General features: G+C 41.3%; 1 protein-coding gene across 1 annotated transcript; it reads left to right on the forward strand.

Annotated features, from left to right (window-relative positions):
- Window positions 1-638: 638 nt before the first annotated feature.
- FAM83B (family with sequence similarity 83 member B) lies at window positions 639-45,843 on the forward strand. Its single transcript, XM_080997975.1, has 5 exons — window positions 639-792; window positions 11,843-12,346; window positions 36,917-37,081; window positions 40,998-41,122; window positions 43,088-45,843. The coding sequence occupies exons 2-5, from the start codon at window positions 11,903-11,905 to the stop codon at window positions 45,513-45,515; spliced, it is 3,162 nt and encodes a 1,053-aa protein (XP_080854101.1). The 5' UTR covers window positions 639-792; window positions 11,843-11,902; the 3' UTR covers window positions 45,516-45,843.
- Window positions 45,844-58,741: the final 12,898 nt, after the last annotated feature.

Here is a 58,741-nt window from a genome sequence, read left to right on the forward strand (position 1 = left end):
TCCGGAAATATGGCAACCCTGGCAGAAGGCACGTATTGTGGTGCCTTAAAAAAATGAGATGAATGCCTGGATGGAAGCCAATTCTTGTGAGAGCTGGCTTCTCTGTGGGAGGGGGCCGCCGCCTGAGGCAGCTGCTGGGTGACCTTGGGCCAGTCACACTTCTCTGAAGTTTCTCAGCCCCACTCACCTCACAGAGTGTTTGTTGTGGGGGAGGACGGGAAAGGAGAATGTTAGCCGCTTTGAGACTCCTGAAGGGGAGTGAAAGGCGGGATATCAAATCCAAACTCTTCTTCTTCTTCTTCTCATTGGGCCTTACAGACGGGACGGCCCTGGTGAGACCCTAAGAAGTCTCCCACTTCCTCTGAGGCCACCTTCTTGCCCTCGGCGCCCTTCCAACACCCGCCCCTTTGAAGCCGCAGCAGCTGCTGAGCTGACAATGGAAAGGAGGCATGTACTTTGCTCGGGAAAGGGCTGGGTCTTTTGGGTTCAACCAAGCTCTTGCTCCACTTCTGCTGCTGCTGCTTTTCTTTTCTTTCCTTTTTGGCGGCCGCCGCCAGGGCTGGGTTTGCGCTTCTCGAGCATGTTGGAACTGGTTTCCACGCCCATCCCTGCCCACAACGCTCCTGAGAGCGAGCGCGAGGAGGACGGGAAATACCTGCGAGGAGGAGAGCCGTGTTGCAACTTGAAGTTCGCCACTTTTCCCCCGGTGCGCGCAGTTGCCTCCGCGCCAATTCCCATGCTAGGCGAAGCTTCCGAGGGGACGGACGGCCAAGCGCGCGGGGACGCAGCAGAGTAAGTGGTCCCGAGTTTCTTTTCCAGCCTTCCCCTCCGCCCTCTCAGTTTGGGCGAGTTTCTCTTGAAGGTGCACGGCAGGCAACGGAGGGAGTTTCCAATTTGCCAAGACACCAGCCTAGTCGTCCCCCCCCCCCTTTTTTCCCGTTCTCTTTTTGAACAGAAGCCGATGCGCGCCTGGTCATCTCGCATTCCTCTCCACTGACTTTCTGTCGATAGGGGGGAGAGGTCTGGCTCCGGTTTCTAGTGCTTTTTTGTTTACCCAAGTGTGTAGACATTCTCATGGCTCCTAGTTTAAAATGGATGTGGTTCCTCTTCCGACGTGAGGAGAAAATAAAACCGAGGACTCCAAGGAGGCTTTTCTCACTCCAGCCCATAACGGACGCGGCACAAGCCCTGGAGTTAATGGTCTTGTAAAAGGGAAGGACATTGCTTTGTAAGGAAAGGACACCCGGTTGTATATCTTAGAGGCACTTGGCAGGACAGGAAAATAAGAGAGCTATCCAACAAAGTTTTGACTAGGGCTGTGTTCTTCAACCTTAAGTTCTCAGGTGTTGGTGTACTACAACTCCCATCATCCCTGACCATTGGCTAAATTGTCTGGGGAAGATTGGAGTTATAGTCCAAGATCATCTGGGCACCCATGGTTGGAGAGACCAAGGAGTAAGGATAAGGTGAAGAGCTACCACATGATGGGAAGGGCAGAGTTGGTGTGATTTGGTTGTCTCCCTTCTCACCAGATAAAAATCGTTCCTGTTTCAAGTGCCACAGTAATATTTGATGTGTTTCATGTGGAAGAGAACAGGGTTAAGAATTCCAGGCTATTTTCACCTGTGAGGCTAACATTTGTCTTTTTTTGTTTTTTGTTTAACTGATCTGGAAGGCAAATGCAAAACCTACATGGTTAATGGTGTACATTCAGGTTGTAAGGCTACTTGGGAGTAAGTCATTCAAACATGGTGGGCTTGCTTTCAGCATCTGAGTCTAGCTTTCAAGCAGTACTAGTAGAAAGACTGGACTGGTGGAAAGCAACCCTCGCCTGTACATCAGAAATGAGAGCCCAGTGGATGAGGCCAATGGCCCACCTAGTCCAGCATCCTGTTCTCACAATGGCCAAACAGATGTCTTTGGAAAGCAGGCAGGCCCAACCCGAGTGCAATAACACTGCCCACCTGCGATTCTTAGGAACTGGTATTACAGTGCATTTGTTTTGCTCTTAAAATCAGATTCATCCACCAGCCGCACGACAGGAGCAGAAGCAGAATTAGTCACAGAGTTCAACCTCTGTTAAATCAATAGTCTCACGAAGGCACTTTTATTGAGGTTTAGATAATTAAAAACCACACAATTAATCAACCCAAAAAATCTTTACTTGGTTGCTAGCATGCTAACAGCCATCTAATTTTGCAGCACATCATTTGTTCATCTATAACCAGGCTTTGGCAGATTAACATTGCATGACCTCTTAAATGTGTTGGGCTATTTTTTGGGGGGGGTGTTATTGCTTTGTTTTTGTTTTATTATGGATTTTGTGTTCTTGTTTTGTATTTTTATTTTGTGAACCACCCTGGATCTTCAGATGATGGACGGTATACAGATGAAAGAAATAATAATAATAATTTGTTTTCATATTGCGTGATAGTGGATAAATTAACTTCAATAGTAAAACCCTTAAGGTCAAATGGGTAGAGCAATAGAATGCTTAGAATGGGGGGGGGGCTGGTGTCCTTAAAGTTTTTAGAAAAATAGCAGTAATGTAAAACGAAGGCTGGCTGATGAGAGGCATACTGTTCATTCAAACTTGCAGTCCACTTATTTTTTCTCAAGGTGCCTTATGTTTTGCATACCTCATTTTAAGCCATTTCTCAAGGCGACTGTACATCTTACTTGGGCATTTATGTACATGCATACTTTTAAATCACATGTCCCAAATGTCATGGATGCTTGGAGGACACAGTCATCTGGAAGCTAAACAAGAACTGTGTTATTTTTCTCAAACACAAAAAACAACACAGCCACAGGAAACACCCAACTCTACCTCCATCCTGTTTCTTTTCCACCCGACTCTACCCCAGTACAATTAAGTCTAGTGCCTCCTAGAGAACAGAGGCAATATGACACTGTTATGGTTATACAAAAGGGCCTGATTTATTTAAATTTTAAAAAATTGTTTGGAGGACATCAGTATGTACCCAAAATACCCTCTTTTGGGTGTTACATTATACCACACTGAACAAGACACAAAAACTAGGGGAGTGTTGGGTGCTGTGCTTTTTTTGCTCCTGGGTTCTTTTAATATTTCCCATATACAATATTTGCTTGCACTTTTAACCTGTAGCTAATCGAGCCCATAACAATGAATTTCTATTATTCATATCAAAGAACTATATGTATTAATGAGATGAAATCCCTGATTCAAAAGGTAAGTTAATATGGCCTCAGTGGGGGGGGGAAATGTTTAAGACAGTGATCTTAGTGTGATCTCCATTAAATTCAAATGCCTTGAGCAACTTCTCCATGAGCAGTTTGATTCAAGCATACATTCCCATTAGACACCTAAGCTTCAAATAAAACAACGTTGCGTATTAAATTTCAGTTCTTTCTTTGAATTTGTTCCCATCTGCTATAAGTGGTCTTTGCAGCTTGATCACCAGCAGTAGCCTGTTCTGCATGCTTACTTGGAAGTGGGTCATACTGATTTCAGTAGGCCCCACTTCCTACTGGAGCCTTACAGCATGTTCTTGTGCATGTTTATAAAGAAGTCCCTCTGTATCCACTGTGTTTATTCCCAAGCAAGTCTCCTTAGAATTGAAGCCATAATATTTTAAGCTTTTAACGTCTATGGATACCTGTCCCTAACAAAATCTGATTACATTTGTTCTCCCTTTTTGTATAAATGGTAGATAATGTATTAATATACATGTTTAAATATAGGGCAGTAGGTCTTTTGCATCAGAGTTTTTGATACTTTCCTTGCTTTAAACCAGTGGTTTTCAACACTGTGCCGTGGCACCCTGGGGCGCCTTGAATGATGGTCAGGGGTCCCGCGGGCAACACAGGCCTGTGTCCTTCCCTCTTTCCTTCCCTCCCTCCTCTGATGCCCTCTCACAACTCTGTCTGCCAAAGGCTTGCATGACTGTGTGTTGCAGCAGCCCTGGTTCCAAGCTCCCCAGGCGAATGGTGCCTCTGGGGCTGGTCAGGGGGTGCTGGTTGCCAGAAGCTGAGGCATCCTCAGAATAAGCAAGGAAGCAAGCAGGCGAGGGAGCCCAGCCAGCCCTTGCTGTTGGGAATCGACACACAAGTCCCAGGCCCTTGTGGGGCAGTGTGAGATGGCACCTCTCTTTGGGGTGAAAGGGGGGCAACTGAGAGACCAGGGGCAGCAGCAGCAGCTGCCCAGAGGACTCCCAAGGAGAGGGGAGAGAGGAGGAGGCTGAGGAAACACTCCACAAGGGAGGGTGTCTGAAAAAGTGTGAGAGGCTGGCAGCTTTGCATGCAAGGGGTGACATAACTGGGCTCCTGAGCCCCACAAGGGGGGCACAGAAAGAATGTACTTGGTCAAGGGAGCCGTGGACTCAAAAAGTTAAACCTCTGCTTTAAACAGATATTACTAATCTGTTTGTTTTGTTTTAGAGATATTTTTTAATGACCTATATTATAAAGAACTGTTTCTCTTTTTTCAATAACAAATTATGAAGAAAGACAGTAGGGATGAAATAACACTTAATAGTTGTGGTACATTAGTATTGGTGTTATATAGTAATTAACTCAACAGTGCCATAGGTGTGGGTAGGTCTTAGTAGACATTTATTTGTTGTGTTATTAATGGCATTCTTGTGCAACAGTGTCTGGAACAGTTATTGTTTCTTAATGAAGCATTGTTTTAGCAAGACTCATAATGTCCTAATTGGGTGGGGTATTATGTTTCAGAAGGGGATTTGAGAACGTGCTAATCTGCGTGGATCACTTCCAACTGCTGCTTTTCTTGTTTGGTCTTTCGTGAAGAATAGGAGGGGATTTTCCGAGGTGTGGGTTTTGGAACAAAACAGGTGTGCTGTAAATCAGTTTTAACAGGGATGCATACATTTGTTTTCTGATCAAAACAATGGTGTTCGTCTCTGACCCTGTGAAAAAGTCCAAGTTTATTTACTATGACCATTGATCCAGCTATAAAAGTACTTATTGGTTCCGTTCAGCTTCTTCCAGGGATCAGCTACAATGCCAAAAGTTAAAAGACACTGCAATTTAACATTTTGATTTTCTATAGAGGATTTGTGTGTGCGTGTGTATGGGTTTAATTATTATTATTCCCGTAAAGCAGATGGGATACTAGCCTGAGACCTAGTAACTTGCCTAAGGCCACTGATGAGCTGTTGCTTCCAGCTGTTCCACACACCTCCCAGAACCCAAAGAGGTGGCAAATGTTTTTATTGAACTGTTTTATAATGCAGCTGTGCTCTGTAGTTTCCATTTCATTCATTATTGACACTTCTGGAGCCTGTACTGATGAGTGCCTTAGAAATGACTGGTAGATTGGGTCTAAGCATAACTTGATTTTGTTGGATTTTTGTTGTACTGTATACTGTTTTGGGCAGTAGAATCTTCAGCTAATTTAGTTAATGATCCATAAATAACCAACACCAATCTATGAGGAAACTGTTGGATTTAATTTAGTGATTTTAATAACTGTCATGTAATTAATTTTTCTTCACATCCCAGTTTTTAACCACATGCAGTATAATGTGGGTAACACATCTGCCTACCAGATAATGTGTGTGAGATTGCTGCCTTAAACGTATACAAACGCGATTCATTTACATCTATATTAATGGTTCCAGTTACAGATGGGTAGCCGTGTTGGTCTGCCATAGTCAAAATAAAAAAATTCCTTCCTGTAGCACCTTAACTTAGTTGGTCTTTAAGGTGCTACAGGAAGGAATTTTTTTATTTTATCTATATTAATATCTGCTTGCTTTTTGTATTCTGTGCACATTGCTTATTATGGGGTGTGAGGCACAAAATACAGCCATCGGTTTGCACAGATCTGTTCATAAGCTAAAACATTTGTGTATTCAATTGCTAATAGATAAGCTGATGTTTTTGAGGATCTGTTTGATGTCAGTAATGGTCTCTATAGAGTCTATACCAAACCAAAGTGAGGTGAAATTTAAGTTTGCTAGAACTGTATTCTGTGTAAGAAACATTTACTTCTCACACTTATAGCACAACTTTCCCCCAATAAGATAAGAGTGGCATTTCCCCCTGTGAAGTAGGATAGTCTTGAATGTGTGTAACTGGCCAAGGATTACTTTAGCAAGCTTCATGGCTGAGCAGAGATTTAAATTAGTTCCACCCAGTGCACATCTGTCTAGGCCCTATGTTACACTCTCTCTAACCACTGAAAAACCACACTGGTATTAAATCTGAATTTTCAGCCTGGGTAAAGTAATAATTCTATTTTCCTACACTTTCTCACTAGGTTCTGTCTAGGGCTGGGCAATATATCATCCAAAACTGGTTTGAAGTCCATATGGTGTTACTGGTTTTGGAGTTTTGGACCTGGCAATACATCGCGAATAATGATGTGTATTTCAGCTGGGCGATATTATCGTCCAAATCTGGTTTCAAGCCCATATCATGATAATTGGTTTCATGATGTTTGTTTGTTTGTGTGTGTGTGTGTGTTATGTAAAAATCACAATGTGAGAAAAAACGTGAAGCCAATCAATGCCTCTACATAGCTCCATCTGTATTTCAGACATTGTGATATATATCGCAATGTTTAGCTGGTGATATATCGTGATGTTGAAAACCAGAATATCGCCCAGTCCTAGTTCTATCATAAAGACTACTAGTAGCTCTTCTCTCCTACAAATGCACACTCTTAAGGACAGTGGTGGGGTACCTGTGGCCTGCCAAATGTTGCCAAGCTCGCTTCCCATCATCCTTGACCCACTGGCCATGTTGGCTGAGGCTGATGAGATTTGGAGCCCAGCAGCACCTGGGGGGCACAGATTATTACTCATGGTTGTAGATGGATCTGTACTAAACTGAGCTGAGTGTTCTTATAGTTGATTGCGCCATTGACCAAGAACATAAGAAGAGCCTACTAGATCAGGCCAGTGGTTCATCCAATCTAGCATCCTGTTCTCGCATTGGCCAAACAAATGCCTATGAGAGGCCAGCTGGGAAGACCTGAGTCCACCAGCACTATTCCCACTTGTGATTCCCAGATTATTAATAGATAAACATGTTGGTAGGTGGGAGCAGGATTGGGGAAAAGGTAAATTCCAACTAATCTACAAGTGTCCTCACGGAATCTGTGAAGAACTGGAATAATGACCAAAAGAAACTCTCAGTTTGATGTTTTGTATTTTGTTTTTGAAAAAGGACTGTCTCACTGTGGTTAGAGATTTTGTGGCTGGTGAACAAATTGAAAGTTAATCCAGAGAAAACTGATGATGTGATACTACAGTGCCTGCCATGTTAGGCTGTGTTTATTTAAGATATCTTTGTACTGTCTTTCAAAGCCAAAGGTACTCTCAGGGTAATTTAAATAATAAAAAGTTAAAACATAAAGCAATTAACCATGCCACATAACGCCGTAGTGAAAGCACCAGTTTTATTCAGTTAGAAGCAACTTGGAACAGCCAGGTAAACAAGGTCCATTTCCCATCATCCCTGACCACTGGTCCTGTTAGCTAGGGATGATGGGAGTTGTAGTCCCAAAAACATCTGAAGGGCCAAGTTTGGGGGTGCCTGATTTAATATATCAACAGTGAAATTAAGTACCCAATACCAAACACATTTTAAGATGACATTAGTGTAAAATATGTGCTGACACTGGCTTTGAGGAAGAAATATCTTCATTTGCTTTTGGGTTTTATTGCTAGAAGAGACTTTAGAAGAGTTTCATGTTAAGTAGAAAATATTTCCCAGCTTTGTAAAAAAACAAAACAAAAACGAGACGGAAGAGAGAGAAAATCATTAAACTCCATCAAATTTGGCTTGGGGAGAAGAGAGATGGCTCTTCTTGTGTGGCCTTTACAGAAACCAGCACTTCTGTAATTGAAAGTGCTGAAGTCTTGGCTTGTTGCTAGTCTCTCCAGTTAATTGGGATGCAGATCTTAAATCTACAGCTAAAGCTTTTCCCTGGGTGAGTTATCTTCATAAACTGCCATTCTGAACCTAGCCCACCCAAGATGTCAAACAATATAAAGGCTAAAAGCAAATAATAATAATAATAATAAATTTCAAAAGCTGAATGAACAAACAGTTGATTAAAATAAAACTCAACCTGTATAATTATAGTAATAAGTAAAAAAAAAAAAAAGCAATTGTCATATACAATACAATGTGCTCAGATCATTCTAACCAGTCAATGCATATTAATAAAAAATACCTTTACCCCATGTCTACTACAAGAGGGTCTTTAGTATTTAAGCACTCAGCTTGCCATGCATGTAACAATTTGGTTTCTTCAACCTGCAGAACTTGCACTTCTGCAAGTACCCCACATAAGGTCTATTTCTGAGGAATCTATTGCTATGTTCTGGAACTCCCTACCAATTTAAATCAGCCAGAAATCCTGGCTATATTGTTTTAGGTGCCTGTTGAACACTCTTTTTTATTTATTTTTGTTCTGCCAAGTCTACCCAGACACATATATTATTGGATATTTGCTTTTTATTGGTTTGTGGAATTTCTTTACAGTTTTATTTGTGCCCTTCTTGGAGTGACCCTTTGATCAAGTGGTACAGAGATTCTCTATATGAGTAGGGTTTGGCTAGGCTTTGACTGCAGGCTGCATGTATCTCAGAAGGGAGGAAAGTGATGGTCGTTAAGAAGATGCTTTCAGGGCAAGAGGGTTCATAAGAGAATGAATCATAAGGGAATTCTGCTGGGGCCTTTCAATATGGGAATACGGAGATTATAGATTGAGTTATATATATGCAAAACAGTTCCTAGTATTTGAATCAGTCAAAGCTTGCTCTTGGGTCCCATGGGTGCTTCATGGGGAAAATGTTCTAAGCCAGTGGTTGCTGCAGTGACTATTGGACTTGAGCTGTCCTTCTTGGCTACTTGTATGTTGGTAGAAGGAAGTGCTATCTTGAGAGTGTCCTGCATGTACAGTGGTACCTCGGGTTACAGACGCTTCAGGTTACAGACTCCGCTAACCCAGAAATAGTACCTCAGGTTAAGAACTTTGCTTCAGGATGAGAACAGAAATTGAGCGGCGGCGGCAGCGGGAGACCCCATTAGCTAAAGTGGTACCTCAGGTTAAGAACAGTTTCAGATTAAGAATGGATCTCCAGAACAAATTAAGTACTTAACCCGAGGTACCACTGTATCTTGGTATTCCACTGAAAGATGGCAGCTCTGTTAAATTACCAAAGCTAATTGGTCCTCCACAAGCACTGGATCTCATTCTCAATGGGTGCACAAGACTAGCCAATCAGATAATTCCCAATGGCCAAGGGATGCATTTACTAATGTGCCAGATCATTAGCAGAAGGATTTAAAAGCTCAGCCAAACGGACCTCACAGGATTGTTGTGAGGATAAAATGGGGAGAGGCTGAACCAGGTACACTACCTTGAGCTCCTTTGAGGAAAGGTATATACAAGATTTATACAGGAAATAAATCAAAAGAGACCAGCATGATCAGCGATTTGTGTATGTTTAGTAACAAATGTAGCACAGTGTTATTTTCTATGCATTTCTCTTTCTCAGCAATTAATTTATCAAGTGTATTGTCATCATAAGGGGTGGATGTGGGTGTGGCTATGTGTGGAGTGATAGAGAAAGTTGTAGCCAACAAGGTTGTCCTGTTGGCACTTGTTCAACAGAACTTCCTCTCCCTGCTTCAAAGGCAAATCACACGAATGTAGACTATTTCTTAAACTCTATAAAAGATTAGCAACAAATGTAGGTTTTACATTGAACCCTAATTGGTATCTCTTCCTGTGGCAATACTGAGCAGCTTTTGCTTATAATGCAAGACTTAATGAACAAGTTTTGATATCGCTACAGATATATGTTGCTGCTTTCGAGAGCAATCAGGGTGGATACCTGTAACCACTTTGCTGATTCAGTGTCTGATACAAGGTGTGGGAGAAAAGCAGTTCTTAAGCGTTTCTCTGCTAATTAGTCATGGACGAGATGTAGGGTTGTTGTGGAGGCAAGCAGAAAATGGATTAGATCAGCATGGGAAAAGAAAGAGGAATGTAGTAAACTCAAGGGCACGTTCTAGGGAGCAGTGGATGAGTTGTATCTCCTTTCTATAAACTGTGTGCAGGAGGCATGAGAGGTGGAAAGTGTTTGAAAAGGAGAAGGCAAGGATGGGTTTTTACAATGCTATTCTGTGCAAATTTATGTAGAAGTTCTGTTGAGTTCAGTGTGAAAAAATCACAGAGAAGTATACATTCAGGTGCTCTTAAATCCAGCCCATAAGGCAAGATGAGTCAGTCACCTCAAGCTGCAGATGTGGTGACTGAGGAGTATATCACTTGTAGCTCTCTGGTCTTCTTTTATTGGTGGTGTCAAACGGCAAAATGTCCTGGCTGGCCCTGTCTATATCTAATGTTTAGGGACCAGCAATAACCCTGAGGGACTTCACAGGGAATATCATGGATTAATGACAAGCACCTTCCTGTCTTAATTTTCTGGAATCTCTGCACCAAATGTTTCTTAACATACCTGTGAAGTCTCATGACACTGCCATGCACATTTCAACCACATTAAATGCCACAACTGGGTCAAAAGGTACAGTTATACTTCCTTATCAGTCTCTAGGCTAAGATTGACAGCCGCCGCCATCTCAGACCACACCACTCCCCAAACCAGGCTGGCAGAGGTCTGGAAAGTTTGATGAGACCTGGGTGTGTCAGTAGCTGGAAGGCAATTGCTCATGCTGCAGACTCGCAGGTGGCAATATAGTTCTCCTTGTTCCCAGCCATCCTACCCATTCGCTTGTAATAAAGTATCTCTGTCTCCATTAACCATTTCTAAAACGCCTTGTCTATTTTGTGTCCTGCCTCATCAGACGGGCATCAAGTGCCACTGCAGTTCTAGACATTAACTGGATGCCATCTACCATTACTTGCAGCCATTGCTAACTGTTTGAATGCCTTCAAGCTAGTCTTCTAAGAAGCAGGTGCTTAGGGTGATGGGAGATGAGGCTGGACAGGACAGTAATGGAACCAACTTAGATCTGTGAAGTGGCCTTGATGAACATTACAATCAAATGATGATAAACTCGTAATAAGACAACAATGATGGTTGCAATGTGCATGTGTTAAAAGCGCCATCAGTGAGAGACTAAAATGGTCAGTCTGTCCATGATATGCTCTCAGTCACTGTGCAAAGAAGAAAATGTTTAAAATGACGTTTGTAAAAAAACCCACACCAGAAGCATTTTTGTTAGGGATTGTAGGACAAGACCTGCCAAGGAAAACAAAGAACTTATTTATGTATGCTCCAACAGCAGCAAGAGTCTTAATAGCACAAGGATGGAAGAATGAGGAAACACCGACAAAAGAACAGTGGCAAGAGAATTTGATGAACTATGCAGAACTGGTTAAATTGACATATAAACAGTGAGACAAGGACAACTGTGACTTTAAGGAAGATTGGGAACTTTTCATAAATTATTTAAAAAGACAAAATGAATTGGACTCCTTGGCAGGTTTTGAATAAACATACACAAATTTATTGGTTGATAACATGGTAGATAAATAATGTAAGGATCTGTGTAATTTTATAACAGCAGATAATAATATGTGCTGAAAAATCAGAGAGAGGAGCTGAGGGAAGTCTCAGGGGGAGGGTTTGATGGGCGGGGAAGGGGGAAAATAATGAATATGATATGTTTTGATATTTTGGTATGTTGAAATTGCTAATAAAAACATTTAAAAAGAAAAAGAAATGTGATGATAAAACAAGGGAGGTCTTTTCTCTCGCTTGGCTTCATATTATATCTGCACAGTGCTTAAAATAATGTAAATATTGTTGCACACACTATTGACTGTTGTTTGTTTCTGTTTTGTTCTCAGATACATCCCATAGTGCATGAATGGGCATTTAAGAAGCCTTGCTCCTAAATTACTGTGAAAATGGAAACCTCATCTCTGCTGTCATCCTTACATGATGATTGTAGATCAGACAACTACCTTGAACCGCACTACAAGGAATGTTACAGGCTTGCCATTGATGTGTTAATTGAAAGTGGTTCAGAGGCTTACCAAGAATTTCTTTCCAAGGAGAGATGTGCAGAGTTTCTAGCAGATGATGAAATCAATTATATACTGAACACAGTTCAGAAAATCCCTCAAAACACAGTTTGTGCTACTGACAATGCTGCTGATGATACCTCTTCCTCAGGAACTTATTGGCCGATGGAATCAGATGTGGAAGCTCCTAATCTTGATTTGGGTTGGCCTTATGTAATGCCTGGAATTAATGGTGGTACAAATATTGAGTTGCTCTTCCACCCCCCTCGAATACAACCTTTTACAATAAAGGAAACTATTAGGAAGATGGTAAAAGAAGCAAGAAAGGTAAACTTTTATAGTTTCTTTTTTAAGCATCTAATTTATAATAGATAAGTGACATTTTTATTTCATTATTCATATCAATGTGAAACTGAAGTTCATAACAATGCAAAGGGACACATTTATCTGCCAGATTACTTAAAGTGCTTCCACTCAGATTTTGAACTTCTGTGAAAGAATCATAAGAATGTAGCCATCATGGCCACATGGTCATTGAGACTCTTTTTTTTTTTAATAGTTGAAACTCATTTTTATTGTTATTGTACTGGACCTCCTGTACATTGCTTTGAGATGACAATGATTAAGCAGCATACGAATAGTTGAAATCAATAAAATAAATTAGGAATGTAGTAGTAAATATATAGCAAACCAAGAAACAGAGAAGCAAGCAGAAAAATAAACTCTAGGGCAAGACATCACCAACTCTGGTGTTAAAACTTTCAAAACGATTTCCTTTTTGAAAAAGCAGCTTCTGATATAGATTGGGGTGTGTGTGATATAAATGTTTAAGCCCACAAGTTTCCCCCTCCATAGGTAAGCTGTGACTAACTGCAGCTCAATGTGGTTGCAGACTATCTAGATAACATAGCAGAGGAATGGTTAGACTGTCCCATGTACTGTGCCCCCAGTCTAACATGAGGGGCCCATGGGTGCCTTTAGAAAGAGAAAAATAGTTGCGGAGCTCCAGAAATGGATCTCCAGTATAGCTTGGCATTTGGCCCCAGTTTCTTTATTTTCTCAAACTATTAAACATATTTTTAATGCTGGTGGATTTCAGTGAAGGAAGTTTACCACTTCTGTAGCAAAATCAATGGGATTTAATTGTGATTTCCTTTGGATGGGTTGCAGAAGTTTGGAACATGAGAACCACCAGTTGTACGAAGCAGGAAAGCAATACGGCTCATGCATATTTGTAATCTACATTTTTGTTCCTTGATTGTGGTATGTTTAAATTCAGTGTGAACTAATTTTGGAAGAGACGAATGTTTGTGTATTTAGACCAGCCTCCCCTCTGCAGTAGTATTAGTAGCAGATAACCTTGCAGGCAACACAGATGCATTGGCAATGGCTGTCCAGCTTTGGCTTTGCAACATAAACTTGAAATAGCAGAATATAACTAGCTAAAAATGTAATACCTCTCTCTAAGGTATTACTAACTCACTCGCACTCATTTATAGCTCCTTCCCACCATAAGCACCCAAAGTATTGACAGATGTGTGCAAAATTTATGTGTGTTCCCCTCCCCACTGTATGTCATCTTTTTGCATTTTTGTTGCTACCTCCCTTTTTCCTCCTGGCGATTTAAAATTTAAGGGCATATTCATTCCTTCTGTGCTGCTTTGTGCCTATTTAGCATTCCTGTGCCTTCTAGGGAACTTTTATTTGTTTCGGGAGAGGTGAAGAAGTGATTTTCTGCTTGTGCCAGATACCTTGGGATGCAAACCATGGGTTAGATCAGTGGTTCCCAAACATTTTCAGGCCACAACCACCTTCGTTCCATATACTCATGCCTGGTGCCCCATCTTCTATTCTGTAAAAAGCATTATTAAGAATAGCAGGTTTCCCAACCCACTAAGGTAACACAAATAGCCATTTTTAAAACAGCAATTAATTGCCACATTTATTCAAAATCTAGTTGAAACCATTTAGCTTAATAAATTCAACAACATTGATTCACTTGATCCAGTGATACCAGCTTTTCAAAGTTTGATAGCCATTGACACCCCATTACTCCCCTCCTGCCCCCTTCTCTCTTAGTGGAATGCCAAGTAACCCCAGTGCCTCTGAGAAGGTACTACCACCCACTGTGGGAACCACTGGGCTAGATCTTTCCTGTGAAATAAATGGCACTCACAACATTTTTGAACTCAGATGGAACTCGGGATTGAGTCATTGTTTTATTAAGCCACTTCTGTAGGATTTAAGAGGACAATTTATTTAATGACCTCATTACTAGCTGACAAGTGACTACAGATGAGACAGCACAAAGGTTGTTTGGCTACTACAGTATACCTCAGTCACTACAACACAAAGTGAAAAACATTGTCTTTAAGACCATTGTCAATGTTGTGTGGATGGATTGACCAACTGAGTTAATCGCTCAGACTTGAAAGTGGAGAAAGAGGCTTATTTGAGTCTTGTATTATAGAACTTTCCTATGAAATTATCAGTTGCTCTGATTTACAGTTTCTTTTGGGTTCTGTTTCAGTGCAGGTTATAAACTGTGTAAAGAAAACTTCCCTTTGAAGAACTTCAAATGAGTGAATGGTTATAGGCGAACTAAAACAGTGAAGTCTGTTTTTTGTAACCCAGCTCAGAAGAGCACATGTGTCACCTTAAATGAGAACTGGAATAAGATCAGCCCCCTCTAATGACTATTCTACATTCTACATTCTAGCTTTATTGAATAATTTAAGAAACTGTAACTTGGGCTGAATTAGATACATGTAGGATTACATTTATGCAACTATGTGTTTTGTAAATAGCTACTGCAGGGAAGGCTGAGTTGCCTCAAGATAATGGAGAGGGAATTTTAACTCTTACCCTGCCAGGGTTTCAAGTAAAATTGCCCCTCAGAAGCTGCTATTGGCATTTCATTTAAAATTTAGAAAGCTTTTTGTAAAAGCAATAATAAACATCAGCTTGAGTACAATCACACAATTATCCTCTTTCCCAGTACCACTTGTTCATGATGTAGAGCTTCACTTACCCCTTCCTCCCTGACAGGGAGAGGGGAACCATTTTGGGGGTTACCTTAGGTGCCAAAATGTCTTGGGCCGACCCTGCTTTATTGACGCTGTTAGAGATTCTACATGGCCCCAAGATCTATACCTTAAGATGTCCATCAATACAGTTGTTGTTTAGTCGTTTAGTTGTGTCCGACTCTTCGTGACCCCATGGACCAGAGCACGCCAGGCACTCCTGTCTTCCACTGCCTCCCGCAGTTTCGTCAGACTCATGTTTGTAGCTTCGAGAACACTGTCCAACCATCTCGTCCTCTGTTGTCCCCTTCTCCTTGTGCCCTCCATCTTTCCCAACATCAGGGTCTTTTCCAGGGAGTCTTCCCTTCTCATGAGGTGGCCAAAGTATTGGAGTCTCAGCTTCAGGGTCTATCCTTCCAGTGAGCACTCAGGGCTGATTTCCTTAAGAATGGATAGATTTGATCTTCTTGCAGTCCATGGGACTCTCAAGAGTCTCCTCCAGCACCATAATTCAAAAGCATCAATTCTTCGGTGATCAGCCTTCGATGATCAATACAGTACTGACCTTTAAAAATGCCTTGAACTTACACTTGTTACAGTTGGCTTTTACGTGAGGTAATTTCTAGGTCACAGCTGTTTTGGAATATAGGCTTTAATCTGCTGGTTTTAAGTTTGTTTGTTTTTTCATATGAGGTTATTTTATGCTGGCCTATCATGTTCTGGTAATCCATCCTTGCTGCTCATTGACCTATAGACTGCCCTAGAAATCTTTTAAGTACTGGTTTTTTTAAAAAAAAAAATCTTTGAAATGCAGATAGCAGTTTCTTGACCCATTCTATAAACATAGGCTTTGTGCCAGCACAGAGGCATGTTTGGAACTTTCTGAAGCTAAAGCCGTTGAATTTTGTGTAAAGAACTCATTTCCTTAAGGGGAATTTGTGTCTTCACCCACATACCTAAAGGAGCAGGGCAAGCACCATCCTGCTCTGTTTTCTTTCAGCTGACACAGCAGCAGCAGCATGCAGGCCTGCTCTTAGGAGGCTTTTAATTCTTCTCTCTTCAGCAACCTAAAGGCTTATTTTAAGACCCTTTCTCCCCTCTTCATTTATTCTATTCCCCCATTGTGTATCATTGCATTTTCTTTTCCCAGTTTTCCTCCAAGTCTCATTCCTATTGTGTATATGCATATAGCATTTTTGATTTAAAAAACCCTAAGGTATTCAAGAAAAGGTTGAACCCCTCCATGTCCTTTGATGAAGCTATGAGAGACTTCAGTTTAAATTGGTTACTTTTCTCCATATAAAGGTTGACCAAAAGAGATGGCATCTATCAAGAGAAAAAAAAGGGGGGATTAATATACAGCAGTCTCCTCAGGGTACTTTGTATAAAAAAGCAAGTTTATAATTTTAGACTTCCTAACTTGAAACAAATCGCATACTTTTGTTCTTTCATGTTTGGAAAAGGACACACAATAACAAATAATAAGTTGAAAAACTGACCTTGAAGCAATATAACAAATAAATTGAAAACCAATGAGCACAGTTATACCAGAGACCACTCTGAAAAGGCCAGTACTGTCTGCCTCAAGGTAAACCTTTCCTTAAACCTTTTCAACAGCAGTGTTAATTGCTGATCTGGGAAAATAACAATTTATACCAGTGCAGGCATTTTCATCACCCCTTTGCTTGGAAATGCCATGAAGATGGCAGCTACTAAAATATTGTACTGACTGGTGGAGAGTTTTATACTACAAAGGTTGTTGGGTTTTTTGGTGCATTGCTTATATCATAGCACAGATCTAAGGGATTGTGGAAGAGATATACATTCCTAAGAGTTCTTGACTGAATTTATTGAAATATATTTTCAAGGAGAATTAGACAATATGTTGCCGTCAGTGCTTCTCTTTGTTGCCTATCCATGTTGGAACTCCATAGTGGTAATGATTCACAAATGGGGTCCTCTTGATGTTGGACAAGTGAAATGGATTGCAACATGTTTTCAATAAAGTAACATCAAAGGATGCAACTATTGACCAGGATTCCACTGGACAACACCCAAATAATTTTTTTTATGACAGAAAAGCAAATTTAATGAAGGTTAGAGCAGCAATATTTGACTTCTTACATGAACATCATAGGCATGTTGTAAAACTGGCCCTACAAATGTTGCTGAACTACAAGTCCCATTATCCCTGACGACTACTTATTTTATAAATATATTTTTATATCACCCTTCACAACAGTCACAGGGTGTTAGGTACCATCCAAAGATAAGTTTTATGGTGAATTCCCTTCTTTTGGTTGAGGTGGGTTTAAAGGGAGGTTTAGAACATAGTTCCATTGGGTAGGGTTTATTTTGTAGCCTATGCTATGCTCCTATTGTTTTTAGATTGAGATGAGGGGTTTGGTGGGATTCTGGAGCAGTGTTTTTTATATTGTGGATACTATCCCCAAGCCAAGTCTCTCTGCTGTCAGAAGCAGCCACCCCTCCTCTCAGTTGCAATGATAACTAATAAAGAATAGAAAGGGAACCTTTCCCACGCGACACTGACACAAAAACCTGGCACGTATACCATGTAAAAGAATGAAAGTTTACTACCCCCTTCTCTCTCCCCACACCACGCTGTCTCCCCAACTCTCTTCTCCCCCAACCTTATACTGTATAAAACATCAAAGTCTCATATTGAATATAACTGATCTGTAGAAAGGACTTTACAATCTGAAAATAGTGGCTATGTATGTACTTTTGTAACCCCAGAAAACCTTTAATAAAAAAGCAGTTTTAAAAAACAGTCACAGGGTAGAGTACAACAAAATAAAACACAGCAAAACATTTAAAAAAAAAGATTCACATGAAATTGTCAAGTAATAACAAAGTAAGTTGCATCATACATAAAACTGACTTCACCTATCACAGCTCTCCATCTCTAAAAGCCTAATGTAAGAGGTGTCTTCACCTGTTGAAGTGAATATTCTGTGGGTTCAAAGCACACCTAAGAAGATCATTCCCCAGCCATGGAGCATCTACTGAAACATGCTAGCTTGTTCTGTAAATGTATTTTTGACTGGGGCTGATGAGAGTTGGGGTCCCAGAACATCAGGGGGGTCAACACAGGTTACCATTCCTTCTCATAAAGGTTGAATTCATAGGACTATGAAAACTATATCTGATTGCAATTTCACAAAAGCTGCTGTCTTTCTGCTTGTGGTCACGCCAAATGCACAAATCGTTCAGATCCTATCTTCAGAATGTGGGTATGTTTGCTGAAAAGCATTGTGGCATCTATTAATCATTTGAAAATGGAGACATGTCACACTGCAAAAAGAGAGGTGTTGGGCTGAGCCGTCTTTCCACCATATAATCGAATTAGAGCTAATGAGAAGTCTGAAAACAGTGGGTGGACAATGAGTAGTAGCATGGCAGCGTTCATTTTCAGGGCTGTTATATCCAGTTTGTTCGGTAATTAATATTCTAATGGGGAATATGATGAAGGCATACTGTGAACAACACAAACTGCTGATATAAAGGAACAGTGTGACTCCAAGCTCACAAAAACTGTTCTGATTTTTTTTTTTTTTACAAGATGAATCTCTCTTTTTTTAAGACCAATATCATTTAAGGAACTTGTGGTGGCTTTGGCCGCTGTTACTATTGATGCAGCTATGGAAGTTAAACAAAATACTGGAAGCTCTGAGTGGGGAATTCTTTACTCCTAAGTGAAAACACTTAACACCAAAATGGCAACTAAATAAATGTGGTATGTGCTTAAACTATTGCTTGAAGAGTATAAATCTCAAGTCCTGAATGTCTCCAATAGATTTTCACCTATCAAACATTGTTTTGTGAGTCCATGACAATTCCAAGCAAGAGAGAGTTCTGTTGGTTTCTTTTGGTTTGTTGCAAGTTTCCCCCATATTTCCTCTGTATGCCTTCTATGATAAGTTATTAAGTTTGTAGTCTGGTATAGATGGGTGCTATTACAGAGAGTTAGTAGGGTGATACAGTGGTTTATAGGAGGACTAATGTTTCTTTTTAATATGAAAACCAGAGGCTGTCCCCCCCCCCTTTATTTTTATTACAACAAAGCTTAATAAAAATCTGCTTTCAGATCGGGGAAAAAGCATTAATCAACTTCCAACTAATGATAAATATGTTCTATTATAGGAAGAAAACAGTAGAGCAGGTTTTGAGAGCATGTGTGTAATTAATGATCAGTAGTGTTCCCTTTATGTCAAGATGTTTAAAAAGCACCACTGGACATAATAATCATACCCAATAAATGAGAGACTGTGGCTGGAAAATTGTTCCAATAGAACAAAAATGAAAGTCAATATAAGCCCTTGACTCGACTCAGCTCCTGAGATGAAGTAGTATTGCAGGTATTGTCATCTTTATAAAATTGACTCCACATTTTCACAAGCCCCTTGGATGTGCACAGCTCTGGAGTGCAATACTGGATGCACTTGCTTTGCAACTTTAATTCTGCCCCCCCTCTTGGAGCAATTATGACAAAGTGTACAAACATCTGCTGTTGCTCCCCTCTGTAGTACCGCTAATTCAGATTCTGGAATAAGGTCACTGTGTCTTCTAACTGGGATTTTCTCTTCTATTTGTTTGAGAACAAATGTTGTAAAATTGCTCATGATTCTGTGCCTGCCCTAAAGACTCTCTTCTTGAGGTCTCTATTAATATCTGCTACAGCACATTTGGCTTGCAGACCACGTAGTATTTCCAAAGGCACATCAGTTTAGCTTTCTTGATCCCTCCAGACAACTTCAATTTTCAGTGTGAATCCCTGGCCCTCTCTCTCCCTCTGAGTGATAGACAGTGATTGGTACAAGGGCAGCAGAAGTTCTCAGTCTTCTGTGCTCTGCTATGGAAGTGAATTCTGCTTTGCAAACTGGCCACCTCACATGTGATGAAAATTGGCACCATTTAGCAATAACAGCATGCCAGGAATGATGCACCTCCTCCATTCGGGTATAGCATACCTACACACATGTACATCTTGCCTACAAGCCTTCAAAGAGACATGCAACATTAAATAGTTAAATATTCGTTAGCCACTTATTAGAAATTGGGTCTATCCTTGGAGGATAGGCTTATCAGTGGGCATCAGCTATTATGAGCATAAGGAACATTCATATTCAGTATGCTTCTGAATACTAGTAGCTGGGGAACCACACTGAGAAAGGGCTATTATTTTTGTATCTGTCTTGTGGACTTCTAAGAGGTATCAGGTTGGCCACTGTGGGAAAGAAGGATGCTGGACTAGATGCTGGCTTGATCCAGTAGGGATCCTCTTATGCACTTAAATATCCCATCTGCTCCTTAGGAGTGGAAAACTGGGTGAAAACATTTCACCATATCTTGATTAAAAGTAGGCCTGGTTCTCTGGGCACTCAGGAAAAAACTATCTCAAGGACAAGATCCAGTCTTCATATCTCCACTCACATACCCTACTTTGCTAGAAGCAGCTTTTTGATTCTCCTTGAGATAGAGACCACAAATCCTAAAGATACCCAACTGCTTTCTCCATTGTTTTTCCCTCTTCGGATGGGAAAAGCTCTAAGTTCTGCCAAGCCTAACCTGTCTTATGATTCTAGCCTTAATCAACCTCCTGCCCTCCTGCTGTGCTGCCTGGGACTGATGGGAGTTGTATTCCAAAGCAGCTGAAGGTCACCAGTAGGGCTGAGCAATATCTGCTTTTCAACATCGCGGCATATCACCAGCTAAACGTCACGATATAATGATATGCCACGATGTCTGAAATAAGGATAGAGGCATTGGCTGGCTTCTCAGTTTTTCCCACTTCATGATTTTTGTATTTATCACCCAGTCCTAGCACATATCATGATTCACGATAAATTGCCAGGTCAAAAATTATGAAAATGATATCACCCTATGGACTTCAAACCAGTTTTGGATGATATATTGATACATCTCCCAGCCCTAGTCACCAAGTTGGCAAGGTCTGCTTCATCCTATGAATGTTTTTTCAGAGCAAGTTCCATTAGGTTCAGTGGGATTTAACTCCAGGGTAAGTGTTTAGGATTGTAGCCTAAATTAGACAGCCAGCTTAACAGTATCTGAAAATACTGTTTCTTGTTTCAAATGCTGTTGCGCATGATGAAATTGCTAATGGGTTGCTAACATTTTATCTGGCCTTTAGCTATCCTTTTTAAACAGTGACACTGAGATCCGCATTTACCTTCATTCTGTGAAAACTTTCATCTGTTTATTTCTACACACCGAGCTGCTGAGAAAAGCAGGCTAGGTCAATTTTTCTCTGATCAGTTAAGAATCTCACTGATTGCTAGTGAAGATTGCGAATAGGCTGGACCTGCATTGAACTTATCTGTAAAAATAAATGTGTATGTGTGCTTTTGGAGTCATGACAGAACTTGTGTACTGTCAGTTTGATATGACTTGAAAGAAATGCAAGCCCTTGCAAAAACACAGCTACTTATGCGTGCCTTAATTTAGCTGGATTTAATTAGCCAGATCTAAGTTTCAGCATAACAAGCCAGTAAAACAAAACCTGCTTGGTTTTTTGGGGGGGGCCGGGGGGGGACTTAATTCCTTTTGCATTTCCAAGACCTAGGCATTCAACTTTCTGAAGTCTAGTGTATACTAAATATACGGTTTTAATTTAAGCATTGTAAATTTCTGCATCTGTATTAAAAGGAAATGTTTTGTATGTAGAAGGAAATGTATTGCAGGAGATGGGTGTGGAAGACTGGATTGAGAAATTCCTTTTTTCATCATCTCAACAGGATTCTTTGCCAACTCTCTTGAATATCACTTAAATGCAGACCCAAAACTGTGAGAACACACCTTAGCCTAGTTTATTTACTGATGCCCTCATAGGTGTGAGAGAAAAGAGTCTGCAGGAAGATTTGGTCTCCCCCCATCCCCCAACAAACAAACACAAATGTGGAATCTAGACACAAATGTGGAATCTAAACCTGCTGTGAAAATGCTTTTAAAAAAAGTTTTAAAAATATATTGAATTTGCCATAAGCCAACCATCACCATCTAGAGTCACATTTGTAAAGTGCACTTAAAACACACTTAAAACGTTATATTTGCAGCCCTGTAGCTGAGTGCATATTCTGCTGGTGGTGTGGTGAACAAGGAGCTGGTGGGTGACCCTCCCAAAACTGAAAGGTAGCAGTAATAGTGGGAGTTCATGACCTTTCCAAGTGAAATCTTCTTTCACATCCCCCCCAAAGTTATTTCTCCAAGTTTGTAAACATTTTTTAACAATTGCTTTGCCTAGCACCAATGCGGATAAAGTCCATCATTATTATCTCATATTGCAAGGGATAGGGTTGTGGCTGAGAGAGGTTCTATCAGCCCTGTGGAGTATTTAACTGGGTGGAGGGGGAAATTAAAATAGTGTATGTCAACAATGAAGTCCAGTCCAGCGTTGTTTATCTTGGTGTGTGGATGTGTGTGGATGCTGGGTAAATGCAGTGTGGGTGTTAAGTTTATTTTAGCAGCAGGGCAATTAATTAAGGACTGGAGGGTGTCAGGAGGTAGGTCAATTCATAGGTGAATAGCAGTTCTACCCAGTGAAAAACAACAAAGGACTGGGAGATGGGGCTAACCTGGAATACTAGTTTCTCAGAGGCCAGGTCTACTCAGACCTCACTGCAGCTCAGTCATCACTTCTTCCAGCAGTGGTAGGCCAGTTCTCTGATGCTAGTGATGAATGTTTGCAGTATTACCCCTCCCCCCTGGAAAAAAAAATCCGCAGGTGTCCATGCTAATACCTCATTGTATCCTTCTCTTGTCGTCCTGTCCATGCTACTCTGCACGCAGAGCTGCCAAAGGCCTTGCTCCTGCATGTACAGTGCTTTGTATATCCACAGGACTGAACATGTGCATCTGTCACACATAGGGAACAGATTAGACAATCCCCATAGACAAGGATAATAGATAGAGCTGGTGGTTACATTCTTGGTTAGGTTCAAGTGAGCCTGTATTAAACTGGAGTGCTTAGCTCTTTAAAAAATAAAATAAAAATTGCAATTAGATGAGCCTCCTCGGTACTGAAGACATCTGAGTATGCTAAAATTATAGTCAGAATTCAAAATATTCTTCACACACTATATGAAAATTATGTGCTTGTGCATTCTGGGATTTAATTTAGCGTTTGCTCTATGCACCAGTAATAAACCTAATTGAACAAGTTCAGCAATATGGCACATGTCTTCATCTAGTGTAGTTATTTCATATTTGAAAATAAATTAGTGAAGTGTTTTAAGTGTCCCCCCCCCCCCCCTCCCGCAAACAGTGGAATGGATTTGCTTGGGAGGTAATGGACTCTCCTTCATTGCGAGGTTTTTCGCCCCCCAATATAATTTTTTTTGGGGGGGGGGTGTTTCCAAATGTTTACAAATTAACTTCAAATTAAATAGTTATATTGCTTTAAGTTTTGAGATTTATACAAGTTACTTTCTTTTCATATATACATTTATAATTATGTGTGTGTGTGTATTTATAATATATACACATACATACATTTATAAAGCAAATGAGCCCATTTCAATGCATCATTCCATAGAGAATGATGTATCTGCACTCCCAGGAGTTTGTCAGTGATTGTGTTGATAACACAAGGAAAGAATGCTGCGAGATTTGAACAACCGGTAACCTATGCAGTCTTATTGTCCAAGAAGTCATCCTCTGTTAGTTTTTGGATCAGCTTGCATCACTTTAAGAATATGCAAGTGTTCAGCTTACATACGACCGGACCAGTCACTTAAATCTTGCCTAAACACAAAGCTAAGCTACTAACAAATGGAAAAAGTTTAATTGTTGCTGCTTGACGGGGGCCCAGATACAATATTTAAGTTCTTCAGTCTATTGATCAGTGATGGCTCCATGTTGCTGTGATTACCCCTAAAGCCCGGTATCACTGTTTAGCCAATTGTGTTTTGTTCAGCTGTTGATGATTTTAAATTCCTAGATATGCTTTTTTTAAAAAGATTGCACCAGTTCATTTTTTAATGGCAATAAGTGGAAAGCAATGTCACTTAGGATTGGTCGGCTAGACTTCTAGTTAGCCACCTATTCTTCTGGCTGAGTAGATTACAAGACCTGTACTCAAGGCACCTTCTGACTATACAGTGGTACCTCGGTTTAAGAACAGTCCGTTTTAAGAACAATTTGGTTTACGAACTCCGCAAAACCTGAAGTAGTTTCCTGGTTTGCGAACTTTACCTCAGTCTAAGAATGGAATCTGAACGGTGGAAGGGCACTGGCGGCGGGAGGCCTCATTAGGGAAAGTGCACCTCGGTTTGAGAACTGTTTTGGTTTAAGAACAGACTTTCGGAACGGCTTAAGTTCATGGGATGCGGGTGGCGCTGTGGGATGCAGGTGGCGCTGTGCGACATGGGTGGCGCTGTTGGGACACGGGTGGCACTGTGGGTTAAACCACAGAGCCTAGGACTTGCTGATCAGAAGGTCGGCGGTTCAAATCCCCGCGACGGGGTGAGCTCCCGTGGCTCAGTCCCTGCTCCTGCCAACCTAGCGGGAAGGTAAATGGCATCTCCGTGCGCTGCTCTGGTTCGCCAGAAGTGGCTTAGTCATGCTGGCCACATGACCCGGAAGATGTACGCCGGCTCCCTTGGCCAATAAAGCGAGATGAGCGCCGCAACCCCAGAGTCAGCCACGACCGGACCTAATGGTCAGGGGTCCCTTTACCTTTACCCTTGTATGTACCACTGTACATACAAGTAGGCAGTAAAAATGCTGATTAAAAAAAAAGTTACATTTTATTTCGTACTTACCTGTCATGCTGTTACCATTATAGTCTGTTTGTTTTCCAGATACACTGTCCACAAATGTAAGACTTTGATCTTACTTTGGAATCCATGAACATTTTCTTTTAAAAACTAATAACAATCCAAGCAGTTCCACACTGCAACTCTGTGACCTATGAGTATCAAACACTGAGATTTCATGTTAGCAGTACAGTAATTTATGCTCAGTGGGGAATAAAACGCCATGAGTTGTTGAATTTCAATAATTAAGTCCAGGCCGGTGGCCCCTGTACTCCATTTACAGACGGTACATGCCCTGGCTGTTTTTCAAATAGCACAGCCCATTTCCAACCCATGCAATTTAGCATCTGTGTGTGTTTTCCTAATCCAGTTTCTGTCACCTTTGTGAATTATTTCCAGAAATGTTTTTCATTTTAAGCACGTATGCTCCTATCCACTCAATTTCCTCTCCCCTCTGGCAATATAGTCCCTCTGAGGACACATATTTATATAGGGAGGGAAACGCTTTCTGGCAGCTTCTCTTTAAGCTTGGTAGCTAGTCTTTGTTGAAAATACTTTGAGAAATGCACTGTACTTTTCCTTAAAGCCAGCCAGGGGTGAGGTGGCATTGAATACCTGCTAGTTTAGTAACCACCATGCATATTCATGACACCATCTTGAAAAAAATGGCCCTTAGTTTCCATTTTGGAGATGACTGGTGATTTGTATAGATTATGCCTTGCCAAGGAGCTGCGAGCATAAGCAAATTTGTACCTTGCAGTAATGTTTTCTTATTATTATTGTTGTTGCAAATAAGTGGCATTGGTTTCGGTTCTGTCCCCTTGGTCTGTGCATGATAGACAGCAAATTGACCAGGTTTAGCTGCATGAGCTAAGGCAGCTAAACCATCATGGCAAGACTTCATAGGAGCAAATCTGACTGCTATCAGATTCGTATCCAGTGATATAGATTAGGGCCAAACGGTGGTGCTGTGGGTTAAACCACAGAGCCTGGGACTTGCTGATCAGAAGGTCGGTGGTTCAAATCCCTGCGACGGGGTGAGCTCCCGTGGCTCGGTCCCTGCTCCTGCCAACCTAGCAGTTCGAAAGCACGTCAAAGTGCAAGTAGATAAATAGGTACCGCTCCAGCGGGAAGGTAAACGGCTTTCCGTGCGCTACTCTGGTTCGCCAGAAGCAGCTTAGTCATGCTGGCCACATGACCCGGAAGCTGTATGCCGGCTCCCTTGGCCAATAAAGCGAGATGAGCGCCGCAACCCCAGAGTCGGCCATGACTGGACCTAATGGTTTACCTTTACCTTTAAAAACAGTGTTAAATGTTTCTTTGTATTTAAAATTAACATATTTTTAAAAAATACAAATAGCTGCTGGGGGGTGGGTATACTTGGATTGCAGCCAGTTGGGGTGGGGGGGCGAGTTTAATCCCTTCACCGCTCCTGTGGTCCTTATGAATATTGCTCCCTTGCAGAGCCTATTTACATTGGAAGAAGTCTCTCACTGGCACCAATGAAGGGTAATATTATTCATTATTATTATTTCCTAAATTTATATACTACCCTTCACCCAAAGATCTCAGGGCGGTTCACAACCTAAAAATTGTAAACCACCTTGAGTGCGTTGCCAGAAGGGCAGTATGCATTAATACAGTGAACAATCAACTTTTACTTCTTAATTATAAAATAATCACAATACCCAGACATTTCCCAATGAAATAGTTCCAGGAGAGGAAAAGTTAACCCACCTGCCCACTTCCTGCTCTTATCCTGATAACTGGCAGGCAATTCAACTGCTACTCTTTGCATTTCCTCTTTTGCATTTCTTTGCATATTAAATACCAAGATGTGTTGAACGTGGTAGCGTGCTTGGCTCTGTGTCTGGGTCCCTAGGAAGCATTCCTTTCTCCTGTACTCCACTCCTTGGAGAGGAGAAGTTATCTCTGCCCCAGCCTGGTAGGTAGTAACTCTGCAGGACTGTTTCACAGTATGGAGTAGCACTCCCCCCCCCAAAAAAAATGTGTGGGGTACCTCTGCCCCACCCCATGTTGCTGGACAAGGACTGCCATTGCGTATCATTGGCAATGTGCTAAATCATGTGCTAAATCTGCTCCTACTGATGGGATTGGCTCTGGCGGCAACCACTGTTTTACCTTTGCAGCTTGGCTTCTTCCTGGGTCAGAGCACTGTGAAGGTGACTTCATAGGAAAAACACACACTGTGAATGCTCTCTATCTCAGTGAGGCCTTCCTGGTTGCCCTAGATCTACAGATAGTACGTTCACAGTAAGGGCGGAGCCATGCAGCAACCGCTACTGACTCATCATATGTAGGGATGCTAACACATTTAGGGCATTTAATGAAATTTCAGAGTTTGTTTTGAATAAGGCATAAGTGATCATAGGGTTTCTTTTTAAACTTTCTGTTGTGTGATGTGCACAGTTCTAGACAATGCAAAGCCTACACCAGAAGGCTTGAAATCCCAATAAAAGTAAAAGACAGGAATTTTACGTTTTTTCACTTGATGCCTTTTATGAACTTTGGAACTTTTCTGGACAGTGTATACACAATATTGTGTTCAAGTTATTTTATTTTATTTTTTTAAAAGAAAGATTGCAGTGTTCGAAAATGCTGGATTTCTTTTTGAATAGTGGCAAAAGTTCACTCATACATGCCAAGGTTTTCTTTTTCATTTTTCAATAATACTGAGCTGCTGCATTCAGATCTCTTTTCCGTGAATGTCCTGTCCTGTTCTATAAAGAAGTTTTTTTTCCTGTACTATACTTATCTTTTTTCCCTTTATGTACACAGAAAATGCTTCTTTGAAACATAAGTTTATGCAATGTCCGATGCTCACAGATTTTTGGAGGAATGTATTAAGATGTAGAAATACTACAGTCGTACCTCGTGTTGCGTTCCGCTCTTGTTACGGACTTTCAAGGTACGAACGCGGCAAACCCGGAAGTGTTTACTTCCGGGTTTGCCACTTGTGCAGTAGCGATCTGCGCACTTCACGCATGCACAGAAGCACTCGATCACGCCACACACATGTGCAGAAGAGGTGCTCTAGTTTTGGACTTTTTGGGGTGCAAATGGCACCCCGAAATGGTAACTAGCGGTACCACTGTACGTTGCGGGAGATTAAATTGTCAAATGATAATATTATCCTACACCACATACCAACTATATGTGGTTTGACAGAGGGTCAATATAAATGGTCTCTTTGTGCCCCTACTTCTGCCAAAAGACTGATATTTAAAAATAACACCATGGCCCCCTTTGAACGATGAGTAGAAGATATGACAACTCTTGCAGCATACAGACGGATTGCTTTTAGATGTAGATTGTATATGGCTAAATATCAGGGGTTGTCAACCTGGTCCCTACCGCCCACTAGTGGGTGTTTCAGGATTCTAGGTGGGCGGTAGTGGGTTCTACGGCACAAGCTGAATCCTCCTTCCATTGAGCACTGGTGGGCAGTAAGGAAATTTTACCATCAAGAAAGATGCATTAGTGGGCGGTAGGTATAAAAAGGTTGACTACCCCTGGCTAAATATAATGATATTTGGAATTCATTTATAAAAAGCACAATGACTTGTTAATAATTTTATACCCACTAGAATAATCATGCTACTTATATACAGTACCCATATTTTGTACTGTATCAGTTTCAAACACATTTTTCTTTTTGTTTCTTTTTGATTTTTCTTCCCCTTTTCCACCTGATTTCTCTACTGATTTTTTTCCAATAAAATATAAATATAAATAAAACATACATGTTAAATCTGTACAGTCCCCAGAACACCATTAATTAGTTAAAAGTGATTGAACACTTACTTTACAGCACTTTCTTTTCCCTTGCTTTACAATAGAAGGCTGTTGGGGTGGGCATGATTTGTTTATGGGAAGAATCAGGATGTGGACTTGCGGATTTCACAAAGGCCTCTCCTACCCTTTTCTTCAATAAATTAAACATTTATTGTTTATCTTAATATTTATTCAATAGCCCACCCTTTCTCCCAAAGAAGCCCATTTGTATTTACTTTATCTGCTGTAGCAATAATGACAAAACATTACTGGTTTGTTTGTTTTTAACTGCACAGGGTATTTGTTTTGCTTAAGGAAAAGTATATCCCTCGCCCCAAACTGTGTTTAGAATACTTAGGACAGAGAACTGGTTTCTTTTTTTTTTAGTTTATTTATTTATTTTCAATGCAGAATCATAAAAAAAATTACAAACATTGAATCCAAAATAATACTATACAAACAAACAAAACGGAACATACCAAAAAAAAAAAAAAACCGAAAAAAAAAAACAAAGGAAACAAAACTAAACTAAACAAAAACGAAAAAACACACATCTATAGAAAAAAACCATATCATTACGTACATTTACACATATTGACTTCCTTCCTTTGTTCTAAGACCTCAAAAAAATTACTCTTACTATATTGTTGTGTCTGGTTAGATTACTTCCATCTTTGTGCTTTTTTTTTTTCACACCATTTTTTTTCTTTAACCCTGTAAAGCATCATTCATTAGATACCAATATACTTACTCCAGAACAATGTTTTTTCATATACTCTTTAGCACAACCCCATTCTTTTAATAATTTCTGGTCCGATTGTCCCCTTATGAATGCTGTGAGTCTTGCCAGATTTATGTATTCACAAAATTTAATTTGCCAATCTTTCACTGATGGAATTTTCCTCCCTTTCCAGTTTTTTGCTATAAGCATCCTGGCAGCTGTTGTTGCATAAAGGAATACTTTCCTTTGATTTTCGGGAATATCATTTGTAATTAAACCTAAAAGGAATGCCTTCGGGTTTTTACTGAAAGATATTTTAAACATCTTTTTGAGTTCTTCGTAAATTTCGTTCCAGAATTGTTTAATAGGTCGGCATTCCCACCACATGTGAAACATTGTTCCTATTTCTTTTTTACATCTCCAACAGGTATTCGATTTTAATTTGTAAATTTTAGCCAATTTTACCGGAGTTAAGTACCATTGGTACACCATTTTCATAAAATTTTCTCTTATTGTACAGAGAACTGGTTTCTAATGGTGATCCCATCTTCATTCCCAGACCCTGAAAGCATGAGTCTTCTTGTGAAGATGAGGCAACCCATGGGGGGTGGGGAGTAGTGACAACATACTGTAGAAATGTAAGGGTGGGTAGGGGACTTTTTAAGCAAAAGTTAATGTCAGGAATTGTATTTATATCTCTTGTAAAATAAGTGAGTCATAGGAAGCCTGCAGCTCTGAAGGTGCAACAGTGAAGGTGGGGTGGATTGGCAAAATGTTTGTAAAATCAGGGCTAGCACTGGGCAATAGCCAGGGCTTTTTTTCAGCCAGAACCACCTCTCAGGTGGGCGCTGTTGCCATTCTAAGAGAACATAGTGAGTTCTCTTTTTCTAGGCGGGGGGGGGGGGGAACACTGGCAATAGCAATGTAACAAGCAATGCCTATTTCAGTAAGCCTAATGCCTATTTTAGAAAGTGTTGAGTTTTAAAACCATCTGTAACAACAGAGTTCCCATCAGCATAAATAACTGTGTGTTAAGGTTCAGGATTCCTTTATTGGTTTGTTTGTCTGTTTGTTTTTGTTTTAAGTAACTTGACTGGCACTCCTGGTGCCCCTTTTCATTTTGATGCGTATCTTTCCCTCTCGCACTAAACACTTTTTCTGCTGTGTTCCAAGGATCTAAGTAAAGCAGCTCTCTGCAGTTCCCTTGCAGTCTGTTACTAGAGTAATAGTACATTTATAGTCCAAAATGGAAAGCAATGATAATTTACATTCAACCAGGGATCCAGAACTGGTGGGCTGTGGATCTCCTGAGGATCACAATCTCCTGCACCCCTTAAGGAGGGGTCTGTGGGGGACGTGGTGGCAAACCCAGGGAGCAATACAGGTGACCTGACCCACCGCTCTGTACCTTGTATTCAAACTATCCCTCCAAACTAAATAGAAGTCTAATGAAGTAGCAAGCAGGACTTAAACCCTCAATGGAAGTGATATAGCAGAAGGCATTGCATACCCTCCAGCATTTCTCCGATAAAAATAAGGATGTACTATTCCGTAGTAGTAGTAGTAGTAGCAGCAGCAGCAGTAGTAATTTTATTATTTATATCCCATCTGACTGGGTTGTCCCAGCTACTCTGGGTGGCTTCCTATATATATATATATATATATATATATATATATAATACATTTTTTTAAACTTCCCTATTCAGCACTTCCTTCAGATGTCTTCTAAAGGTTGTACAGTGGTACCTCAGGTTACATACGCTTCAGGTTACATACACTTCAGGTTACAGACTCCACTAACTGAGAAATAGTACCTCAGGTTAAGAACTTTGCTTCAGGATGAGAACAGAAATCGTGCTCCGGCGGTGCAGTGGCAGCAGGAGGCCCCATTAGCTAAAGTGGTGCTTCAGGTTAAGAACAGTTTCAGGTTAAGAACGGACCTCCGGAATGAATTAAGTACTTAACCCGAGGTACTACTGTATAGTTATATATCTCCTTGGCTCAGGGGTTGCATGACTCCATACCCACCAATATTTCTCTAATGAAAATAGGGACGTCCTAAGGAAAAGCAGGACATTAGGGATCAAATAAGAAACTGGTATGGCTTCTGTGAACCCAGGACTTTCCCTGGAAAATAAGGACACTTGGGGGAGGGTCTGTCATTGTATTTGGCAGAACCACACTGCAGAATTATGTTCTGTTTTTAGAGGGCAGAAACACCAGAACTTTTTTGCCGTTTGACAGAAGATTATTTTCTTGTTTAAAGGTTACAGTCTTTGCTGTTAAATGTTGCAGCTGCTATTGGGAAATCTGCATGGCAAGCTCTGTATTTCCTTGGGGTTTTACGCTGTCTCTTTCCCCATTTTGGCTAATCAGTCCACCGTGCTACATGATTGCAGAAGTAATTCCACAATGTGCTTACAAGCCCATTTACATGCCTGGAGACCAGGGGCTTTTCCAATAGCAGCCTACATTTCAGGTTTTATCTTACGGATTCTCTAGGTGGAATGTTACTCCATTATGGTAGCTAGAAGACAAGGTCAGCAGCTTTGCTTGACTAAGTGGAATGAGTAAGATAATAGGATTTTGACTGATGTGTGTGTTGTCCCAAGGGCTTAGAGATCATTGGTTTCTTGATGTTGTGAGTCATGACCGACAGTCAGTCATGCAGTGAACACTGATTTCAACCCCTGTAAATTATTTTGTTTTGTTTACAAGTCTTTTTCCTACTGGTTTCCCGAAAATAAGAAGCAAATGAATATGGTTAGAACCTACAGTTGGGAATTGCAAATCACACCTTATTGTTGTAAGGTCTGTAAGGTCAAAGAGGGGGTAGAAGGCTGCTCTACAGCTAAGCACAGTAACGGCAAGAATTATTACTAGTACAAGAACAATTACATTGATGCTGCATAGTTATAGACACACACAGGCAAAGAATTCCAACCTCTTACACATGTGCCGTGGTTATTATTTGCAATCAGCTGATCATGACCAAAGGTGTTAAAGCTGTAGGAAGGTCCATTCTACCTCGTATCAGACCCTTCTCAAAATAAATATCATGGAGGAAAAGTCCAGGAGAAGCTTTACATGTGCAAGTTCTCAAGTTCAGTCCCTGGCATTTCCAAGGACTGGCTCCCAAGAAGCCTATCTGAGACCACAGACAATTGCTGCCAGTTGGGGTAGGCAATACTGGGATCAATAAACCAATGTTCTGACACTCAGTATCATCGAATGATGAAAATAGGACACCAAATGACCTTACCTCCCATTGAGAATGATTGCCATCATATATGGAAGCTTCGGTTGGTGAGTCCATAATGTGACAAAAATGGATGCATCTTTCCTGGGTCTGATCTGCTGCTTCCCTGGGACCAAATGTCATTGTACTTTGTGTGTTCACTGTATAGGCCAGGGGTGAGGAACACTGGACCTTCCAGATGTTGCTGAACCATAACTCCCATCATCCCTGGCCATTGGCCATGCTTGATGTTATAGTTCAGCAACATCTGGAGGACCAAAGGCTTCCCACACCTGGTACAGGAGGAATATAAAGTGGTTTGTTGATTGTGTATGACAAAGATATGAGTAAAATGGAACTATCCTATACGAACCAGAGTTGAACTCTATGAACAGAAGTCGCTGTATATATTTTTCTTGTTTAAGTTCCTTAAGATATAACTATTACTATCAATGAATGTTCTGGTGTTTCTACTTGGGAGGGGGGTGTAATGAAAAGGTAAGGTTAAAAACTTTTAACAAAATACTTTGTATATTTTAGAGCTTGATGCATAAACATTTTGTTCACTCAGACTCAAAGCAATAGCATTGGTTTTTGTTTTGTTTATTTTTACATATTTCCACAAGGAGCTATGAAGAGACAGATCTAGGGTGCTGAGATGTTGTTACTCTGCAAATCATTCAATGTAGTCTTAATTATCCCTAATCTCTCATTTGTTTCCTTCCTGGTTTGTCATGACATGTTTCCTGAGATGCACTATCATCTATCTATCTATAATCTATGTATATGGTGCAAGGTTGCTGATCATATTTGAAGAATGGGGTTTGCTGAACTGCTTCACCCAAGTCATTTTCTCAGTTTATACCTCAGGTTGACATGAAGCTAAAAATCTTGCTCTAATCCTTGGAGGGATATAATTACACAAATAAATGAATAACGCTTGAATCTTTTGCTTTATTGCTCTCTCACTCCTCCACGCAGACTTATATTGCAAACTCATGCGGAAGATGCAGGGGAACCATTCAGATATGCTTCCTGCTGTTTAAAAACAACCAGTCAGAAGTCTGACTAATGCTGTGTTAGCTGGTTGTGATTTTCAAATGATTAAGAACAAGCTCCATTAGTTCCAGAGAGGTTTCAACAGAGTTTTTAAAGTGGATTTTCCAGCTTCACAAATTCCCCATCCATCGCCCCACATTGAAAAAACCCCAAAGCCAAATTAACACAAAGTGTTCTTTGCGCCTTGCTTGCACCCTGTATCAGTGGCGGTTTCTACACAGGAGTCAGTCGTTCTTATTGACTATGCAGTAACAAATAAGACAGTCCAGTGGCCCTTGCAGCAATGAAGATCGAAACTCAGCGATACAGCAATACAAGGGCCATTGGATCATCCTGAAAGCTATCTCACCTATTCCTGCTGCTTCATCAAACGAGTGCTGCCAAAATTGATACCTCTCAAACACTTTGCTTTTCCAGTTTTCACCAAGATTGCCTGTTAAGTACAACTCTGCTAGTGGCATATGCCTGTTCATTTTATGCTGCAGTCACCTGGGCCCTCAGTGCAGTCTTTCAGTATTGACTGCCATCAGGGTGTAGTTCCAGACATCACGTGGTATTATTCTTTGGGTATTTGTAGGCTCTATGGTGGAGGGCATACATATGAGTAAAGAAAGAGCAAGGTAACCACTCCTTCCCCTCCCTGACTAAAAACATCCCTGTATCATTGTGTCAGACACAGACCTTGACTTGTGCTTGTTCTATCCCAGGCTATTGTTCACCTCTGCCATCTGGCATATATTTATGCAACGCCCATGAGGGTCATCTTGCTCAGCCTTGGTTCTGCTATGTTCTTACAATGATGAGTCACTGCCCATTCTCTCTCAGTTTAGAAAAATATCACAGGACAGGCCTCAGCTTCAGGGCTTCCAGGTTCCTCATCTCTCCTCCTCCAACCCGTCTCCTCTCAGTTTACAACAGCTTGCAAGCACAGCACAAGCTGAGAGAGGCTCCCAGGCTGACATCGACTAGGCCAAACAGACTGAGGCCCACAAGGTTTCCAGGCCGCTTATCTGAAAAATACCTTTGAATGAGATAAGCTTACCGATAAACTGGCCTTGCAGTGGATTTTCAAAAAGCATTCCTCAGCAAAGCAATAAAGTTGCTGCTTCAGCCAGGTGACTCAGTGGCGTCAAAGCACAGCCAGAGCCAGGGCAGCAGTAGGGCTCCCCATTTGGCAGAATAGTCTGCTCAGCGTCCTCTGCCAGAGTATTTTCTCTATGTCTGCACAGTCCAAGTTGCGAGCCACTGAAGTGTTCTTTTTCAGAGGATTTCTAGATTGTCTATTCAGACTTGGTCCATGATGATTGGTCTATCTGAAAGGCCTGGCTAGCAGACAGAGCGGGGTTAGTGGGCAATACCATATGGATTAATAAATTAGTAGCAGATTTCTCTGCCTCACTTACTGAATATCTTCTGCCTCTTGTACCCAGTAGAGCTTCTCTCTCATATTTATGTGTTGTGGTATGGGTGGGTGTGGAGAAAGGAAAATAGTGTGCATAGCACTCTTCCAAGAAAGCCAAAGGCAGACGGAACCTGTTTTCATTGGTCATATTTTGGGCATTGAATGTGTTGACAGTGTGTTGTACAGTGGTACTCGGATTAAAGACGCTTCAAGTTACAGACGCTTCAAGTTACAGACTCCGCTAACCTAGAAATAGTTACTCAGGTTAATAACTTTGCTTCAGGATGAGAACAGAAATCGCAAGGCGGCGGCGGCAGCGGCAGCGGGAGGCCCCATTAGCTAAAGTGGTACCTCAGGTTAAGAACAGTTTCAGGTTAAGAATGAACCTCCAGAACAAATTAAGTTCTTAACCCGAGGTACCACTGTATGTACACGCTATACATTTTAAGTGTCTCAAAAGCACACTACCATACCCCAGGAATGAAGACAAGAGTGCCTGGCGTGCTCTGGTCCATGGGGTCACAAAGAGTCAGACACAACTAAACGACTAAACAACAACATACCCCAAGAATCTTGGCAAGGGTAATTAACCTTCACAGAGCTACAAACTACAATTCCTAGGGTTGTTGGGTTTTGGGGGGTGGGGGTGGAAGGGAGACTTTAAATATACAACTATGGGCAACCAATGTCAAATTCTTTGCAGGGCCCCCCAACTTATTCTCATGATGCTCACCAATACTTGTTGCCAAGCCCCATTGTTCCAACCTCAATACCGTAATCTACATCCTTAGACAACCAAGTCTAGAAGTCTAATTTTTATCTAACTCTGAGACGTGGGTCACCCAACCTTTGCTAAAGTGGGTTGCTCACTCAGTTCCTGAAAAAAGACATTGAATATGATTTGTTCAAAACCAAAGTCCTTGGCTTTTGCCAATGTTAGTCCTTTTTTTAATACAAACTAATGGTTTTAGGAGCAATCTACCTTCTTGCCTTCTTTGGGCTGTGTATATTGCAGTAAGTGGAAAACTGACCTCCACTCCAAATCTTCCACCCTCTCCATATCAACTATACTGTGTATTATTGTTGTATGTGTGAGAGAGAATTCATTAGTGCTTCTTTCTGTAAACTCCTGCATTGACCATTTCCCCACAGTCATCACCACCTGGTGGCTGTGAACAGCAAAAACTCCCTAATGTGAAGTTTTGTCATCTCAGTCTTCCAAAGAAAATTCTACAACACAGTACAATTTGCTCCAGAAGAGTGGCTGCACTATTCTATTGCAGCAAAACAAAACAAAACAAAAAAAGAGTCTTGTGAAACCTTAAAACTATCATTGCCACAATAATATGTGCTAATATTTTAAGGTGCCATAATACATCAACTCGCCAGTTAGGTGTGCAGTGCAATGCTTATGTCTTTCTTTATAAGTCAGCCCTTCTGAGTTCTGTGGGACTTGCTTGGAATAAGTATGAGGGGGTTTAAAGTCCTATGACTTAAGTAAACATATACTTTACGGCGCTGTTTTTCTAGAAAAGAGGTGCCAGAACTCACCACGAACGCCTCCCTTGTTCTCTTATAATGGCAATGGCACCCACCTGAGAGGTGCCAGAACTGAGTTGCAGCAAGTTCCGGCTGAAAAAAGCACTGCTTGTGAATGACATTTAAGCACAAGAATTTATAAAATAACCAGTTTCCATTTTCCTGTATGAGGAAGAAAGAAATGTTCAGTACATAGAGCTTATGGTTCATTGCAGATGTCATTAGCAACACTATGCGTAGGGTGCACATTTTAAATTCTGTAATGTTTCATAATGGCTATCATCATCAGTACATTAAATGCCATCAACACTTTTTGCTATCCGCAGGTTGTTGCCATCGTTATGGATATGTTTACAGATGTGGATATTTTTAAAGAAATTGTAGAAGCATCTACTAGGGGAATTTCAGTGTATCTTCTACTTGATGAATCTAACTTCAACCACTTTCTGAAGATGACAGAGAAACAAGGCTGTCAAGTTCAAAGGCTCAGGGTAAGTAATTTGTTCGGTGAGAGAGGAAAATATTTGGCGCACAAGTGCTCCAAAATAATAAATTGACATGTTAGTTGCAAAAACTGAATATAGCAATGTCTGTAAGGAAAAACTTTCTCTGGGGCTTGCAAATATCCTACTGCACCTTAAAAGCTGCCTTTGCAGTGATACTGACAAGAGAGCGAGATCTTTCTAACAGCACAATCCTATCTGTGTTTACTTGGGAGTAAGTCAAACTGTGTCCAATTTGAGCTTTACCCTCCAATAAGTGGGTTAAGGAGTGTGACCTGACACCCTTTCTCAAGTGCTCATTAGTAAATTCCATTGAAATTAATTGGATTTCTTTCTGAGCAAGCATGGGCAGGATAAAGGTGTGCAGCTGTAATTGCTTGCAATCTGATGGGCTTTATCTGGGACGTGCAGACAGTGCACCCCAGGATCTCCAGGGAGCGAGCTGCTTAAAACTGTTGATGCAAGGAAGTGAGCAATGATGGGAGCAAAAAGAAGGAGCCACGGGCCTTCATCTCCTTCTGGAAGTAGTGTGTGTTTAGCCCAGAGGGAAAGAGCAAATGAATGGGCAGGAGAAACAGCAATGAAGTGGAGCTGGGGCTGCCGTCCTAAAGATATCTTGCCCAATAATATTGAGTTGGAAACGTGGATAAAATTATGGAAGGAGGGTTTGAGATTTACTGGATATATGACTTTGAACGAGGATGTATTAAAAATGATGTATAGATGGCATTTAACGCCAACAAAATTGGCTAAAATGTATAGAAAGAGAGATAGAAGATGTTGGAAATGTAAAGAAGTAGGTGGCGATTATTTTCATATGTGGTGGACCTGCGATAAGGTTAAACAATTTTGGGAATCAATTTATAATGAACTTATAAAGATATTTAGGTATACCTTTCCCAAAAGACCGGAAGCCTTTTTGCTAGGTCTATTGGGAGGGGAGATTAAAACAAAAGATCAGAATTTGTTTATGTATGCCACTGCCGCTGCAAGAACCCTACTGGCCCAAAAATGGAAAACACAAGATATACCAACCATTCAGGAGTGGCAGGTGAAGATGACAGACTTTGGAACTTGCCAAATTGACAGGGAGGATCCGGGACCAAGAAGACCAGAGATACAAGAATAATTGGAGTAAATTTATTGAATACTTAAAGGAGAACTGTAAAAACTTAAAGACACCAGCAGGACTGGAATAATACCTTCAATGTAAAATAGTAGTTATATAAGAATAATATACACGATAAGAATGTGACAAATATACCAATTGCAGGGAGGGAGGGAAGTCAAGACTCTGCAGAGTCAAAGGGAATATATGGTAACAATAAGGATTGTTGAATATTTAAAGAAAATAATAAAAAAGATATCTTGCCCAAGAACCGAACAAAACCTGGAGTCAATAGCATGGGTGAGAATAGCGAGGAGAACTGGGGGTGGTTGTTTTTTTGCCCCCTTCCATCCATTTGCATCCATTCTTTTGAAGACACGCAGAAGGTATTTCCTTCCTTAAAGAACTTTAGTAACCAGAATCCAGTGCTGTGTGATTAGAACAGCAATTGCATGTTCTGTTGGCTCTCTGATTTTAAAAAGAAATGCTTTATGATCTTCAAATGGAACATTCCCTAGGATACCAGCTTCAAGCTGCCACAAGGACATTTCACAAATACAGGTTTTATACTGGCAAAGAGATAAACAGGCTGTATCTCCATGCGGTCAAATTTTAATTGGCTACTGTGGTATCATTGCACTGATCTGACCCAACTGCCCTTAACTGAGGGTGTTCCTGTTTTTTTGTTTTTTTTTAATAGGTTCCTGTTTTTCCCCCACACACTGCTGTGTTGGTTTTACTCCTATAAGTCACTTGTGTTGCACCTCTTATAGCAAATTGTACGCAATTATAATGTATCAGGGTGACTTAGGCTGGCTTGTAGTTGACCAATTATTTGGGTGGAACCCATGAAGCAACACCAGCTGCTGCGTGAAGCTCCTTAGTAGTGAGGCAAACCTTAGTAAAATAATATTTTTATTTTATGCTGCAAAAAATTACATACCACAGTTCTAGGGTGGTTTACAAAGAAAATAAAAATAGAAAATAGAAAAAAATTATCATCCCTTTGCACTCTCTGAAAATCTATCTCAGAAGGTTAAGAGACTCTCTGGGACAGTGTCAGAGCTGCTATCTGGAGCTGCTGAGGAAGGGAGGAATTGACAAAAGTGGCAAGTCCTCTTCCATCAGCAAGATCCCTTCATTTGATCAAAAGACTATGGTAACCAAAAGAGCAAATACGTTTTGCCTATCAAATATATGCTGTACAATGGGGTGATTAACCAGGAAAAGCATATATGAGGGTCGCTCATTGAAAATGTTGGTTTAGTATGTGGCAGTGAGAAATTCCATGTTAGAGAGCCCTAGGAGAGGAATTGAAAATAAGGCTGGTGATATAATGCCATTATATAAATCGATGATGTGACCACAGTTGGAATTATGAGTAATATCTGACTAAATCAAGGTAGAAGTAAATGGATTTACTTATCTGCATTGATTTTAGTGTGTCTGCTCTGAGTACGGCTTTTCTGAATATCACTAACTATGGCCAGTTCTGGTCACCACAACGAAAAAAATGATATTGTAGAGCTGGGGAAATGGCAGCAATGGGCAACCAAAGGCTGAAGGGTGGGACTGACACTACTTCTTCACTTAGTAACTAACTAAACTGCGGAATTTGCTTCCGAAGATGGCTCTGAAAAGAAATTAAACAGATTCATGGAGGGTAAAGCTATCAGTCTGCCTACAAGTCATGATCATTCCAGAAATAGATGTAGTATGCTATTGCCTTCATGCCTCAATTACGGGATACCTTGGACATCTGGTTCACCACTGTGGGAAATGGGTTGCTGGCCTAGAGAAGCCTTTGATTCAGCAGGACTCTTCTAATATGTTTCTATTCATATGTGTAGTACCAGAGCACTATGGGCTTATCTACACTTGCCTTTTTCCCTACTCTTTCCAGGCAGAGATCTGTGTTTTAATGCTCAGTCCGTGAGCATTGTCTTTTTGTTGTTGTTTCCCTAAACTTTCTCTGTGGAAACCCACTCTCTAAAGCTGAATTAGAGCAAAAGTCAATTTGGGTTTTGCACAGATTGATGCTTCCTCTGATAGAAGTTTAAAGAGTGTTTTTTGGGTTATTTGTGAGGAAAAACTCTTGGGCCAAAAAAAGGAGGCACTTTAAATTGCAGCCTGGAAAGAGCAGAGGAAAGATAAGCATTGATAAACCCTGTGATCAGCCTCAGCTATCGGTAGACACAGTGGGTTTTTTCTAAAAAATTGTTTAGGGGTACTCTCATTTTGACTCAAGAAAACCACCATTTTATAGTTCAAACCGGGGGAAATAAATACAGTTAATGGACAAAAGTACAAAGATTCACAAAATGTTTAGGGATATGCGTACCCCTGTATACCCCCAGAAAAAAAAGCGCTGGGTAGACAGACACACTCTCTCGCTCTCACTTTCTCTCTCCCAATCTTTCTCTCTCACACACTATTTTATGGTTCCATCTTAACTAATATGGATATGAAAACCTCTTTCTGTGGTGTTGTCTGGATTAAAGAGATTAGGGTTCCTTCTACATGTAATAAGAACTGTGAAGTGTTTTAAATCCAATTACTAGATAGTTAATCCAATTAAACAAACTAGGTTTCCCCCCTGCATTAACATGCTTTGGATTTCTCAGCACAGGTAGTGTTTAAAGCTGCAACTCTCTGTACCCTTGCTTGGGGCTAAACCTCCTTTTGATTTTACTCAAAACTGGAAAATAGGCATAAGACCGGGTTGTAAATTGTTCTGTATTTGTTTATATTAATGCATTCCGACTTTTTCATACAATTTCTCATCTTTTTTTTCAGAACATGAGGGTGCGTACCGTAAAAGGACAAGATTATTACTCCAAGTCAGGGGCGAAATTCCATGGGAAAATGGAACAAAAATTTCTTCTCGTTGACTGTAAGAAAGTCATGTATGGTACCTATAGGTAAGAAGCTATGCACATGTTAGATATAATTTATATATCTTCAGTGTAATGTTGCTGTGTGTTCTTGTCCACAGGAGGAACATGTGCTAGGGTGGTCTTGGGCCCTGAAGCAGAGCGCCCCTCGTGCCGGGCAGACATCCCCAGGGAGTTCCCGCAGGGCTCCCCATGCTGCGGATAGGAGCCTGCTGCACGGAGCACGGGGCGCGCTGAAACAGAGCGCCCCGCGCTTCGGGCAGACATCGGCCAGCCCCACAAGCTCGGGGGACAGCGGGGAGGCGCAGCGCCGCCATCCCGCTGTTCCTCAACCTGGTTTGGTTTCCCTGACCTGGTTTTGGGGGGGGGGGAAATAAAGGGAAAAAAAATTTCCTTTATTTCCCCCCCAAAAAACTAGGTGCGTCCTATGGGACGGAGCATCCTATGGGACGAAAAATACAGTAAATCCGCATCTGTTTTGCCTAAACAGCATTGTAGCATTGGGTGCTCCCAGCTCATTCACCAGACCTATTGGATAATCTTATGTCTGCCATCTGGAGTGATTTTGGAAGAAATAATAATAATAATTGTTATTGAAATTAATGATATTTAGTGCCATCTCGTGGTTTATAAGAATAGTTCATTCTCATTGAATCTAGTTTATTGTTGGAATAATTACTTAATGGACAGATTTTTTAAAAATAAAATGTGTTACATCATTATATTCACAATAGCCCTTGAGCTCCATGATTCTTAATTTGCTTCTTCTTTTTGTTACATTCAGATGTGACAGAGGAGGTAAGGTAAATTACGTTTTCTTACCCTCAGATTCATCTGCAGATTGTACTTTGGCATAAGATGGATTGTAAACATATGACCATTTGTGGATGCAATGCATACTTTACTGAAGATTTCTGGCAAAGCAGTGATTTCCAGGGTTGTGTTTTCCAAATAAGTTGTTTCTAGAAGTGGTTGACCAATATATGTATTTGTTAAATTATGTGAATGCAAGGGATTGTCTTTGGTTAGAAACATCCCAGCAAAACATACAATATTTTAAAACATGATAGTCAGAACTGCTATGTTTGAGCAGCATGGCTATGTGAAAATATTAGTAAGGTGGTGTTGATATCTGTAAATACCTATCCTACAGGCTCATGGCAAATAACTATGAAAATTAATGTAAAATATATTTGCATGGTTTCACTTTATGGTACACTAGTAAGTATACAAATATAAAATACTATTCTGGTTAACTGTGTGATATAAAATTATTTTTTTTCCATTCATGAAATTATTTACTCATGATGATATTGTGTCTGAAATTCATTTCAGCTTCTCTCAATTTATCAGGGATTGTGTTTGGCTACTGGGACTCTCCTTGAAGAAACTTTTCATTGAGTTATTTGAGGAGCTACTTCATAAGCCTCAGTTTAGGACTTTTGCCTCCTGTGTGGTGCTCCTTATCAAGCAGAAAGACACACGTCTGCAAGATATAATGCTTACAATTGTCAACATGTGTTACACACACACACACACACACACACACACACACACACACCACTAGTGAAAAAGTGGTTCCATGTCTACTATTAGCTAACAGAGTGTGTGTGTGTGTGTGTGTGTGTGTGTGTGTGTGTGTGTGTCTTCCTTCCCCAACATGACCACCTTCAAATGTTTTGGACTTCACCTCCCTTAAGCCTTAGCCAGAGTGGCCAGTTGTCAAAGATGATGGCAGGTGCTACCTACCTCTATTTATAGCTTGTGTTGGTAAAAATAGGTATCATTCTCAATATGCTTCTCCAGCTTTAATCATCAGTGACTCATCACTAAAAAAAATCTGATTGATCATACGATCCCTGTGCACATTTCTGAGGAGAACAGATTTCGTTTCTTATACAGAAACCTATCACTATGTAACTTGACCACAAGTTAACAAGTGTTCGCCTGTTCCTGGTTTGGATTACTAATTGTAATTTCTTCATCTTTCAGCTTTATGTGGTCCTTTGAGAAAGCAAACCTCAGCATGGTCCAGGTTATCACAGGACAACTGGTTGAATCTTTTGATGAAGAGTTTAGGACACTGTACGCCCGTTCTTCTGTTCCCAGCTCATTTGCTCCAGAATTAGTTAGAATTAATAGCCGCCGAGCACTCTGGGAGAACGATGCCTACCAGCATTCACAGTCTTCCTTAGCTTCAGCTTCTAGCCTGCGTAACCCTTTCGGGAGGGCCAACAAAACCCACAACTTAGACACCAGCTTTCTGAAGAAACAAGGCAGATATGGAATAAATGACAATGACACATTCACTCCTAGAAACCACATCTTTCAGAAACCACAGTTTGCTCCAGGTTTTCATATGCAGGGTAGAATCCAGCAGTACCAACCCAACGATGTAAATGAACACTGGAAAAGGCATAGCTATGCAGGGGAGAAACCAGAAAGGACTCCGTACATGATGCTCAACAGGGCAATGAACCGGGCAAATAATCAACCTCACGGTTGGCAAGTGCCATCTGACAGTCTCAGCGTTGTATCTTCGTTGCACGGAAGTTACAAAAACCTCAATGTGCCTCAACAGAGTCTGGTTGACCGGCTTCCACAGCCGAAGCTGAATATTGCAGACAGGAACTCAATTGTACGGAGATCTTTCAATGGAACAGACAGTCACATCCGCTACCTACAGCAGAGAATGCCGACCCTTGAACGTACCACGAAATCTTTCCTGCGCAACTGGCGCATTGAATCGTATTTAAATGACCAGTCGGATTTTCCAGCAGACTCAAATGGCTCAGGGATAGGTGATAGGTGTGAGGGCTTTGATGCAGCGGAAAATATCAAGGCCCATGCCCTTTACGCTCACTCTCGCCTGCGCTCCTCCTTTGTCTTTAAGCCAACTTTGCCAGAGCAGAAAGAAGTAAACAGCTGTGCCAGTTCTTCTAATTCAACTATCATTGGTTCAGATGGCAGTGTGACGCCCAAAGGAACGCCCAACCATGTTCCCAAGCCAGAAGATGGAGCTGATGACATTGAGGCAGAACCAAGCACACACGTCCCACTGGAACCTGAGGTAGTCAAAAACAACAGCCTGCCGATTTCAGAAGATAAGAAACCTAGTGTAACTCCACCAGTTAGTCAAGAGAAGCCTACCTACCTATATTCAACTCTGAGCACAAGCAGACCAGTAGAATTTCTCAAGAATGAAAGCATACTGAAAAGGCGAAGTTTTCCAATGTTTGACAATTCAAAATCTGCTTTGGATCTTGGGAATAATAAAGATGCAGCCAGCTACGTCTACAGCACACTAAATAGGAATAGACTTAGACAACCGGCTGCTCTAAAGCCACCGCTAGAGGAGGACCTACAAAACTCTAAAAGCTTGTATGATGTTGCCAATCATCTATCACCTGACAGTAATAAGCTGAAAAGTGAACAGGCCAGGTCTCCCACCACCCCGAAGTCCATTTCTGTGGCTGCACTAGCTGAATCGAGCAAAGATGACCCTGGGAAAGATGCCTCGCCGAAGAAAGAGAACAAGAATTCCCCAAGTTTCCTGAAGAAGGGGTCGCAGAAACTGAGGTCATTGCTGAACCTCACACCAGAGAAGAAAGAGAGCCTGTCCAAAAACAAAGCGCCTGCTTTTTACAGAATGTGTAGCAGTTCTGACACTCTGGTGTCAGAAGGTGAAGAAAATCAAAGACCCAAAGTGGCAGAAATAAAGGTGGAATGTTCTCCCAGGAAAAAAAGAAGCTCCTCATCTAATTCACAGGGGAGCCTACATAAGAGTAAAGAGGACATTACTGTCAGCCCGAAGTCCCCCAAATCTCCAAAATCTCCCAAGTCCCCCAAGTCTCCAAAATCACCAAAGTCTCAAAAATCTCTGAAACCTCCATCAGAAGAAAACATGAAAAGGGGGCCTGTTGTGAAACCAATAGAAAATATGCTGTTGGAAGTACCTCCAGGCGACCCATCTGCTCCCAGATTCAACACCGAGCAAATTCAGTACCAGGATGTCAGGGAGCTGCGTGCAAATGCAGGCCGGGATCGGGTCCCCCCACCAACTGCTGCCGCTATTCCTCCGCACAGGGTCAGTGCAGCGGCGCCTCGTCTATCGAGCACCAAGCCAAACGATGAGCTAATAAGACCTCGCTTGAGCGATAGGCGTATTTACAGTCGCTTTGAGCCGTTTTGCAAAGTGGATAGCTCTGCTCAGCCAACAGGAACTCAGCAAGCAAGCAGCACCCAGAAAAACAGCGCTCACTATCCGGAGACAAATAGCAAGGCCTCTAGGAATAATTATGGAAGGAGCAACCAGGTGGCGAATTACAACCCTGGTGCCTACCACCCATTGCACCCCAATGAAAACAAGTTGCGAGGAATTATGCAAAAGTTTGGGAATTTTATATACAAAAATAAATGAAACCTACTTATGGAATTTTTTTATTTTATTTTTTAAAATATACCTGCTGTAAATACTTAAGTACAGACTGCTGGACAGCTTTTGTAAAGCTTAACTCAAATCACTACAGGAGTTAGAACACTGCTATACATGTATATAACTTTGGTTCAGCATAGGTTTCGGAATCCGACCTGTTGATACGTATTTGCGTTTTTATGTCGTTTGAGGTGTAACTCACCTCAGTGCTGGCAATAAACATTCTTTTATAAACCCTGCCAAAACATGCAAGGTGGAGCCACTCTTTCCATAAAATTGCTTTCATGCACAATAAATGCTCATTGGTTACTAATCTTTTTACATGCAGTCTGCATGTCTACTCTCAAGGTTGTGCTTCTGTTGGGGGAATATACTGTTTTCTGAATGCTGGGCTTGCTATATTTTTGTAAACGAAAGAAGCAATGCTGCTCCCCTCCAATACAATATCTACTAGGCTTCCATTTTCAGCAGCAGTTACATGTATATTGTCACATTCAGTGATAGTAATATGCATACGCTAAAGTAACACGTGACTGGAGAAGACTGTAATTGCAGTTGTCCATAACACAAGTGCAGTATTTGAGTTGGCGCTATTAATCTGAAAGCCTATCCTTTAAAAAGTGCAAAAGAATGAGCTTAAGTTAACATGACCAATCTAGCGGATAGGTAAATCTGGATCAAAATCAATAGGATGTAAATATGCTTTATTGGCACAGTTGAAATATCGCAAACCTGATTTTTCCAACAGTGCCTTGAAGCTCGCAAAAATGTGGTAAACTCATCATTCCTCCTTTCTCACGCATGAGCCCCCCCCTCCCCCCAGTTTTCTCTAACCATATTTTGTCATCGCATCCCAATTGGCAACTATTGTTTTATTGTTATGTAAGCCGGTATGAGGAGGTTTTTTGTTTTTTTTAAAGCAAACAAACAATCAAGCATTATAATTTTTATGAGATATATAAAAACAAACTCCCTGTTACTGTTTGATCCCACCCAATTCAAACCATGGTTTCAAAATACAGTTTAAAGGCAAGTCATTAGCTATGGCTGGCCAGTTGAGACATCGCATCAAAATGTGGCTAAGGGAAAGAAACAGGAAATTAGAGAGTCAGAGAGTATAAACATCCATAACACAGGAGAGGGGAACCTCAGCTCTAAGGGCCAAATGCAGGCTTCTCTGTCTGGCCTTTGGATCTTTTTCTAAGCCATATGCCTCACCTTCAAAGACAATTGCAACCACTATCTATTCAGTGCAGGAGATGCTCACATACCTTATTAGCATGTTCGGATCTTGCTGCAGGCAACAGTCTCCGGATCAGAAAACCCACATATCACTGTCTTTTTTAATATAGTAGCTGCTTCAAAATGATGATTGTGCTCATTTATGGAAGCAGAGAACAACTGTATTTCAGTCTGCCCATTCTCATACTTTATTATATTCTTATGTTTAACAAACCATTAAGTTATTACTGTTTGCTGTATATATCTAAAGATGAGGGGAGGCAGACTTTAGAGAACGAGAATTTATAGGCAAGAGCTTGCTGGCCTTAAAAAGCCCCAACTTGCTTTGTCATAAAATTGTATTTTATGGCCTTCAGCGGTTTTTTTTTAAAGAGATGTGAAAAATAAGACCATTAACATCTTGCATAACTATGCAGCAATAAATTTTAAAGCCATGCCATTAAAGTGAAGTTTTGTTCATAGTTCGGTGATATAAAGGTTTTATTAGCAATCATTTGGTTTACATCCTTAATCCACTTGTGATTTTTCAGCTCCAAAAAGGAGGGAAGGGGAGCCTTACATTATGAATGAGACATCAAAGTATTTTTGTGCTTTATAAAGTGAACTTTATTTCTGAGTTTTGTTAGATAATAGAAAGCCGACATCCATAATTCTCCTAGACATGACAATTTAGATTGCATAGTGACAAAGAGGCTTAGAAGCTTTTTATTAAATGATTTTAGTACTTTCTAGCTTTGACTGTTAGTGTGTGATGAACATGTGCTAGCATCCCATAATGTGCACACTAATTAGTGGCTCTTCCTTGTTTCCCTCCACGGGGTAAGCAATAATGGTCATGCTCACACACAGTGCTAAACCATAGTTTGGCATAACCATAGTTTAGCATTAAACTATGAGGGACTTGGGATTGCATACTCCTTCCTGCTCTCCTCCCACTGTGTGACTGGGAGGATTTTGGCACAGCATAGCTTCACTTTAGAAGAATCCCAACTTGGTGTTATGTTCAAACTAGGGATCCTGGTTTAGAACAAACTCTGGTTAACAAGCCAGCACCAATAGCTCATGATTAGAAGTTGGCTTCTTCTGAAACCTACCAGAGTTTGTTTAGGCTCATGCACCATGGTTTAGTGTCACAAAGACCAATTTTCAGCCTATGTGGACAAAGTGATTGGTCATGGCTGGCTCCAGACAGGGTAGAGAGGAGGAGAGCTCCGTAGTTATCAGGGCTTAACTACCCATTGCACACAAATGTATGCAACAAAAAATGAGCACCTGCCTTTCCCAAGTGGGAAAAATTCTCCGGGGGTGTGTGTGTGAAGCAGAGGTGTGGTGTTTCTCTGTGTTTAAGCTTTTCCTGCTTGCCACTTCTTTGATTCCACACACTAATCAAGAAGCCACTCAGTGGCTGAATTTGCTCACAGGATGTGTTTAACTTAAAGCCCTTAAGAGCTCAAACAGTGCTTTGCCTGATTACACTAGACACCCTGTATGTTACACAAAAATATAACTCAGGTATAGAAAAGTATAGGGGGGTTGGACCAGATGCCCCCCACCCCCGGGTACCTTCCAACTTTATGATTCTATGAACATGGAGGATGCATTGGAATGACAACAATGTTGTTGGGATGTCTGTAAAATGAGGGGAGACAAAGGATGGCATTTCCAGAGAAACGATGAAAGCCACTAAGGAAGGGAGATCATTCTTTGTTTTTAGAGAGTGGGTACCATGTTATGTATTTCATTTCATTTCATCTTTATTTCAGCCCATATATATATAGATATATATATAGATATAATCAGGGGCATTTCTAAGCAGTGTGCAGGAGACCCGGTATAGTTTAGCAAAACTGAAAATGAGTTAAAACTATAAAACCAGAATTTGATTAAAAGTCTGCTGGAATAAAATAGAATTCAGTTAAATACAAGACGTTCAACAGGAATGGGTGCCACAAAATTGGGTCACCAGTACTGGATCACAACTCCTTGTGACTGCATGCCCTAAGGGAATTTTATTTTCTGTATAAGAAAAAAGGGACATGTTTCTCCTAAGATGTCACTTGCCACCTCTATTTTTAAAAAAACATTTTTCTCATTCCCCCCCATTTTTTAAAAAAAAACTGTTACCCAATTAATTAAGACCACTTTTTAATTACTAAAAAGGCTTTCAATTAATTTGTCTGATGAATAGACTAGATGCAGCCCTATCATTGCAGTTCCTGTTTTTGCTGGTCATTTGGTGTATCCAGTAATTGACAGGCCACCCTGGTGAGCTGCATGAGGTTTGGTGGGTGACTCACAAACTGTTCTGTTGCCATTCTGAAGGAGTTTGTTCCATCCTTTAAATGTCACATTTTAAAAGAACCAATCAAAACAACTCTCCATAATTAAGCATCTCAATTGAAATGTGTAATCAAAACATTCCAAAGGCCAATCGTAATGAAAATAAATGAGCGAAATTATTCCAGGTGGTTAAAAGCAAGTTTGCAAGCTAAGTCTAATTGCTTAGACCCAGGAGCAGTCCATTTTATTATTCATTTGAAAGAGCTATCCCTGAAGTAGTAGATCAAAATAAAAGGTTACATTGCTATCAACTTATTCAATGTCTTCCACATCTAAATCCCAAGTGTTCAGGAAAGGTTTTCTGCATATCACTAACCCCAGACGTTTGCAGTGTGTTGCCCAGTCCAGATGGGAGCTTCATGATTGGGCAAGAGTTCAAATTTGTGATTTGTACTGTACCGTTAATTGAGTTAAAAATTCATTCCTTCAACAAACCTTATAGGTTTTGTACGCGCCATGTATTTGAAGCACACCACCAAAGAATCATGGGAACTGTAGTTTGCCCCCACTGTTCCTGCCAGCCTTAACAAACTACAATTCCCAGGATTCTTGAGGGGGTGCTTTAAATGTATGGTGCGTATATAGCCAAAGAGATGGCATGGATATTGTAAAGAAAATGGAAAGTTACTTATGCTTGGATCACATCCATTTGTTTATTCATTATTCAGTTGTAAGCTGGTTTTCAAGGCAAAAACACTTCACAAAGCAGCCTACATAAAATCATAAAAGCATACAACACAATTTTAATGAAATTCAAACAAAGCAAAATCTAATGTTCCAACTAAACAATCTCTCAAATTGATCATGCTGTGTAAATCAATCGGACTTCAGTTAGTTGTGACTAATTTTCCCTTTGATATGTTTCAATAGGACTTAAGTGCTAATGGCTTTTTCTGAACTAGGACCAATAAGCTCTAGATTATGGAGATGTACAATTGAAAAGAAAATCATTCCATTTGCCGTTTCGCTTCTGACAGCCTGACGTTTAATTTTCATTGTTGTCATAGTCAATTGATTTCTCCCTTTTAACCCTCTAATTTGCCGTTTTTCTTCAGTGATCACAGTGGAGACTCTGCTTATAGCTCTGCTGTTTAGAGCTTTGGAGTTTTTCTTCCACATGGCGTTATGATTTTTCCCAGTGCTGGTTTGCCCATTCATTGTTTGTTTCTAATATACATGGATTGCAAATGAATAGGAGAAAGTGCATTCACTTCAATTTTTTAAAAAGAAATAAATGCACACACACTCTACTAGGTTCTTTGAGCACATTGGTCCAGTTTATAGACTAAAGAAAATGTAACACTGAACAGATTTACTCTTCATCTTGCCTCTCTAATGCGCTGTTAGTATACTAACTTAAAGATGCAGACAATATGAAAATTTGCAAGGGTGAGGCCTGTGATTTAACTGAGGGTTGAAGCAGCTTCCAGTGATGTAGATCCTCACTGAATTCATAGAATTGGAAAGGATCCCAAAGGTCATCTGGTCCAACCCTCTGCAACACAGGAGCACAGGAGAGCAAGGATGTAAATTCAACTTCATGCTTTTGTTTTCCCTCTCCCTATTGGATGCCGTGTTTCTTTCAATCCCTGCTGCTGAAGCAGGGGAGTGGGCTGTGAAAGAAAACAGTAAACAAATCCAGAGCTCTCCAGATCAAAAGCAAGAAAATGATTCACTGTTTCACTAATCAAATCATGTATTTTCTACCCCAGAGCCTTGCTACACATTACACTGAGTGCCAGGAAACTCAAACCATAGGGGCTGAAAGCAGCCATCCAGCCCTCTCTGTTCAGTCCTCCAGACTCTTCCCCAGGTCACATTCCTCATTGCCCCTACTCCAAAGCCCTGGGTGGACAGTGGCAATGCCTTTTGCTTGCCTGGATGGAGAGATTCAGGGGTACAGAAAACTCTGGATTTTGCATGGCTGGAAGGTAGCCGACTGTACAAAGTTAAGAGTTCCATTTGTAGCCGTGTCCCCTTTTGCATCTGACCATGCCTACTTTTGCCTCTTGTGAGAGAGAGCCAGTGTGGTGTAGTGGTTAAGAGCGGTAGTCTCGTAATCTGGGGAACCGGGTTCGAGTCTCCGCTCCTCCACATGCAGCTGCTGGGTGACCTTGGGCCAGTCACACTTCTCTGAAGTCTCTCAGCCCCACTCACCTCACAGAGTGTTTGTTGTGGGGGAGGAAGGGAAAGGAGAATGTTAGTCGCTTTGAGACTCCTTCGGGCAGTGATAAAGCGGGATATCAAATCCAAACTCTTCTTCTTCTTCTTCCTACCCATCACTGGAATGGTTGCTCATGAGGGAATACAGCCATCAGGCTGAAAGATGTTCTCTCCCCCGGCACTGTATCCATCATATAAAAAGTAGCAAAGAGTAAACCAGGCTCTGACTTCTGGAAGAAGGCTTCTTTGCAGGAAGCTGGAGGGGAGCTTGCAAGGCTGGTTGCCTTTTCTTGAGGTCTTTATCTCTGGTTCTCTTGTGTATCATTAGCAGCTAATTGTCTTGCTCCTCCCCTTCAAAGTTTGCATCTGTCATATCCACTCTTAAAACATGCATCCTATGCAATGCAAGGCATGACTCTAATGATGACCGAAACTGTTTTCCAACTCCAAATGAAACTATTAAAACAAAGATCAGATATCGATGATTAGGAGGTGTTCACAACCAGCCTGTTGTTCCACTACTCATTCCGCCCTACTTGTACAGGGGACATGCCACCTGCCATCTTGAATGGTGGCAACCTTGAGCTCTAGTAGGAAGTGTCTAAGGGCCATGAGTGACTAGATATGATGCAGCAGAACCAGGTTCTTATAGATATAGATCTGACCCTGTTAGGGGAGAGACCACAGTTCAGTAGTTGAACAAATGTTTTTGCATGCAGAAGGTCTCAGGTTCAATCCCTGGGCATCTCCAGCTAAAGTAATCAGGTTGCAGGTGATGGATAAGAGCTCCACTCAAGGCTCTGGAGACCCCTTGCAAGTCAGAGTAGACAGTGCTGGCCTAGATATACAGTGGTACCTCTGTAGATATACAGTGGTACGAACTTAATTCGTTCCGGAGGACCGTTCTTAACCTCAAACTGTTCTTAACCTGAAGCACCACTTTAGCTAATGGGGCCTCCCGCTGCTGCCATGCCGCCGCCACGCGATTTCTGTTCTCATCCTGAAGCAAAGTTCTTAACCCGAGGTACTATTTCTCGGTTAATAGAGTCTGTAACCTGAAGCGGATGTAACCTGAAGCGGATGTAACCCGAGGTACCACTGTACAAGTAAATTGACCTGGTATAAGGCAGCTTTCTGTCTTGTCGAGGAAAAGACTGCCATCCACCCCTGCCACTGGGTGGCTCGGATTCTTTTGGTGAAATTGGGGAAATGGTTCACAGATGGTGGCAGCAACTCTTCTCAACAGCTACTGTGCAGTGACTGCCAGCCTCCACCTCTCCCAGGACATCCTCTATGTGGGTCATATGAGGCCACCACCTTGCTGAAGCTAAGCAGGTTTGGTTCTGTAGACGGGTGACTGCCTAGGAACCACATGTATGCTGCCTTGGGTTCCATTGCAGAAGAAATGCAGGGCATAAATGTAATAAAAGTATTTTTTTTTAAGTGATGTTATGTCCTGAAGAGTTGCTGCCGCCTCCACCAACTGCCCACAAAATCCTGGCAGTGGCTGTGAAGCAAGTGAAAGGGACCCCATGTGGGATAGTGGTTCGAGTGGTGGACAAGGACCTGGGAGACCACAGTTCAAATACCTATTCGGCCACGAAGCTCGTTGGGTAATCTTGGTCTTCCAGCCTAGCCTACCTTGAGGGTTGTTATTGGGATTAAATGAGAAAAGGGAGGCCACGTGCTCCAGCTCCGTGTACTTGGAGGAAAAGGTGAGATAGAAATGCAAATAAAGACATCTCAAGGCTGCCTCCAATTCAGACAACTCTAATCCTTGGAGTAGGCAAGTCCTCCCTACATATACAACAGCATCTTAATAATACCAATTTACTAGTTATAAAAGTCGGCTTTAGTTCCTTAGCGTAAACACCCAAAATAATCTCGGAGGCTATTTGTGCAAATGAGAATCTTTCTCAATGCCTTCATGTGCAATCTTCCCTCTCAAGTACAGAGTCACTATGGGAGGCCCAGGAAAATGCGTACGGTATTTGTTTATTCCAGTTTGGGTTAGGTGAGCCTTTAGCTATTCATGTGGAAATTTTGCCTGTTTTCCTAAGATGGGTTCAGATGTTGGAAAAGAGCTCCAGGAGATGGGTCTAATGACTGCCCTTGTGCAGCGAAATATAAGAACAGAAGCACAGACCTTTGGAATTAGGCCAAAGGCAACTATCTTCTTTCACATGGTGGCCAGGAAGCCCACAAGTAGAGCATGAAGGCTACTGTTTTTCCTGATAGTCACAAGAACATAAGAAGAGCCCTGCTGGATTAGACCAAGGGCCCATCTAGTCAAGCTTCCTGTTTTCACAGTGACCAACCAGATGCTCATGGGAAGCCTGAAAACAGAAGCATGAGTGCAACAGCATTTGCCTCTACTGTGGTCTCCAGCAACTTGGATTGAGAAGGCTATTGTCTATGACAGTGGAAGCAGAACATAACCATCATGGTTAGTAGCCAGAGGTAGCCTTATGCTCCCCACAACTGGTGTTCATTGGCAAACTGTCTCTGAAACAGTAGGTTCCCATTTTATTTCACATTTGTTCACAGACAGACTTATCCTCCACTGATGTAATCTAATCCTGCTTCAAAGCCACGTAAGCTAGAGACCATCAGAGTATCTAAGTTATCTGAAGGCAGCCTGTTTAGGGAAACTTTTAATGTTTAACAGACCACTGTATTTTAATACTTTGTTGGAAGCTGCCCACAGTAGCTGGGGAAACCAAGCCAGATGGGCAGGGTATAAATGATAAATTATTAGTAGTAGTAGTAGTAGTAGTAGTAGTAGCCAGCAGCACCGAATCCCATACGTTTCATTAGGCCTTGTATGAAATTTTCGCTTCCCTGTCCTTAATGTGATGTCGATCAGTTTCATGGTGTATAACACACACATTCTCCAGGGAAACAGCAATTATATCCAGGATTGCTCCAACCTTTTTTTTTCATCTGTTCTATATAACAAGATGGCTCTAGAAGGGATCCTTCCATTTGCACAGGGATCCATGGATCCAGCAGATGTTTCCCACTGGAAGAAGTGGTGGGGTAGGTAATGTTTACTGATTCCCATTCCCACCCCTCTCCATCCTACAGTGCAACATCCTGTGCTGCTGTGGAGGGTCCCCAAACTCTCCACTGCTGCTTTTCAATGGATCACAGGGGGGAAATTGCCAAAAATTGTCTTCTCAGCTCACCCTCTTCCTCCAGCATGAGCAGAACTCCTCTTACTACCAGCCTGCAACCCAATGAAATTCCTGCTGGGAAATTGCAGGTGTATCGACTGAGGCTCATTTCACATCCTACAGTTCTCCATTTCAACATGTTCTCTGTGCAAGTAGAGTTACATTTGTACAGGATCGTAGATTTTCACCCATTTTCATGTAGATGTATTATTGACTAGTATTGGGATTGGCTGAATACATTCTCACATGGAATGGTGCACCTTTTAGCCTGCTCTAACCTTCTCAAAGGGACGTGGGTGACGCTGTGGGTTAAACCACAGAGCCTAGGACTTGCCGTTCAGGAGGTTGGCGGTTCGAATCCCGTGACGGGGTGAGCTCCCGTTACTCGGTCCCTGCTCCTGCCAACCTAGTAGTTCGAAAGCATGGCAAAGTGCAAGTAGATAAATAGGTACTGCTCTGGCGGGAAGGTAAATGGCGTTTCCGTGCAATGCTCTCGTTCGCCAGAAGCAGCTTAGTCATGCTGGCCACATGACCCGGAAGCTGTATGCCGGCTCCCTCAGCCAATAAAGCAAGATGAGCGCCACAACCCCAGAGTCGGCCACAACTGGACCTAATAGTCAGGGGTCCCTTTACCTTTACCTAACCTTCTCAAGTATTACTGTGTGCATGGTACTTCATGTTTTTGAGTTTTTATACAGGTTTTAGTTACTATTTTAATGGTCGTTTAATTGCCCTTGTGTTTTGTGACTGCTGTGTGCCACCCTGGGCTCCTACAGGAGGAAGGGTGGGACAGACATCTGCTGTTGGATAGAAAACCAGTAATAATTAATAATAGTACAAATACACATAGAGATACAGGCAGAGACAGGCAGAACAATCAAACCTTGCTTATTCAGCGTTGGTGTGTGTATGTTGGATTAGGTGGAGGAGTCCTTCCCCCGACAGTATTTGTTGTTGGTAGGGAACAGCATAAAGTCCAAGGGCAGAGAGGGAATGTGGTTTCTGGCAGGGGTGGGTGGGAGTTAGGATTGTTCCCTAAAAGCTAAAGTCAGCTTTCCAGCACTGTTGTGCGTGACTGACCAAATACCGTAAAAAGAGTTAGTATCCTGTGCAAGGTGGTGAAATATAAAGCCACATTATCCCCACCCTGTTCAAAAGGGCTTTTGTAACACCACACCCTTTGCAGCTAAGACTCCAATGAACCAAGGCTCCTGTTTACAGGCATGACTACATAAAGCTAAGGAAACTCCCTGCTGAGTCATCGGAAAACGCAACTTGCAAAATCCCAAGAGCTTGCTTGGGCTCCCCAGAATGTTAACCGGTCCTACAGTACAAGCTAAGCTTCCCTTTTCTCATCCCACAGGGAAGCGCAAGGAAGTTGCACAACTATGTCTGGACAACAGGTATAGATTAGGGTAATCCCGGGAGCATACTTTTAGTTTAACCTTCATACTGAACACATCAGTACAAGACGCAGAGCGCTTCAGAATGACATTCTTTCCTGATACGGGCACTACGATCTTTAAAGTTTTCAGACCTTGCAACACTTAATGGCAGAATTACATGTTACAAGGCAATTCACCCCTTCCTTTCTCTGCCCCCATGTTCTCATTCCATTAGCAAATGCCTTCTGGGATCATGAGTTTGCTGAGGCAACGCAATAAAAATATTGGATTGGAGCCAGTAGCCCATTTCATTTTGTTCACAGCAGGGACCAAGAGCTAGCAAAGGTTCCTACCAGAGGGGAGGCAATTTGAGGCGATTTCCCCTACAACCCCATGGGACGTGGGTGGCGCTGTGGGTTAAACCACAGAGCCTAGGACTTGCCAATCAGAAGGTTGGTGGTTCGAATCCCCGCGACTGGGTGAGCTCCCGTTGCTCGGTCTCTGCTCCTGCCAACCTAGCAGTTTGAAAGCACGTCAAAGTGCAAGTAGATAAATAGGTACCGCTCCGGCGGGAAGGTAAACGGCGTTTCCATGCGCTTCTCCGGTTCACCAGAAGCGGCTTAGTCATGCTGGCCACATGACCCGGAAGCTGTACGCTGGCTCCCTCGGCCAATAAAGCGAGATGAGCACCGCAACCCCAGAGTCAGTCATGACTGGACTGATGGTCAGGGGACCCTTTACCTTTACCTTTACCTTTAGACCCCCTGACTAATGGTCAGGGGTCCCTTTACCTTTACCTTTACCTTTACCTTTACCCCTACAACCCCACATAACATTATAAAGCTCTCCACAACCTCAGAATTCATTTTTCTTTGTTTCTACTTATATATTATATCCCACCTTTCTTCCAAAGAGCTCAAGGTGGTATATATAGCTCTCCCCCACCCTTCCCCTGTATTTTATCCTCACAACGACCTTGTGAGGCAGGTTAGGCTGAGAGATAGTGACTGGTCCAAAAGTCACCCAGTGAGCTTCATGGCTGAGTGTGGATTGGAACCTTTGCCTCCAAGGTCCTAGGTGAGCAATTACTAAGCTTCCTATATTTAGCTTAGTAATTAGAAATGCAAATAATTTAGTCAGTTTAGTCAGCTGAAGCAAAAGACATGGATATTGCTTTATTATTGCAACTCTGATTCTTTGCATATAGAGCATGCCTGAAGTAAAAGATTCAATCTTCAAAAAAACATAAAATGTCAATATATAATCATGCTCCAGGGCAATCTCTGAATCTGTTAGGAATAAAACATTCTGGATGCATGAATTATCTTATAACTGTTTCGTACAGCTTCCTTTAGCTCTGTTCCCTTCCCCCTTTGGAATATACCAGGGCCTGCTTCACATGAGATGGGTAGGGAAAGGTCCTTTCTCTCATTCTCCATTCACACATTATCTGAGCTTGTGGTGGTTGGGTGGGGCTGGGGAGTTGACTACGCATAAAACGGCAAAGAACATCAAAGAGAGAAGCTCTTTTCATCTCTCCTCTGTTCAGAATGGGAGGGAGGGAGGGTGTCTAGTTCTGGAATCCAGTTAAATGTGAGTGTTGCTCAGTGCACATATGAACTGAGGAGGAAGAGCAAACAGTCTCCTGCTTCCCATTTTGGGAAGTGGATATTTCCTGAGACCTTTTGTGGGCATCACAGGAGGCACAGTTGGGCTTCCTGGCACCTGCAGACACCGTCTTGCGACAACTCCATTGTACACCTGTGCAAATTAATGTTTCAAAATGCATTCCCCAAAGGGAAATAGAGTTGGCAACTTGTACATTCCAAAAAAAGGGGTTGGGATTGTCCTGGTGAACGGGGGCAGGTGGATCATATACTTGACCATATAATAATCCTACAGCTACACATTGTTGCCAGATAGCTGAATTTTACCAAATGCATAGATTTGAGAAGTAAATAGCCAGTGCAGAAAATTATATATGAGTTACTAAATAGCTTGGACATCTTGCATCCTTTTCGTTTCTGCTTTCCACAAAATCTTTTTTCAGTCACCAAGAAACAAAGAAAGAGACCCCAAAGGTGGTGAAATATTTAATGTACAGAGCACTGTTAAATGTAATTTGTTTACAATGAATTATTCCTGAAGTTTTACCTGACCTACTGTATATTATTTTGTTGTGTTTTATTCTTTTATTACAGAAAGCTCCTGAAAGCTTTAGCTGAACAGCAAGATAATAAATAACTTAAATAACCAACCAAATAAATAAAACAATGTGCTTACCTTATGTAATACAATTTTCCTCACAAAATTCACAGTCAACCAGGAGTTTGCCTTCTGGTAGACTGCAAATTCACATGGGCTTTGCTAAGGCCAGAGATAAATTGACAGTTATTCCAATCATGGTTCTTTTTCAAAGTATCTGGGTGTGTTTTTTAGCATTACAGAATTTTGTTACCTCTTTATTTATTTATTTATTTATTATTTTTATTATCTCTTTCCCATGTCTCAAAGATCACAGTTATTATAATTGTGAAATAGACATCAACTGCATGAGTAGATTTCTTAGTTTTTCTTTACTACCAAAACCGTTTTGTAGTTTTAAAAGATTATTTTCATTATTCTTTTATTAAATGTGTCAGTGACTTTATCTTGACCAAGGCAACCCAAAGCAACTTAAAACCAACCAATGAGACAATAAAACCCACATAGATACATTAAAACCAAGTACAAAGTGAGATGCATTAAAAACTCCCTGCCCACATCTAAAAAGTCACAGGTAGTAAAAATGTTACCTTCACCTGTTCTTTGACCCTGAGGCTGTGTAGACCAGGCATAGGCAAACTTGGCCCTCCAGATGTTTTGAGACTACAATTCCTGTCATCCCTGACCACTGGTCCTGTTA

Source organism: Podarcis pityusensis (genome assembly GCF_964106645.2).
Source record: "Podarcis pityusensis genome assembly, chromosome: 3".
In the NCBI taxonomy this organism is placed as follows: Eukaryota; Metazoa; Chordata; class Lepidosauria; order Squamata; family Lacertidae; genus Podarcis; species Podarcis pityusensis.

Bases quoted from the DNA above. Each gene is read 5' to 3' on its own strand.
- FAM83B (XM_080997975.1), top strand. From the start codon at position 11,903: ATGGAAACCTCATCTCTGCTGTCATCCTTACATGATGATTGTAGATCA. The intron at 12,347-36,916 runs GTAAACTTTTAT...TGCTATCCGCAG, and splicing joins TGGTAAAAGAAGCAAGAAAG to GTTGTTGCCATCGTTATGGA. The intron at 37,082-40,997 runs GTAAGTAATTTG...CTTTTTTTTCAG, and splicing joins GTCAAGTTCAAAGGCTCAGG to AACATGAGGGTGCGTACCGT.